The following is a 72,089-nucleotide window of genomic DNA, read 5'->3' on the forward strand; positions in this document are numbered from 1 at the left end:
ATACTGTATATGTATTGGTTATGGTGATGGTTCTCCCCCTTGTGGTGATCATTGCACATTACACCAAACAGAAAAGAACAGCACTTTTATTGTGAAGCTGAAACAGGACGATTTTATTGCACAATGTAAAGTTGGGCTCCAAATCAAATTAATCCATACAAAGAGTTGTTTAACCAACAATGAATTCATTATTGGACAAACCTGATTTGCATACACTCATTAAGCAGTATATTAGCACAAACAAATAACAAATACAACAACAAATTACTATTTTTGAGCACTTGTGTTAGTGTACTGTAGTATATGTTAAAATATGTTTCTTCTGTTTTGCCAAAGAATTATGATAAACTTCTCAATATGATCTTATGCTAAAACTGTAAAAATACATTGGAAAATGACCACTGAGTTAAAACAAAAATATTTCACTGATATTGGAAAAAACTATCATCGGATTGACAAAGCGTTATCACTGGTTGTTGTAATGGATTTCATTACAACTGCACCTAATTACTGCTGCTTACTCGATGCACATTGATAACTTATGGCTGGTGAAATACTGAGAGTGTAAAATTCACATTGGACACTCATCTGAAAAAGATTAAAATATTTGCATTACAGCTCCCCCTTCAATAATTCATCAAATCTCTTTGCATATACTTGCAAGAATAATCTGTACAAGACAGCAACAACTATTTCCTTTTTACATCTATAAAACAAAATAACTTTAAAACCCAAAGAAGGTTAGCAGAATGCATTCTTAGCCATGTAAGAATGGTATTATCCACCAAGTCTTAGACTCGATTTTAACTGTGAAGCATGTACCATTATCTCTATTATCTCACTTCCAGAACTGTTTTCTTACAGATGTCAGGTCTCGTGAAAAATGAGTTTATCGAGGCTGCTGATTTATTCAAAGGAAGCAATGTTTGTCGTCTCAGATAGTGTTGAGGACTTTAATTGGAGAAATTCATGTGTGAACAATTTTACAAAACATGCTGTGTATTCAGTTTCAGAAATAGTTTTACATCCTAGGAATGATATGTTCCAATTCCAGGATTCATTGTGTTTTTGTGAATAATACATTTTATTCCCCATGAAAATGCTGGACTACGGGACACATGTGAGACTCTTTTGAGAGTTCCTTTTAATGAAGTGAATAATGTGAGGTAAGATGAGAAAATCCTTCTTCCTTATATACTAAATTAACTCTCACAGAAGCATCTCTGCAACTCAAACCTGATCCTGCATCGTGTAACTTGTTAGACGCTTTTATCCAAAATGACTTACATACTCAATACTGTGGGCAATCCCCACAGGAGCAATTTGGGGTGAAGTGTCTTGCCCAGGGACACAACGACATGCTGACTGCAGTGCGGTTTGAACCTGTGCTCCCCTGATCCCAACACCAAGGCTCTATCCACTGTGCCACACGCCTCCCTTCATGTTTACACCTCACATCCAATGGATCAGAAACACCTTTATTAAGAATCAACTTGAACCTTTCAAATAGAAAAAGGAAGTCGTTCTCTCTCTCTGCATAACTCTACCACCTTCCCTTATCCTCAAACATGTCAACCAGCTACTCCTTCAAATGCCAATTCTGCTCCCAGTTTCTCCCATATGTCAACCTCTTCTACTCCAAGAGTGGTCAGCTGTGCATGTCAGAGCACTTGTAAAATGTTGTCTGGCCAGACAGAACTCCAGACTGTTTTCAAGCATCTACACATAAACCAGTTTATTAATATTCTGCTGCCACCAAACGCTTGGCTGTTCTTTCCCTGCGCTGACCAGGTCATCACTTCAGACAGATCTGACTACTGCAGACTTCTGGCAACTTTACTGAGAAACAATTCCATGCAGAACAGATCATTCATTCCTTGCCTTCAGTGAGAGAAAACGAATAGTTCTATATCTTATCACAAGTACGCCTTCTGACAGAATGTATTTTCCTTCTTTACTATGACTAACTCTCTAATAAAAAAGTGTTTTTCCTGGCACTCACTCGGTTTGTAAACGTTACATTTAGTGGTTTGTTAAATTCACTCTAATACAACGGGCAAATATTATTCCCAACCAAGTTATATCACCAAGGATACAATCAAATCTGATTATGACGCAAAACAATTCAGCCAACTGCAGCCTCCAAAATGTTCATACAGTTTAATGAACGGCTAACTAAACAGTGGAATAAAGACTGCACATTAAAACCTTAAGGCAGGACGGTTGGACTGCATTAGTGTGACCTCGCTGTATCTAATAAACTGGCAACTGCAAGTTTTGTACAGTTCCTTTACTTAGGTATGTATTTCACACAGCTCACCTTATATTAGTGGCTTCAATTTTTATTTTTTTATTTATATATTTATTTATATATTCGTCATTTATTTGTTTAAGCAAAAAATCTTTCCAAGGTTGCTGTTTTTCTGTATAAGTGTTCTTCCAGGGAGTTTTTCTTTACCAGATGGTTTGAGGATGGTGGGAGTCATATGCTATATATATATTTCAAGCCCCTTGAACAACATTTTGATTTTAGGTATTCTAGTGTTTGATGTATATTTTGACTTTACCATTCCATGTAAACAGAACATATGCATTTTTTATAACTGCTGTTGGAGCTATCTTATAAATTAATTATCTGGTAGAGGGTTAGTAAGTAATATATGTATTCAGCCCAATATCCAATAACCTTGGAATCTCTTCTCAGAAAACTGCATACGCTGATCACATTTCATCAGCAGTGCTGCAAATAAGAGAAAAATAAAGGCTTTTTTTAAATGCTAAAAATGACATCTATGAAATGTATACAAGTTGATGGTTAGGAGCTGACTTTGTGTTACTTCACATGTAATACCATAGTTTGTACACTAGGGAGCATAACAGAACATGTCTGGACCAGAGCCCTCACAAATTGAGTGCACACAATACAAAATCATTTAAATGTATTGACACTGTATTCTCCAATATTCTATTTTGTTATATTGTTTTTATGTATTTTGTATGTATATATTTTATTTTTGTGTTTATTCCAATGCTTCACATTCCCAGTCTAATTCAGTTTTTTAATCAGCAACTTTATAATGGCAGAGACTATTTATTTAATTAGTAAGTTCATGATGAATTAGCAGTTTCCCCGGAACTAAGGCATACATCAGAACATTTGCATTGTGTGTCAATTTTATTGCAGAGTCCTGCACAATGTATAGTCCCTGTGCTGCCTCATCTTTGCCCATTTTTCTTTCCTCTATCTCTCTTTGTCCATACTGTCGAAATATGCAAGTCTTAGCACCCCCACTTTCTCCGCTGTCTTGTCACACACACAGTAACACAATGACACACACCATGACCACCGCAACTCTCCACGGGAGAGTTCTGTCATGCTCTGTAGATTGGGTGTCCCAGGGTGATTAACTATTGATATGGAGCTCAGGTAACGCACCTGATATCTGGGTACAGGGAGAAAGGGAGGGAGGGGGAGAAAGGGAAGGGGGCAGTACAGAGGGGGAGGGGGAGGTGAGAAAGAGGATGAGAATGATGCGGTAGAAAAGAGAGAGTGAAACAGAGAGAAATGTGGTATGTTGGCAAAGTGGGAAAGGGACACATGGTGAGAGAGATACAAAAAAGTGAACAGACAAAACACGAGTTAACTGTTGAATAAACTGCAATCCTACATACAGACCCTTTTGGAGGGGAGGGCGAAGTGGGCAATAGCCAACAGCAGAGTGGCATATTGTGATGAGTCAGGGCATAGCTGAGGAAATGAGATGCCGAGGGCAGTGCATGTATCGCAAGAGATTAACAGCATCAATGTGTGTGTGTGTGTGTGTGTGTGTGTGTGTGTGTGTGTGTGTGTGTGTGTGTGTGTGTGTGTGTGTGTGTGTGTGTGTGTGTGTGTGTGTGTGTGTGTGTGTGTGTGTGTGTGTGTGTGTGTGTGTGTGTGTGTGTGTGTGTGTGTGTGTGTGTGTGTGTTTTTGGAGAGCTGATGCAAAACAAATGGATCACTGTTGGAGAAGAAACATCCACTTGTCTCTAAGTACACACACCATGGCTATGCTTTCTAACCCTCACCCTCCAAAATGATGTACATTCCCTCCATTTGTTTTGTGTGTGTTTAACATGTAAACAGACCTACCTGCTTGTGTGACAGTCAGTGAAGTGTGACAGTGTGAAGTCCATTTGTCAGCATTATTACAAAGACCTCAATACCTAAATCCTTTATCTCTGCCTCTTTTCTGCCTGATAAGCATCTGTCCTCTCCTGACTTATTGGCTGCATGGAGAAAACTTTCCCTCCAGGTAAACTGTGACACAACAGCTTTCCTCCACTTCTACAGTTCAGGAGGGCGTATCATGCGTAATGTGCTGTATCGAATGAAAATGAATGAGTTGGTGGATCAATCAAGACTAAGCTATCTAAAACACAATCTTCAAAATCATAAGCTGGTACCCTATTTAATACTATACTAATGGCATTTTTGTCAACCTATATAAATGACACAATAGGATCATGCCCTGTCGCACATACAATGCAGAGGGGGGGGGTTGGTTCATGATGTTGAAGGTGAACGTGATCATATAGTGTGATCCCTCACCTCTGTTGTACACACACACACACACACACACACACACACACACACACACACACACACACACACACACACACACACACACACACACACACACACACACACAGATCTGTGTATACAGTGAGATAGATCTATTTGTCTATAAAATAATATATACTTATGCTTGACTATATAGATAGTTTACATTGCATTAAAATGCAATCACTTTTCTTTAGCTAGGTTGTGAAAATTCCCTGTGTGGGTGGAGTGGTTAGGGCGTTTACCATTTACTTGAACATAAATCTATTTATTGACACCATGTACAACTGGGGAAGTCATTATCTACTATCTGATATAAAAATAATGGTTTATGGTTTATTAACCAAATAACAATAACTTTTAAATGATTAGAGCTGAAACAAGTATTCAAACTAAAAGTTAGTTTATTTTTTGATACATTTTTTAAGTCATTTATCAAACAAATATTGCATATATTCTCTGGTTCCTGTCTCCTATATTTTTAGATATGTTGTTTTCTCAATTGTATATTATTGTTAACGGATTGTCTTCATACTGCGTTTTTTTTTCTCCGGTTTTACATAAATCTAAATATCTCTATGCTGCTTTAGGAAAAAATGATATCTTTGGATTGTGTTCCTTGGACCAATGAAGCAATTTAACAATCAATGAATGCAAAATACAATACATACTACAATTTACAAACCATTTAAAAATACCTTATTAGAAAAATTGTACATTGATAATACCTAGCCTGCCTAATACAACTACAGCACAGCTCACTAATAAATCAACATTTCACATAACAGTTCAAGTTTTATCTCGCCTTCAAAGGCAATATCTTTCTGTAATCGAATCACAACTGATCAATAATATATTTAATCTAACAAAAATGATGTCAGCCAGAGGAAAGAAAGCTGGCCCTGATGGTCTCCTTTATCAAAACTCACTAACCTACGGCCCATGAACTACATCATCCAAAGTGTTGAGAGTATCAACACAGATACAGTCACCTGTTTCTCAGTCACCTGTGTGGGCCGATACTCCCCACTCCACCCTCTTTGTGCCTCACTCCACCAACCACAGGTTCACTCTCCATCTTGAAACCGCGCTAGCCCCGCCCCTGAGAGAGGGACTGGGAGTCAAATGTTCCCTCTGCCCGTCTTCGATACCCGGGGACCCATTTTACTTAACTGCCATTTTCCCTCACATTTGACCTCTCTGAAACTTTAAATTTATATAACATCTTCCACAGTTTCACTCCTCCACATCTACTGGGCAACTTTCAAACCACAAGGTAAGGCCGACACAGGCGAGCAATTACAAAACAGGTGTATCGTAAATTCCGAGTTTTATTCGACAAAACTCCACTTTTGTCTTTATTTTTTTCCACGCTTATAGTTAAAACAAGTGATCTGATATTGCTTAAGTTGACAGTTGTGAATGCACCGTATTGTTTGACTGCTTTTACTGGAAGATCAGGTGCGACGGTGAAAGCAGCCTGAGAAGCAGGTGCAGCCAGGTTGCTGTGTTGCGTTCAAGTGCTTTGCAAATTCTCCCTTACAATAATGCCGCCGTAGGCGATTACTGAATTGTCATGAAGTATTTGTAAACTCACCAGTAGATTGATCCTGTTATTCTTTTTTTCAGTAGCATCACAATGAAATATGTACTTTTATTTAGCTATTCCAGTTTTACCTTAAAAGCATTTTTTTTTGCTTGCTTTAGGTAATCAGGTCATCAGACATCAGGATTTTATGTTGGACCCTGTTTAACTCCAGAAAAGCAAACACTGTCATAAAACACGGTCAGCCGGATTTTACGAGCTATTATCAGTTTTATTTGAGATATACAAATAGCATACGTCCCTTTATGGTGCAGTTACTGTTCTTAGAAAGTAAGAGCTCGATCTGAAACCTCTTTACTGTATGGCCTGAAAACATTAAAAGCTTATTTGGCCTGAATGCAGTGGATATTTCCTTCCATAACTATGCCAAACTATCACCTCATGATTGAACAATGTTGAATAAGTTGACATCCTCCATGAATACATTGTGGTATTGCTTGGACACTGTCTGGAGGTATGCCTTTACCCAGAGCCTGGTAATAAGTGAAACATTATAAATATATCAAGAGCAAGACAGGCTACTTTAGAAATTGTTAGATAAAGTATTAATAATATTACGGTTTTAATAATTGTAATGTCATAATAGGCTTAAAGTTATCCAAGGAATTACCATTGGTTAAATATATATGTTGTTTGACTACCTTTTAACTGTGCATCCTTGTTTGCAACCATATTTCACATTCATCAGTGCTTCTTTATTTGAAGTACATTATGTTAATGAGATACTGCTGATGGTTACTGGAAACCCTCTGCTTTCAATCTTGGCCTGTCAGACCTGTTCTTGTGTGCCAATGGTTGGGGTTTGGTGGAGGTAGAATAAAAATGTTAAACTAACAATCAGCAGTGGCATGTAAAGAAACATTACAGACATGAGGAAGGACACTGTTGGAAGGAATGACGTTTAATATGACATTACATGTCTGTCTGATCTTCAAAGTTACATTGAAAACAGCCTTGGACTGAGGTAATATGGGCAGTTGGGTTTCTTATGCTGAATGCCTACTAGGCTGGGATAATTACGTAGCTTGTATGAATAAGGAGTACACTTTACAGAGGATATTACATTCAGGCTTGTTTATATCCATGTATATATTTTGTCAGATGCTGATGAAGCATACATGTATAAGGGCAAGCGGAGAGATCTTGTTACTATTATAAACATCTCCTCGTGTTCCCTGGCATGGGAAAAACAAGTGTTATCGTCCCACCTTAATTTTGTTTTCACAAATTTAAGATCTAAAGGCTCTGGACCTTAGCTTAATTTATCGACAAAGAGCAGTAGGCTGCATATTTAATCTTATATTAAAAAGCGATAATGTTATCTTCCAGACATGGCAGTTTTATTGACCTTCTGTAGACCAGACAATTTATGTTGGCATTTTAGATTAGATTATCATAATCTGTTTTGTGGTATGATAAACATTGCATGCAATTATTAAATTAGACGTTGACGTTTTTGGCATCTCAAATTTGACCTGAATCTTGAAGTACACCCTGTGTCTAATCTCATTTTGTCTGTCTAGGCAAGGCAAGGCAAGTTGATTTATATAGCACCTTTCAACACAAGGCAATTCAAGGTGCTTTACAAAAATGAAAGACATTCAGACAAAGGCATTTAAAAACAGTAAAAGATCATAAAATAAACATTAATGGAAAAAATACATGAATAAAAAGTACATGAATAAAAATGTACATGAATAAAAAGTGACAGTGCAGTTTAAGATATGAATAGTTCACACAGAAGTTCTACTTTACTGATGAACAGAACGGCTCAGTTTAAATTAAAAGCAGCGACAAAAAGATAAGTCTTCAGCCTGGATTTAAAAGTAGTCAGAGTTGCAGCGGACCTGCAGGTTTCTGGGAGTTTGTTCCAGATATTTGGAGCATAATAACTAAATGCTGCTTTACCATGTTTAGTCTACTGTTTTTTTCTCTAATTTGTTTCCAAAACAAAAAGCCTTACTATTCTAGTCTTGCCAGTTGGCCTCAGGGCCCACATTTGGATAACATTGCAGCAAACAAACCCAAGATCAGTGTAACATACTCAATTATATATATGAGGCATCATCATTTGCATGACTGCCTTGTGTTTGACTTAATATCAGTTCTTGGAAGTCACATCTCCCCTCTCAACGGGGTGCTTTGAGCTAATGGACCCCCACTGTGGAAACAGCAAGGGTGTTCCTCCCGCTGAGCTAAATCTAAAAAATGTTAGTCCAGATTATGGTATTGGAGAATGATAATCTCTGTAAAATTACTTTCTTGTCTCACTCTCAATAGAGGAAAATAGCTTTCTGTTAAACAATTGTTTTTTTTTAACATCACATAATTGAAAGCTGCAATACAAAGCACTTCATTTGAGATGATAGCAGAAATATGGTGGGATTTTCAAATTATTTATGCCATCAAATGTTTGTTGAGGCCTTAACTGTAGTTTGTTTTGCACAATAAACTCTTCTGTGTGATGTCGTTTTAACAGATTCAGTTTATCTGTATAGTACCTGTTTGCATAATCATATAAAATAATGTATTTGATGTTCAAGGCAATGTCTTGTGTAACATTGTTATATGGTCCACATTTATTGTTTACTGGTAATAATAATCAAGTCTAAATGGGTAATTGTGATCAAATCATCACAATATGACAGTATTGTAACATAACATTAATGTAGCTGTAGAAAATAATTCTTATTTCACTATACTGTAGGCTACGTAGCTCCAGCTCTTATCTGTTTACTATAAAATATTATGCCTTCATAAAAAGCATTCTTTACAAAATGTTGAATGCGTTTCCTTCCTTTTGAACTTTTGTGCCTTATTCATCTCGTCGGTGTCATTTTCTATTCTTTAAATCTCTTAATCAGATAATTTCCTCGGCCCTCCCTGTGCGCAGGGTAACCAGACTCCATTGTTAGTAATTTAAGTCATGACGCATCGCAGTCCTCCGTAGACAGTGGCTGGTTTCTATAGTTACCATCAACAGTCTGGGCTGAGAAGTGTTTGTAACGTTATCTTCAGGACAATGCTAAACAAAATGGTGGCCACCTTAAATGCTTTTCCTACCAGGCCACAGCTGTTTCCGGACATAAACTTCACATTAGTGACAGACAGGTGGCAGATACACTATATAATCCACTTAGGATGCTATCTGGTGGTCCCCAGAAACAATATGGGCTGTGCCATTTGATATAGATTGAGGTGTAACGTAATGACATCAGGAGATATTACTTGTCAGGTTGCCAGTCTGAAACATACAGACGCAGAATGAAATCCACACCTACAGGCACTTTACAAGCTCCTATTCCCCTAATCTTCTGTCTTTGAACTGTGGAATCACACTCCACACAGATAACACGCAGGTTAACAAAGGACCTCTTCAATTGTGTATATTTACTTAACTAGGTGTCGCACATTTTAATGCTGATTTAATACTCAACACATGTGTAACAATTGTTCACAAGGCGTTATTCATTATTTTCTTTTGGCCTCTAATTGAATATTTGGAACAGCATATTCAAATAGATATTTTCTTATCTCCAGTGCGCCAAAAGGTAAGCTTTGAAAGGACATGGTGGGCTACAAATATGTAAATGGGTCAAGAAATAATTAATCAAAAGAGGTTTCCATTATTAATGATTAATCCAAGTGAGAGGGGAGTGTAGGCATAAAGGGCGGATGCTCTGACAGTGTGGCTTGATAATAGTTCTTTGTGTTTGTGTTTGTGAATAGAGAGGCCGAAGGTTTAGAATGACGTTGGTACTGCCCACACCAAGTCAGTGATGGCTGTGCTCAGAGAGGAGGGATGAAAGGGTGGAATGGAAATGCAGATAAAGAAAGGCAAAGGATAATTAGCAAAGGTACACTTGAGGATAAGAAACCAATGCAACCAAACATATACTGAGACGTTGTAATAGGGAATTACTCATAGGGCCCTCCATAACAGCCTCTGGATTTCTACCGGTATCAAATAGCTGGCCCTTTCTCTACGCTTGGGATTCAACAATAGCTGTCTCTAAGATCTAGAACAATCTCTTTTTTAGAAAATGACAGGAAAATGTTTGACCCTGCCGGGGACAGGATTTCCAACATCTTGTAGTATAATGGTGATTATGATCTAAGAATTGGTGAAGTATCAGTGACAGGGGAGAGAACTTCAGAGTTGGTTAAGGCAGAGGCTGTGTCACTACTGTGTCTCAGAAATGTCTATTTCAATGCTCTGGCCGTAACTTCCAATAAATCCGAGATAAATTTAAAGCTCTCTGGTGTACTCTTTGTTTTCCTGTTCTTTGCTCCAAGAATTTCATCCCAGGTTGTATTCTTTAAATACTCGTTTTTATGACAGAACTTAAATAGAAAAAACAATAGTAAAGACCAGATTGCATGAAGTTTGATGCAAACAATGTAAGATGTAAAACATTTGTAGATACAAAGTTAAGATGACAAACTAATTACATAAGTCTTCCCCTTCTTTCTTTACCTTCTCTGAGACTTGTCATTTCATGTCAGGCTTCTCATTGAAGATGAAATACAAACAGTTTTTGGCCCATTTGCCAAACCTATTATTAATATTAAACATACAATGTATTTATGTGTCTAGACCTGCTGGACATCATTGATTATTAAGACATTTGTTCTTATGAATGTCTCTGTGTAACAATTGCTATTTGTTTTTATTGTTTCAGCCATGCTACTTCCCTCGTCACTACTACTCGTCCTTGGCCTCCTCCCTTGGAGTCCCAGTGCATCATGGGCTGCTAAAGTGATCGTGGTTCCACCCATCATGTTTGAATCACACTTGTATATCTTCAAGACGCTGGCTGAGGCTCTACACCAGGAGGGCCATGAGACCCATTTTTTAATTTCAGAGGGTCGTGGTGTACCCCCTTCCCCTAACTTCCACTTACAGCGCTACCCAGGGATCTTTAACAGCACCACAGCTGACAATTTCCTTCAGTCCAAAGTCAGCAACATTTTCTCAGGCAGACTAACATTTCTTGAACTTTTTGACATCCTTGACCACTACTCCCAGAACTGTGATGCTGTGGTTGGCAGTGTTGAGGTAATGACCCGCCTCAAGGAGGCCAAGTTTGACCTGCTACTGGTGGATCCTAATGAGATGTGTGGTTTTGTGATTGCTCATATCCTGGGTGTGAAATATGCGGTGTTCAGCACAGGCCTGTGGTACCCCGCGGAGGCAGGTGCCCCAGCCCCCCTTTCATATGTTCCCGAATTCAACTCATTGTTGACAGACCGCATGTCTCTGCCCCAGAGGATCGCCAACACAGCTGTTTACCTGGTGCAGCGCTTTGGAGTCCGTTATATTGCATTACCCAAGTATGACCGGATTATGAAGAAACATGGAGTGACGCCTCAAGTGGCCATGTCTGACCTGGTGCAGGGCAGCCGGCTGTGGATGCTGTGCACCGACATGGCTCTGGAGTTCCCCAGGCCCACCCTGCCTCACGTGGTGTACATAGGAGGCATCCTCACCAAGCCCCCCAACCCACTGCCACAGGTCAGTACAGAGAGACACACAGGCAGGTAAAACGCACATTCAGAGAATGAAAAATGTTCACGGTTTATGCAGTGTTTCACTCTGAGAGTACTTTTGGATCACATTATGAATATCAAATCAAGTGAGAAACTATTAGGATAAAATAACTGGAAAACAATGTAGTTTTTTCGCTAATCCAGCAAACATACCCAATACATTAAGCTATGGACTCAAACACCATATCAAATACAATGTTCTCATATATTATCATTGATATGAAACATGTCCCACATCACTCTAATAAGGTAAACTAATGTTACTGCATGATTAACCATAGGGCAAAAAAATGTGATGTTTACAAATGTATATGATGAAGTTCACTTACAAAAAACCCAAACACAAAATACACAGACGATTCTCTTTGTATTTTGTTCTTTGTCAGTTTGAGTTTTAGTATTCTTTTGTATATATCCTTTGCTTGTTCCATGTGTCTTCCCTTGTATTGGTAACTTGTATTATCAATCCTGCTACAATGCGATCCTTTATAGACAATGTTGGGTTGAGGATTGATTTTGAGCAGAGAGCGAGGGGAGTCATGGGGAGCAGAGGCGAGTGGTGATGGGGGTGGGGGTTAGTCCAGCGTTCGGATGCCGAGAGCGCAGGCTGTCGGTATCTACTGTGGGTGGTGTTGGAATGCCGCTCCAGCCAATGGGGAGCATTGTGCCGTTTTGTGAAGAGGGAGTTATAATGGAAGTGGAGAGAGAACGAGGCCATTGTTCTGGGCAGAGCTTTGGGGACACTGAGAATCTTTTATGGGGTCGCTGAGGCTGCGTTGTAGGGACAGTAGGGCTGCACTGCTGGGACACAGAGTCCAGTGTGCCCCTGATGTTGCTCCGTGCCAGTGCCTGCCTTAACTGTCGCAGCTGCACCATAGGCCTCCCTCCATCTGCATGTCCTTCACTTCTATTACTCCCAACATGGCGGCTCCCTGATCCCCCACTGTCAGACCATACATCTTCACGCACCAGACCTAGTTTCGGAGTAATGTGGGTTACACCTTTGGATGAAACCAGGATCAGGAAAAACGGAGAAAGAGGATATTGTTGGCCTCATTTTACAAAGGCGTGTCAAGAATATCGTTTTCACTTCCTCATGAAGTCTTGTCAGTTGGTAGAAACAGATTAGTGCTGCAGGACTTATTCCTTTTTCATTTGATATAACTACTGTGCTGACATTTAAAATGTTCCGGAAACTTTTAACTGATAGACCAAAGTTACAGTGCCCTGTAGGATGGATGTCAGATGCAATTTCTTAAATATGGAATTCATTTGATCATGTAACTAGGTCAATGGGGTCTTTGTTTTCTAATGAGTCAGTCAACTTCCTTCAGGGAATTCATCTCAAAAGTAATGAGATAATGGTGTTTACCGCAAAGAGATGTTGACCTCAACGTCCAAGTTGTAATCATGACTTGGAGCTCTGATATATCAGACATTAATCATTCTGGATTTAAGAAGTGTCTAAAAACAAACAAACCTGGTCACATAACTTCCATGGATATTCCCTAATTTAATGCTAACTTGGTGAAAGGTCATGAGTTTATAGCTCCTCTTCAGCCCATCAACTGCACGATTTGGGGCTATTTTCTTCTTCAGGAAATAGTTTTGGATTACCCAAAGTACCTAGTATGTGGTTTCAGGAGAGAAATACTGCTGTTTCATTTGAAGAAGAATGAAGAATGAATTAATTTGACCTCCATTGTATTGATGAATTTGGACTTATTTGATCTGACCCTTTAAGGAAGTTAAGTGCATTGTGAATGTATGAATGTTTTCGAATGGACTTTAAATCGGGATATACATTATGTTTAACAGCACTGCTGATAGTTGAAGACAGGTTTGCTTATAGCATTTTCTTTTATTGACATCCCCATAAGAAACCAGCATTTGTTTGGTTTCTAATTTTATATGAATTTATCAGAAATATAATTTTAATGGGTACAAATGAGTGCTTTGAGGATGATATCATGGCAAATATGCTAATCTCAGATTCATTTATAGGTTTATTTTTGAAGCAAAGTGCAACAGGCAGCAATTCAGAAGAGATCTAAATTCATGTCAAATTTACTGAAGAATAATGTTTGCGCAAAAGAAAGCACACTGTAGATTTTACTCTTGCGATATGTGGGCCGTGCAAGTTTTCCTTTTGCTGCTTGCTACAAAAGGAAAACTTGCACGGCTCTCATGTCAGGGGTACATGAGTGAGTGACATGCAGGCTCTGAGTCTGCATGCACAGCAAACCACCAATCACAATCATTCTTGATCAGATCACAGCAGGCCCCGCCCCACTAGTTTGCAGACCATCAAAACACCGGTAAAAAAGGAGCGAGGCACAGGAGGACAATACCGGAGAGAATGAAGATTTACTTCGAAAAAGAAGAGCAACATCTGCCAGCTGGAACTATTTTGGATACAAAAAGGTTGATGTTGACCAAACAAAGGTAATTTGTAGACAGTGCCATGCAATTGTTTCGGCAACCCGAGGCAACACGTCAAATTTACTCGCCCATTTGAATAGACACCACAAATCTCTGTATGACGAGTGCAGAGTCAGATCTGATTGCCATCCACAGCCAAAGCAAAAAACTATTTCAGATGCTTTTGCCGGTGTTACACCATATGAGAAAGGTTCAAAACGGCATAAAGACATCACAGATGCCATAACATTTCACCTGGCAAAATACATGGGACCAATTTACACCGTTACCAAAGAGGGTTTTAAGAAAATGATCCGGTCACTTGATAAGCGGTACGTAATACCGTCACGCACCTATTTTTCTCAAGCCGCCATCCCTGACCTGTATGAGAAATCCAGGGCAAAAGTTGAAACAGAGCTGTCTAAAATGGAATACTATGCTGTTACAACGGACTTGTGGTCCAGCCGGACAACGGAGCCGTACATAAGCCTGACGGTGCACTTTATTGATGAGGACTTCGAACTGAAAAGTCGCTGTTTGCAAACGGCATTTTTCCCAGAATATCACACAAGTGAGAACATCGCAGTGGGGCTGAAAGAAGCGGTGGCTGCTTGGGGCCTGGATGAGACACGTCAAGTCTGTATAACAACAGACAATGCTGCAAATATTGTGAAGGCTGCCTCCCTGAATGAGTGGACCAGGCTGCAGTGCTTTGGCCACAGACTCCATCTTGCAGTTGGTAAGTTACCCTGTCCACGCTTTATTTACTAAGCTGTGTCTGTGTCGAGTGTGTGTTTTTTTTTAATAACCTTTATTCAGGGAAGTGTAACAGAGTAATGCTATATTTTCCAGGAGTGCTTAACATCCTGTCCTGAAATGCAACAGTTTTCTTAATTTTAATCAGTTTCATAAATGTTACGTTTTATAAGCAATTCATTGTTGAAGGCAGCTAATTTCAAACTGGAGGACACACACTATAATACTATTCTAATGGCATTTTTGTCAACCTATAGAAATGACACACACACACACACACACACACACACACACACACACACACACACACACACACACACACACACACACACACACACACACACACACACACACACACACACACACACACACACACACACACACACACACAGTTAATATAATTGTATATAATATTTAATCTTTACTTTTTATTTATTTATTCCCCCTTAGAAAATGCAGCGCAAAAGGCTGGCCGCATCAACCGTACTGCGGATGTGTGCAAGAAACTGGTGGGTCACTTCTCTCACAGCTGGAAGGCCAGAAGTGCTCTTAAAAAAGCCCAGAAGGAACTCAATCTGCCACCACATTCCCTCATATCAGAATGCCAAACAAGATGGGGTTCCAGGCAGATGATGATCAGCAGGATACTGGAGCAGCAGAAAGCTTTAAGTCAGGTCTTCACCTCTTCAACTTGTCAATGCTGCTAATGCGAGAAGAAGACACAGACCTGAGCAAGAAGTTGAAGAAAAAGATGAGGGACTACCTGAACGAGAAATATGAAGATACTCAGAAGCTGTTAGATATGGCATCTTGTTTGGACCCCCGGTTCAAGATGGACTTCATCACTGCAGACAGCAAGCCCCAAGTCAAGGCCAGAGTGACAACGGAGATGATGACGACAATCATGACATGCCAGGAGACTGCAGCTGCAAGCTGCAGCACTGAAGTGGAGGGTGAAGTGGCTGGCATGTCCCAGGCAAAGAAAGGCAAGAGGTCTTTGGGAAGTTTCTTTAAACAGAGCGAAGCTGCAGAAAAGGCTGATTCGTCTCAGTACCTAAAGGATGCTGTGGAAGCAGAGTTAAACAGCTACCTGCTAACACCTTCAATAGACAAAGAGGAAGATCCACTTGCATGGTGGAAAACGCACAAAGTAATCTTTCCACAACTCGCCAAGCTTGCCCGCAAGTACCTATGCATACCTGCTACAAGTGCCCTCTCAGAGAGGCTTTTCAGTGCAAGAGGCAACATCGTCACTTGCCAACGTTCTTGTCTCAAGCCTGCATTAGTGGATAGACTAGTATTCTTGGCCAAAAACCTCTAAGCCTGATTGAGCAATGCATACAGATGCTTAAAAAGTCAAATTATTATATTTGACTACATTATGCAACAGTTGAAATTGTGAAAAAGAAATGTTCAGATTGATTTAACTGCTAGGTGCTCTGTTCAGAAAGAAAGCAGATCTTTATTTGTTTAGGCTAGCTATGATGACCAAGAACACTTTGTTTTACTTTGCACTGACTGTTGCTAAGACATTTTGATTTAAAAAAAGGTTTGTGAAACGAAATGGTTCACAAGTTGATATTGTTATGTAGTAGTTCAATTTTTATTACAAGTCATTTGTTTTATGACAAATTATATTTATTTTAAGTTGTACTTTTGTAAACCACTCAGAGAGCTGGTGTATAGCTGTTCTACATTTTATTTTTATAATGTTGTTTAAAAGATGTCCACTACTTTGCTGCTATTTGCACAAAAAAGGTTTTAATTGTGGAATAAAAAGTTAAATTACCTATGTTAATTCCCTAATGTGATAATGAAGCTTCCTATAGTTTAATGTAATACATTTAATCTCTTGGATCCATTCTAGACACCAGTCTTCTTCATTCACAGATGAACCCCCTTATTTGAGGGTAACGGGGACATTTCTTCCTATAGGCGGACTATGCAGATGCATAAGGCCCCCGCGGCCACTTGGGGGCCACCAAGTTGAAAGTAAAGATTTTTTTCATCCAAAAAAAAAAAAAAGGTATAATTCATACACACAAATATGAAAAAAATGTGTAGAAGTGGGAGGGCTGAAGCATAGCTTATGGAAAGTAGCCCTCCTGTGCATCATCCTAATACAACATCGGCATTCTTGCGTCAAAAACGTTTAGAGATTAAGGAGTATAAAGAAAACAGGAGAAAAAATTTAATAAAAGTTAGGACAGGAAAACAATAAATGCCTATACAGTATACAATGGGGCAAAAAAATATTTAGTCAGCCATCAGTTGTGCAAGTTCTCCCACTTAAAAAGATGAGAGAGGCCTGTAATTTTCATCCTAGGTATACCTCAACTATGAGAGACAAAATGAGAAAAGAAAATCATATAGTCTGATTTTTAAATAATTTATTTGCAAATTATGGTGGAAAATAAGTATTTGGTCAATAACAAACAAAGAAGATTTCTGGCTCTCACAGACCTGTAACTTCTTCTTTAAGAGCCTCCTCTGTCCTCCACTTGTTAACTGTATTAATGGCACCTGTTTGAACTCGTTATCAGTATAAAAGACACCTGTCCACAACCTCAAACAGTCACACTCCAAACTCCACTATGGCCAAGACCAAAGAGCTGTCAAAGAACACCAGAAACAAAATTGTACACCTGCACCAGGCTGGGAAGACTGAATCTGCAATAGGTAAGCAGCTTGGTGTGAAGAAATCAACTGTGGGAGCAATTATTCGAAAATGGAAGACATACAAGACCACTGATAATCTCCCTCGATCTGGGGCTCCGCGCAAGATCTCACCCCGTGGGGTCAAAATGATCACAAGAACGGTGAGCAAAAATCCCAGAACCACACGGGGGGACCTAGTCAATGACCTGCAGAGAGCTGGGACCAAAGTAACAAAGGCTACCATCAGTAACACACTTATCCGCCAGGGACTCAAATCCTGCAGTGCCAAACGTGTCCCCCTGCTTAAGCCAGTACATGTCCAGGCCCGTCTGAAGTTTTCTAGAGAGCATTTAGATGATCCAGAAGAGGATTGGGAGAATGTCATATGGTCAGATGAAACCAAAATAGAACTTTTTGGTAAAAACTCTACTAGACGTGTTTGGAGGAGAAAGAATGCTGAGTTGCATCCAAAGAACACCATACCTACTGTGAAACATGGGGGTGGAAACATCATGCTTTGGGCTTTTTTTCTGCAGAGGGACCAGGACGACTGATCCATGTAAAGGAAAGAATGAATGGGGCCATGTATCGTGAGATTTTGAGTGACAACCTCCTTCCATCAGCAAGGGCATTGAAGATGAAACGTGGCTGGGTCTTTCAGCATGACAATGATCCCAAACACACCGCCCGGGCAACGAAGGAGTGGCTTCGTAAGAAGCATTTCAAGGTCCTGGAGTGGCCTATCCAGTCTCCAGATCTCAACCCCATAGAAAATCTTTGGAGGGAGTTGAAAGTCTGTGTTGCCCAGCAACAGACCCAAAACATCACTGCTCTAGAGGAGATCTGCATGGAGGAATGGGCCAAAATACCAGCAACAGTGTGTGAAAACCTTGTGAAGACTTACAGAAAACATTTGACCTCTGTCATTGCCAACAAAGGGTATATAAGTATTGAGATGAACTTTTGTGATTGACCAAATACTTATTTTCCACCATAATTTGCAAATAAATTCTTTAAAAATCAGACAATGTGATTTTCTGGATTTTTTTTTTTCTCATTTTGTCTCTCATAGTTGAGGTATACCTAGGATGAAAATTACAGGCCTCTCATCTTTTTAAGTGGGAGAACTTGCACAATTGGTGGCTGACTAATCACTTTTTTTGCCCCACTGTACATAATTGCATATAAACATTGTGAACACTTATTTTCAAGTGACTTTTTTTACATTCATATGTTCACGCTGTGGTTTAGAACTGCTTTTGAATGTTATTAGGCATTTTGTTATGGAAAATGTTGTGCATAATCAGTACTGTTTTAAGCTGTACTGTGTCAACACATTTGAATAGATGGAGTTGTTTTAAATATGGGAGTTGTGTGTTCATATTTACCAACACCACAGACTATTCGTAATACTTTGTTTTGGGATGTTATTATTTTTTGTAGATTTGTTGAGTACGTGTTTCCCCATATTTCAGAGCAGTAGTAAAGGTAAGGGAGAAATAGACTGTTATAAAGGGTTTTATTCTTCAAGAATGTTCTTAGTATGATACAAAATACCTATTGTTTTTGACAGTTTAGTCTGTACATAATTTGTATGCTGCTTCCAATTGAGTTTTTCGTCAACAAGCAGTCCTAAAAATGTACATGCACAAACTTTTTCTATCTCTGTATTGCAAATCCGTATAATGCAGTCATTTCTACTCTCAGACTTTGTATCGAATAACATGTCATTTGTTTTGGCCACATTAAGGGATAACTTATTAACTGTAAACCAGTTATACAGTATTTCTAATTCTGCATTCACAATTTTAACAAGATCGCCAAGATTATGATGGGAGCAGAGAATTCAAAGTTCAGGTTCAGCCTCACTATATTTGGGGAGAATTAAAATGAGCAATTATTTGTAGACAGCCAAGCCCCCCTCCTGTGATCGGTGAAGCATTATATGCTTACACATCCAATGTAGGATATAAACACGAGTAAACTGCAATGATAGCAAAGCTGTGGCTTGTGTTTTTGGGGTAATAAAGTCCAAATCATTGTTGGGCTGTCAGCCAATGAGTGACGTCTGAGGAAGATGAAAAATGTAAATTAAGCATTGTTGAGAAAATGCTGCATCTCTTGCATTTATTGGCATAGAGGAGCCTTATTCTTTACCTTTTTTTAAATCATTTTTTGTAATATTAAATTGCTTGGTTTTCGTGAAATTAGCCTGTTTTCATATTAAAGTGTAACAGATTGATGCATCTCCACAGATCATCTTAAAGGCTTCGGAATCCCCCCATTGTAGTTCAAAAACTGTAAAAACTAGGGCCCCCAACCAGCATCTTGCATAAGGCCCCCAAAAAGCTAGAAACGGCCCTGGAGGGTAAGCAACATGCATTATTATGACATGTTAGATCATTACTTAAGGTATGATGAGTCAACCAGTTAGGATCCAGACGTCCGAGACTAAAATCCTTCATCCGGTTAAATATAGTTAAAAAAACAGCAATATATATATAGCAGGGAAAAAAATATATATCACAATGTCAGTTTTTTTCAATATCGTGCAGACCTAGCCTATAATGATGTAAAATCATTAGAAAATTATACCATTAAGTTTAGTAACCTATCTTAAGCTTTGACAGGAATAGGTGATACTTCTAAATAAAAAACGATTAATTATTTTTTATTTATTCCCTGTTTTTTACATGTTCCTATCATTGCTGTACATCTACACTGCTGTTTTGTTTGGCTGTTGTTTTTTTTTTAAAAAGATAAGGAAGGGGACCTTTATACAACCTGTACTATACACAATTAGGATAACAACAGATTACACTTGTTAAGCGGTTTATAGTTTGGGAGTCTCCTTGTATCTACACGTTGCTTATCAATGATACCGTAATGAAACATTTTATTGTACCCTTTGATGACTGATAGAGTTTTTCTGCAAATTTGTGTAAGGTGTATGACATTTTCTATCAATGATCTGTAAAGCTATAACTCATCCTCAAGTCATGTGTGGAAAACATGCTTCAGTGATAAATGTTTATTTAAAGGTTCTGTTCTATTGATGTCAGCTATTTATCTGCTCAGCCTCAGATTTACCTCAGCTGTTTAATTGTAGTGATCAGCTTATTTTTCCCATCTTGGTAAGATGATATTACTTGCATAATACAAATGTTACGGCCTGGCTCATAGGCTGCAACAAAGATGGGAGACCAGACAAGTTAAGTGTAACAAAAAGCGTATTTATTTACTATAACCAAAACGAAGTGTTAGGTATGGTGACCCGTGTTATATAAACACAGGCGGAGCCCTCTACTGGACTATATGGGTACTTCCCTTGATCCTGTCATGCAAGCATTCCTTCACTGAGACTTTCTAGACGTAGCCGGCCCCTGGGCGGGCCTACCTGAATGCGCGCGCATCTCACCGCATAAGAGGAGAACTCGCCTCCTCAGTGCCATCCTTTACTTCTCTTCAGCAAGCAGCATAGGACAGACAGGGCCCCAGAGGTAGAGGGCTCCGCCTGTGTTTATATAACAAGGGTTACCATTCATAAACCCTCGTTTTATCTCTCCCAGGCTCAAAACACGCGCTGTCGTCCCACAACAACACTGCTCCATCTCACTGGTTCTGACCGGCTTTCTGGTTAGCAGCTGCTTCGCCCCACTCACCTCTCCCTCGGTCGTAACCGTGGAGAGAAAAGAGGCTGCGGCTGACAGAGCACACCCTGATGCGCTTACCCCGCGGAGGTGTGCTATAACGTGGAGGACTCCCCCCTCCTGCCCAAAAGCAGGGGGGAAAAGAGTCCTTCAACCCCTATAGGTCCATGTGTGTGTCACGTCCCCCGGGGCCGGGGGCCCTGGGAAAAACGTAAGCGCATTACGTCCGGGGGGGGGGTCAGATGCCCACTGACCCACAGCCCCCCTCCCTCCTCACCAGTCCTGCGTAGCTCCAGCAAACACAGATGATGAAAAGGAGCCAGTCCAAGAGATAAAACTTTATGAAGGGGCCTGGCGTTGACCAAGATGCCGCCGTGCATATGTCCTCCACACTCACGCCGTTAAATAAGGCTGTTGACACAGCCATAGCTCGTGTAGAGTGTGCACAGACCCCCGTGGGGAAGGCTCTCCCCGCCTGTCACTAGGCATGTGCAATGCACTTGCAGAGCCAGCCTGCCAGGCGTTTCGTGGACAGAGCTTTTCCAGTTACCCCACCCCCGAAGCACACAAACAGCTGTTCCGTGTGTCTTAAGGGCAGCCGTGCGCTCCTCATAATATGCCAGCGCACACTGAGGCAGAGCCAGAGGTAGAGGAGGTGTAATTTAGCCTCCCGAGCCCCACTATGGGGGGGAAGATTAAAACCCCCCAACTGAATAGCCCTCAACCTGAACGCACTCCTTAGGCTCTTGGGCACAAAGGAGGGGTTCGGTCTGAGTGTCGCCCCGCTCTGGTTACCCCGGATCATTAAACAACTCGGGTGCACCGATAAAGCGGTTAACTCAGACACTCTTTTGGCTGACGTTCAGGCAAGTAGCAATGCTGTCTTCCACGACAGTGCTTTCAGAGAGGAAAGCTCCAGAGGCTGGGCGCAGCCTCCTGACCCCCTGCAAAAACCGCGACATTAGTGGCTGAGAAAAAGCTGACCTGCCGCTAAATCCCTCATGGCAGGACGAGATGGCTGCTGCATACACTTTCATTGTGGAATGAGTAAGCTCTTTGTCCACCAATAACTGCAAGCAAGACAAAATAAATCCCAATTCACAAGATAGGGGCTCTATTTTCCGCTCCTCACACCATCGCAGGAATCCCAGCCACCTCGGCCTGTAACAGGCTATGGTGGATCCCGCTCTAGCTGCCTGGATAGACTGAATAACACTATCAGACATTCCACCCTGCCTTAGCCTGTCCCTCTCAGGAGCCAAGCCTGGAGAGGTTGGCCCATAGTGGGTAACGCCCCGATTGCACCTGCCTCCTGAGAGATCTCCCCCCTATAGCTTTCCCAAGGCAGGTCCCTCCCCATCCCGTTCCAGATGCATCCGTGAACACTGTGATGTAGGAGATCACCCGTCCCAGCGGGGACCCCCTCCGGAGGTGATCCGGGGACCCCAAGAACCGGAGGTTGCCCTCCACTGAAGGGGGATGTTCACCAGATGCCGTTTGTGTCTCTTGAGATCTAAACGCAGGCTGGAGAACCACCTCTGCAGGCGGCGCATATGCAGTAACCCAAGCGGGACCACAACGTGAGCCGCCGCCATGAGACACAAGGTCTGCATGACAGTCAAAGCTGTCACTGTTGCCCCCTGTCGCAGTCTGCAAACTGCCCGAAGCAAGGATGCCTGTCTGCTCTCTGACAGGGTGGCGCGTAGCCTGCCTGCATCGAGCACCACTCCCAAATACAACGCCCCTGTTGCTCTTCTTCCAATTGATCGCAAAACCCAACTTGGTTAGGTGTAGGATTAATCGGGCTGTATAAAACATTGCCCGTTCCCTGGACCTGGCCATAACTATGAGGTCGTCCAGATAAAATAAAACTCTCATGCCCCGGCTGCGCAGCGGCTGGATCGCTGTTGTACTCGTAGGCCACCCCCTGGAAGGCAAACATGAAGGTAAGTGTCCTTCAGGTCAATGGTTGTAAACCAATCGCCTGGCTGCACCAGTCCCAGTAACTGTTTTATCGTTAACATCTGGAATTTTCTGCCTGCAATGTGGAGATTCAGAATGGGCCTGAATTTGCCTGTCTTTTTGGGCACCAGGAAGCACAGGGAATAATGCCCCCCCTCTCTGACTTGTGTGCGCACAGCAGACACTGCCTGTTTTTGCACCAAGGCCTGAACCTCTGCTGAAAGAAAACCTATCTCCCCTTGGGATGATAGCTTTGCCTCTCTTATGCCTGGGAACGGAGGAGGGATGCTGCAAAACTGGAGTGAATGACCCAGTCTCAGCGTCCGGTCCGTCCACTCCGTTAACACGCAGCTGCGTTTCCATTCCCCATAACACTGTGTTAGGGGATGTGCAATCAACTGTGGGGCCCCAGCAATAAAGCTGTGGTATTCTCTGGCGACCCGTCCCGCCGCAAAACGACGGCCGGACACGAAGGACAGGGGCAATCCACAGGTGAATCCATTGTTCTTCGTATGCTTTTTGTAAAAGATTTCTTTGTCCGTCTCTCTTCACTCAGTTACTCACTGCCTTGCTGAAGAGAAGTAAAGGATGGCAGTGAGGAGGCGAGGCCTCCTCTTATGCGGTGAGATTTGCGCGCATTCAGGTAGGCCCGCCCAGGGGCCGGCTACGTCTAGAAAGTCTCAGTGAAGGAATGCTTGCATGATAGGATCGAGGGGAGTATCCATAGAGTCCAGTACAGGGCGGAGCTTTTGAGAGATATAACCAAAGGTCTTCAAAAAAACCTAATAAACGTGGAAGTCAGTTATCAGTAATGATTGCGTGTATGGGTGTGTGAAAATGTGCAGAAACAAATACGCGGCCGTGTCCAACACAAGAGTGAGAGGGCAGTATGGGTTAGTGTTGGCCTTTTATGTCGACGGCCCAGTTGTGGTTCATCAGGTTGATCACCTGAAACACAAACAAGAGCCAGCCAGCATAACACAAAGGCAGAGACCCCTAGTGGAGTGGAGGGGGTCGTAACACAAATAAATAAGTCTACTATAAAATAAGTGACTGGTGAGGTTAAAAATGTTAGGGGAACAAAGGGTTTTCACTACAACAACACATTTATAAGCGTTAGCATTTTTATGAACCTCAACACAATGAATAATTTTAGCTCTTTCTCTCATTTCTCCCACAGGATTTTGAGGCGTGGGTGAATGACACAGCGGAGCATGGCTTTGTGGTCGTTTCGTTTGGAGCTGGGGTCAAGTACCTTTCCCATGACATAGCTCACAAACTGGCAGGAGCCCTCGCCAGGCTTCCCCAGCGTGTCGTCTGGAGGTAAAGTACCTGTTCTCTCACTCTGGAAACCACTTACAGTGACAGATGTGAAAATGATTTTCTAATAAGGTTCAAGTTACTGTATCTCCTCCAATCAGCACTCAAGGGGCAAAGGTATTGCTTTATATGAACCCCCATTATCAGCTATACTGTGCACAATACATCGGTTTTTAAATTGTCATCGAGCTGTTGAAAAGGAATCTAACTTCAATACAACCAATGTTAATATCTAGGCCGTCTCCGATACCGAGATCCGGTGCTGATAAGGCTCCAGAAAACGTCCATCCAATCCTTTTAGGACTCAACCCCCCAGAATCTACACGCAAGATCAACGTAATCTGCTTAGGGGGGCGCTTACAGCATGGCCTCTAACACCATGCTGCCCATCGTATCACTTATTTCAGCCACTAAAGCGTTGATCTCCGACGGCCAGGATAGCAAAACGGAGTGTGTAGCGGAATAGGTGTTGGTGTGCTGGTAGAACCCCAGAGCCGTATCTAAACTGTCCCTGGAGGAGAAACCCTGTGTTGTTGGGAGACTCCCTGGTAATTAGGGCAGCTTCAGGACCCACAATCCCTAAACCCCCATTTTGATCCCTAGATATACCAATTAAAACAATGCAAATGTAATATCAAACACAGCCAGAGTTAAATATTAATATCACAGCAGTGATATTACCACATCAGCAGAGCATATGTCATATTTAAACATCAATCAAAACCACATCAACCACAGTAACCAATGTGAAACTATAGTTTAACCTTAGCAGAGTTTCTATTCCCCTTAAACAATTTCAAATTAAAATGATCAACTAATGTCAGCGTTTTCCAAGGAAGGGTGTTCTTACCTCACTCTAAGACCAAGCAGATACCTTCAGAGACCACGAGAGAGACCAGGAATTGGGTCAAAATGTACAAAGTGCAAACCGGTTTTATTAAGGTTTTAACAAAAATAGAGAAGTTTACAAGAATAAAAAAAAATAACAAAGACACAAGGTCTAAGAACAAAAGCAACAGGTTCACAAGTCAAATGTCCTAAAGCAGTCTAAAAGAGCCCAAGCCCAGGGCCCAGAGCCCAGGAGCCAAGACCCAGAATCAAGCCTCAGAAAGTTCCCCTAAGCTCTCAAGCCTCAAAAAGCCTAAAAGGCTCCCCTTTCTCTTCACACATCATCTTTTACAGTCTCTTCCCTCCTCCCTCTCTGCATCAGGTGGTTTCCCCTTTTCTATCTTTGAGGGAGAAGGAGGTCACATATGTACAACTTTTACTTAATGAACAATTCAAAATGTTAAGTTAAAATAAAACAAATAAAGACTTATAGTAATAATGTGCAATCTGAAAAGAGGGAATATGAACATTTTTCATGAAAGCAGAACACATTGTCAATGTCATGTTTAGAATCAAGTTTTTTTCTTTAAACATTTAATTTCAAATATGCAAACTTTATACTTTAATTTATTAACAGATACTTCATTTATTAACAGAGACAATAAGGACAGCTTGTCTCTACGATTCGCTGGTCCAGGAAGTTGATTCGACCCTTTGCGTAGGCCGCCTGCATCCTGTGCTTCATACCCGCTGTAACTGCTCTCAAGGTGTCAAAAACCACAAGCGCCTTCTCAGAATTGTGGCTGGAACTTTTTTCGCTTTTATTGCCCCATCTAGAATGCGTAATGCGCATTAGGGATCGACCGATATGGCTTTTTCAAGGCCGATACGATACCGATTATTAGTAATCAAGGAGATCGATAACCGATATACATTTGCAGTAAAATCAGAAAATCTTGGTGTCAAAATGTAGAACAACACAACTTCTTTGAAATGCTTTGTTATGTTTAATGAACTTTTCAACATCTTAAAACTGGTTTCCTCTCTGTGACCCTGAGTAAAGTAAATGAAGTAAAAATAAAAACTACTAGAACTTTATCTGAACATCTTATATGTGAGTCTCCCTCATTTAGTAGTCCCAATTCAGCAGCACCAGATTGTGGTGCAGAAAGCAGTTTCTGCGAGGCTCCACCAGCAGCCGTCACAGTCCCAGTCGTCCCAGCGCGTCACAGTTTCTCCGCTGCGAGACGCTACCCCCCCCGGTCCCTTTGTAACTGGGAAACTGATAGAATTGGATCATAAGATCATGTTTTTTTTGCAACTTCAGCATAGGGGATTGGGATGTTTATTGAACTTCGACTTTCAACTGATTCACCTTCGGAACACATGTATGGCTCTGCCGCTCAGCGCTGCTGCATGCCTCTGTCTGTGTCTGCGAGTGCGTTCTTCACACCTCCCTTTAATCTGAGAAGGTCCCGCCTCTCTGGCTGGCTGCAGCCCGGAGAATCTTCAGTGCTGATTGACACTTCAGTAATAGCCTATTAGATAGCGCTGTGGGCGGGACATTGCTCGTGAACAGTGGTGACTGCAGCCAGAGAAACAGCCGCATCAGAGCCAAAGTTGTATCGGCAATTTGATTAAAAAAAGGCCGATACCGATAATCTGTAAAATGCGGAATATCGGCCTCGATAATCGGTCGACCCCTAATGTGCATAGGTCAAAAGTTCAGAATGTTCTATCTATTGTTTCACATGCCTGGTTTCATACGTCTGAAAAGACATGATGGAAACATACATCCTTTCTATTTACAGCCAATTTAGCATATTTGTATCAATGGTAAGCTTAATAGATTTAGGTGAGGTAAAGGTCAGGTCTGACACGGCCACTTACAGTAAACAGCAGAACTGTCAATTTGCGTGACTTGCAATATTGGTTTACTCAGCGCAGCAGCAAGGCGTGGGAATATAATTTTAACGTCTGTTTATTTGTTTATTTAACAAGTCATATTGTTACTGGGATATTCATTCACTTTATCGCATCTTTTCCTCATATCCTTCAGCCCTTGTGCAATGGCACATTTTAAAATTGAAGCGACTATGTTGTTCCTCTGTGATAATCTTTGACATGGGACCAAAGTCCATTTTTCTACCCTACTTTGCTCCATGTTATAATCTCATGTCGTCCACTTGTTCAAAGAATATTGAGTAGGGAATCCTTGGTTCTCTTCTCAAAGAAAAACGTTTCATTTGATAAGTCAAACACAAAGTTCAGTGCCTCACTTTTAAACCTGCAGAGTACCACATATTTGCCCGTGGGAGCTGGTTAGTTTTTGACAGTGTCCTATCAACATAACATTGACAGTCATTTGCTACAGCCATGGGAATGGGGAAATATGGTCATTAACGGGGGAATAATTTGTAATGTGTTTGCGTATGTGTGTGTCTCTCATAGTGTTATATACCATCAAAGTAGTGATGTGTCAATCGCAAACGACTTTTAAGTGAACGACGGGAGCCTGCTCGCACTCGCGAAAGAGCCGTTTTTTTTCTTTTTGTTAAGTAATACAAGACAGAATGATATGATGGTCTCCGCGCTACGGGTGCTTCGCGCATGCATGCAGTGACATGTAATATCCAAGGATTAGAGACTGTTGGATGCTGCTGTTTTGAACATTGCAATATATTTATTTGGGCCCGAGCACGATGTGCTAGGACCCAACGGCGTCCTAGCACGAAGTGCGAGGAAACCTATTGTTATTGGTGGAATTATTATTATTAGGGCCCGAGCACGATGTGCTAGGACCCAACGTCGTCCTAGCACGAAGTGCGAGGAAACCTATTGTTATTGGTGGAATTATTATTATTATTATTATTTTATCTTATATTTTTATCTTTCCTGTTTATGAGGCCTTTAGGATGCTGACAAAGTTGTATAATTTTGCACGGACGCCAGGACTGGTAAAAATTGTAACATTCTGGAGTCAATGGGTTAAAATATTCCAACGTGCTCAATAGCGCCACCTATCAAAATTCCCATTTCGGAATACATTTACAAAGTCGCACCGTAACTCCGAATGACCTGACATTTTGCACACATATCCGGGTGGACCTGCTCTACAAATAATCCTCTTGGAACCCTAAGCTCCGCCTACATTTTTTTTCTTCTAAATTAGCATAATGTTCAAAACAGTTAAATATTCACTTAAATTTCAATTTTCAGTTTTTCAACACCAAACTTCATATCCCGCATCGGTGGAGGGTCAGACACATTACCGTAGAAAATGAGCATGTTAGGACGATAAATATTACCGCCGTCAATCAAAACGTACTCGCAAAAAGGCGGGGCTTAGAAAGAAATGCTCATATGTTCAGCCTTTCTTGGGGAATAGGCACACCAAAGTATTTTCATTTTGGACTATAGGGGGCGCCAAAAACACCACCAATTTATAACTCAAGAGTGGATGGACTAATTATTTGAATTTTTTTTGACACATACTCTCAGGGTGACTACGAACTCAGATTTAAAGTGTCGCAAAAAATTCAGAATGTGGGCGTGGCCTATACATTTTTTTTAAATTGCAATAGCATAAAATGAGCTTCGGACGCAAAACTTGGGACACACGTCAGAGCCCACGACCTTTTCGAGAATGTAAAAAAAAAACGTAATTTTTCAAAAAAGCTGCTCACTAGCGCCCCCTATTGTGTGGTAGTCACATATAGTTTCTTAGAACTTCACGATTTTTGGCACAGACATTCCTCATGGAATTGCGGACATATTTCTAAAAAGATTCCATTAGCCCCGCCCCCCAAAAAGTCGGCCATTTTGAAATATGTGCGTTTTTCAGCCATTTTAAGCACATTCTTGCAAACTGCTCCTAGGCGAATGATCGGAAAAATTCCAGTCCAGGACAAGTTCAGCCCCTATCCAATATGATGCCAAATTGAGAAGAACATTTTTGATAGCTCAATCGTGGAGGTCGTAAGCTAACAGCGAATACACCATTTTTGACGATTTACATGTCGCAAATGACTCCAAACTACTCCAAATTACTCCAAATATGGTTGTTCCAATATTCACGAAACGCTATATCTACATTGCTATTATGATTGCAAACATATTTCAAATTGCTTTTCATTAGCCCCGCCCCCCAGAAAGCTGGCCATTTTGAAAAATGGGCGTTTTTCATGCATTTTAAGCACATTTGTGGTAATTCGTCATAGGGAAATGATCTGAATAATTACAATCTAGGGCAACTTAAGCGCATATCCAATGTGATGCTACGTTGCGAAGGAATAGTTGATCGCTTGAACATGGAGCTCGTAAGCTAATGGAGAATTTACAATTTTTTACCATTTATGTCACAGACTACCTTAAGCTACTGAGACTTGCCTGTCTGCCTGCACCATCAACTCTCACACACACACACGCACGCACGCACGTACGCACGCGCGCACACACACACACACACACACACACACACACACACACACACACACACACACACACACACACACACACACACACACACACACACACACACACTGTACAACAAACACAAACAGCTCCTAAAGCATAAATAAATATCAGGATACAGCCCTTGTATATTTTATGATGTGAAGCACTATATGGTTTCATGAAAAATATCTACTGTTTATTTGTAGATATCTCCTAAAGCCTACAAATAAAGTGTGAAATGTAGGCCTGTTACATATATTATTGAGCGATATATATTATACACACTGTTCTGCTTTCTGCACTGACCTCAGCAGCTGTTCTCACTGTAAACATCGCCTCACAATGAAAGCATAACCTAACATCCAGGGGAGATGTGATTAGTGAGTAAACAAACAAACTTATAATCACAACGGGAACAGTTTGCAGAGCTGTGCTTCGTTGACATCCAGCCATGCGTCACGCCTCTTTTAAACATCACTGTTGGCTGAAATCGTCTCCGGAGAATACTTCAGTGTACCCTCGGTTATAGCTCCTCCAGAGACACTCCTCTCTCCTCTAAATCAGTGTATCCTCGGTCACGGCTCCTCCAGACAGCCTCCTCGATAATCGATCCTCAACGAGCCTTCAGAGAAATTAGTTTTCCTTCCAGACGGCGCGCCGACATCCGTTTCTGGGTTGCTGCCGGAGGACCTGGGAGTCTGGGACGCGAAATTAAAGAAATGACAAACGGCTCATTTCCGAGGACTCGCGCGCGTCTGCTTAACGCTGGGACGACTGGCCGCCCTCCCCGACAGGCGCACGGACGCGAGGGCCCGCTCATCACTGCGTGCACAAGTGCGACCGCAGTTTTAATTTTTATTATGTTTTGTTTATGATTATCTTTAGGCTCAGCAAAGATTTGATGTCAGCTGTCGCTTTCTTTTTTTCTATAGTTAATACTGAAATAGAGCCCTGCTGTTTTGTTAGGGCTTTTTCTTTAAATACAATTTTAAAATGTCGATACAGTAGCTGTCCTTTTTTTAAATGTCTATGCTTAAGTTTTTATATTTTATAATGCGTGCCGACAAATTAGTTATTATGTTCCACTTCCCACGCATTAGTAATTTGTGGGAACACAATAATTATTACGCAATAACTAAATCCAGATAGTCTATAGAAACTGATGACTGAGTGACAACACTACAGATGTAGGGTCTCATTTCAGACAGTTTGAAACGTGAGGGCCGTGGCCGGCCCGGGGTCTGCCCTCGCTCAAAGGAAAACCTCCAGCGTGACTTGAGCCCGCCCACTTGAGAAATACATTTAATTATAATGAAGCCAGCTTCAATGGATCATGGACTCTGATCGGTACATTTATGTCTGGTAGGCTACTACTGTATAGCGGATCTTTGTTAAGATCCATATGTCACGGATAGGATCATACTATGTGCTAAATAAGAGACATGTAATCATTTAGGCTACAAAACATCACCATGTTTTTATTTAACAAAATAATGTTGGTTAGTCCACAACTACTGTACAAAAAACATCAGGAAGCCCGCCGGCTCCAAAAACGAACGGGAGGAAATGCTCTCGATTTTTAATTCTAATTTAATCATCATCTTCACCACGATCATTTATGTTTATGTTCGCCAAATTTACATGAAAGCACTGACAAATATGAATACTGTAGTCAACTTCATTAAAACGTTATTAACGTGCCTAAACTCAGTAATTAACTAAAAATATTTATATTTTAATGGAGCCTCGTCAGGCAGATCAGGGTCCCGACGCGTAGCGGAGGGATCTTGAGTTTCCTCATTACAGAGCTCAATAATTATTGTGTGGCAACGCATTACTAATTTGTGGGAAATTAATAACTAATTAGTGGCCACGCATTATTAATACGTGGCCACGTATTAATATCTTTCTCACCAATGTCACCAGGGGGGCTCCGTATGTATTGAATAATTTAAAGGATATATGTGTACACATCATTAGTCAAAACAGGGCTACATTTGACTGAATTATAAAAGGTATATGTGGTAAAATGAAGAGCCGTTTGGGAGCCGAAAGAGCCAGCTCTTCTTGGTGAGCCGAGCCAAATGATCCGGCTGATAACAAAACGACCGCTCTACCTCTTGAGCCATGGCGAACCTTATCTATAATGTTTGTGCTTGTCAAGAAAGGGAAAAATATTTGATTATAATCTAATCTGTGGTTATCATTTACATAGAGTCTCATGGATATGATCTACTGACTATGACGGAATATGAAAACACAACAAATAAGAAGAGGGCAAGTCGGGCTGATTGAGGAATGTTTTCAAATGTTATTCATTAACCTGTTGAACCTTAACTCTCATATTTGTGTGTTTTAGAGTTGGTGGATCATTTACCACAATCACGCATACATGTGGTTTCTGTGTAATTTGTATCCCATAGATGACTAAAGAAAACTAAATTAGAGATCAAAACTGTCTGGCTTGAAGTTGCAAAACCTTTATAAACAATAGAATGTGTTTATTTAGATCAATCTATCCTAGGATGTCCATGTAGGCATTACTTATGTAGACTGCAGGAACAAAGCCTTGATCCTAGTTTATATATACATGCCCCTCCCAAACCTGACCTTTCCCAAGCTATATGACTGCTGGGTTAATGTTTAAACATGTGCCGGTGTGCACAGGTCTTCACTTGTAGAAACTCACAATTTACAATGATGTCACGACTGACGCCAGGGATGATACAATTAGATTAAATGTTCTACAAAAATATTTATTTAGTTCATAGCATTGAACTCCAGTTTTGCTGTAGTTAATGTCTTTAGCTTTTTTTGTTTGATTTTAATTAACATTCTGTTTCTATTTAGCTCACATTTTTAAAATGACCATCAGCACTGCTGTTCAAGGTCCAAACTGTGTTATAATTGACCCACTGGGGATGGATAACTAAACTCTGAATTTTCTTTAAAAAAAGGTTCTCCTTTTACTGGGTAAAAACTTTACTTAAATAATTCTTATTAATGACAATATCACATTGTCAAATTAAACTTCTTTCTGGCATCCTGTCTCACAGTATGATATGCAAATGAGTGCAGTATTTTACTACTACAAAGAGGGATCATCTAAGTTGGAGGAATAAAAGGAGATAAGAATGTGGGTGAAAAATAGGAGATAATTATGACCCTACTGCTCACATTTGTACATATTTATTAAGTAAAGCGTCCTACTGGCTCTTGATCATGCCTTCATTAACACAGTCGATAAGGTGTGGGACTGCTTGTCTACTAAGTGCCTGCAATCATTTCAATTTAATCCCATGGAAAAGAGAATATGAAAAGCAGCATTCTGTGGCATGGAATGAGCAGGGTTTAACAACAGGTTTGTGAAGCCAGTGCCTTTTAGTAGCTGGGGCTGGGCAGAGTCACTGTTGTGATTTAGGAGGATCAGTTTGTGGTTGTCAGTAAGCTTGCCAGGGTTATATCTCTCACAGGCTACGCCCTCTACTGGACTCTATGGGTACTCCCCTCGATCCTTTCTATGCACGCATTCTTTCACTGAGGTTGCGTTCGAATAGTTTAAAAATCAGCTCCTAAGTTCTAACCCTATCTCCTATTCCTTGACCTCTGAGTGAAACGTCACGGGGTTAAGGGATAGTGGATAGGAGAATTCAAAAGGATTTAGGAGAAGAGACTGCGGTACTTTAGAAAATCCGACTGCACTTTCACTATCCGACGCGCCAGCGGACGTCATAAATGTGCGTCAGCTGCTGTGGGGAAACTATGGAAACTACAGTTTTCTATACAGCGGACTACAACATGGATGTATAATAAGAACGACGGACTCATCTAGAGACTGCACCGTGCTCTGATGCTCTTGCTTTATGCTTTATGAACAACAGAGAAACATATTCTTCATGACCAAAGTTGGAATTGAATTATATTTCTCTTTTTGATTATAATACTGATGAACGTTCAAAACCAAGCACTTTGGCTACTTACCACATACGTTTTAAAATGCTTAATAAGCACCGTAACTTTCATGATATAATTTCTCCGTCATAATCGTTTGTTTCCGTGAACGGCCGACTGTTGTGTGACGTCAAATGCTGCGGCTGCAAGGCATTGTGGGGCAGCATTTTCTCCTCTCCTTTCAGTTAGGGAGGTCCAGTGGTTCCTAAGCTAAAGGAGGTTATAAAGGAAGTTTGAAACCTCCTTTCCTATCATCTAGAGAATTCGAACGGCACTTATCATGGCTGCCACTGAGGGACTTCAGGGTCATTTCACTCGGTTAGGAAGGTTCCTAAACTAAATGGAGTATTCGACCGCAACCTGAGACTCATACCGGTAGCCGGCCCCCTGGGCGGGCCTACCTGAATGGGCACGCATCCACTGCATAAGAGACCTCACCCGCTCACTGCTATCCCTTTCTCTTTCAGCTAAGCAGCTATTGAGTAACTGAGCGAGAGATAAACAGGATAGAAAGAACAAGAAACTTTTTTTTTCTCCCTGGCTATGACCGAGGGAGAGGTGAGGGAGGCGCAGCGGCTGCTAAACAGAAAGCCGGTCTGAAACGGGGATGGAGCGGTATTCTCGCGGGACAGCAGAGCGGGGTTGCCTGTGAGAGATATAACGTAGGGTTACATATATATGTTATATAAGCACAGCGGAGCCCTCTACTTATGGAGCACTGCTGCCTATGCTACTCCGCTAAAAGAGAAAGCCAGGGGGCCGGCTACGGGTATGAGTCTCAGTGAAAGAATGCATGCATAGATAGGATCGAGGGGAGTACCCATAGAGTCCAGTAGAGGGCTCTGCTGTGCTTATATAACATGGGTTACCATCGTCTATGGTTACCATACGTAACCCTAGGCTATAGTTAAACGGTGTTGTGTGTTGGAATGTGAGGTGATATATTTAACTTTGCATGCAACATGCGTTAGTACTGTTTGATCATTTCTAATTTGTGTCTGAAAAACTACAAAGGCAACATCAGGCACCGACCTTTTACACTGAGGTAGCAGAAAATGGTACGCCACATCTGACTACATTGGTTTAAAATATGTTGCTAAAGGCAGGAGCCTCTTAAGCCCCAAGATTTAGTATTTGATATTCAATGGTAATTTGGCTTTCGGTCCTTCCAAACTGATGGAAAAGGGAAGAGGGCAAATGAAAGTGACAGGAACCAAGTCAAATGAATCAAGTCATTGATAATTGCATGAATGTAGGCTTTGATTGGCAGGACAGTGAATTGGTGCTTTGTTGAAAAGAGAAAGAGAGATGAAAGACTTTGGGTTAGGGAGGGAAGGAGACAGAGATGGACGGATGGGGTCGTAATGCTCCATGTAAATGTATTGTGTGCTGCATTTCGTGGAAATTGCTTCCGCACATGCAAACACAGACACTTTCAAACATACACAATGTTGTACACATTCTCTACCATCCATTTCATTTTGTTCTGAGGAAAATAGATCAACTCTTGTTTTCCCCTTTGTTCCCTTTCTGCATCATGTAACTGTTAGACTCCTCATTTAGCCTTCTGCAGTATCTCTAGGACCAATTATACATACTGTACATCCTCTGCCCTTGCTATGTCCCTCAAGTATCACCAGTGAAAGATCAACATTAAGTGAAATACACTAACTAGTTAGCCAAACAGTATTTCAATATTGTATTAAAAACACATTACCCTCAGACAGCTAGTAAAATGGCTAGCTAAGGAAATACTAAACTAATCTCAGAAAAAATAGATTTAAGGTCTGGCTCGAAGTGTCTCCTGAAAATAACACCAGTCTTAATGCCAATGGCCCCTTACACTCTTTCTCCCACACCATGCTCTGAACGCACCTATCTTCAAACTCTCCCATGGTTTTGATCTCAACTACACACCAGTAAAGTGTCATTACTGTGTCTTGCACAGTTTTGACACATCTTGAAGCAACAGTTCTGCGTGTAGATTTCTTCAGATAGACATATAAACACCTAGCTCTCCTCCGTAGTGGTTCACGCTTCAGTAGGTGTTTGCAGGAGCACATTTTGCAATGAAGCCAGCCACACAATAATGTGTGAATAGCGTCTAGGGGATTTCAGTTGGTGTTCACACATTGTGATGGTGAACTAAACCATCTTATCATTATTGTCTTTTTTGCTTTCTTAGATTCTCCGGAGTTCCACCCAGTAACCTTGGCAATAACACCAAGCTTGTTGATTGGATGCCTCAGAATGACCTATTAGGTAAGTAAACCTCAAGGACAAACACCACTTACTGTAATGTGTAGTCCACCCACCATGTGTATATTATCAACAGACAATTTGACTTACTGAATGTATGGTATTGCACAAGATAAACTGAAATGAATTGCTTCAAGGTGTTTCTTAACATACATCTGATGCTTGGTATTTTATACAACATGCTTTAACTCATGGTGTTGTGTACTGTTTTTTATGCTTGGGTTCCTCCCTTACCTACTTATGAACCATTGTGGATGGTATAATATGAATGTGTAAGCCACAATTGCTATCTTTGTGCAAGTCAGGGATGCACAACAATCAGATATTGACAGTAAGCATTATATTCTGAATTGGTGCTATAGAACTGTGGAGCACTGTGGTGAATTGGTGCAATAGAACTGTGGTTAGCCAAGCCTTCAAAATACACCAGTCTGTCTATATCTCAATTTAGGTGCTAAATTACCTTAAATCATGCAAGTAAACATAAAGGGCCTAGATTAAGACGGAAAATAAGTTGGGCCGTGTTTATGGTGACGTTTTTATTAAAGAATGAAGGGCATTTACTTTGAAATGTATTTATAAAAAAAACTATGAACAATATTTTATTAAACATACTGTTAGAAAATAAACACTCATACACACACATACAGTCTGTACTCCTCTAACTGTAAACCATCCTACCCCGACCTCCGTGTGCAGAGCAACAGTGAAGTACTGCAGAGTGTGCAGACATTTTTGGGCTTTACTCTTTAAACTGTAAATAACCTAGCAAAATGTGCACCAAAAAACTTAACTTAACACCGAACATGCAAATGAACATCCTTCATCCCTCCTGTCGTCCAGGACATGCCAACACAAAGGCCTTCCTGAGTCACGGTGGTCTGAACAGCATCTACGAGGCCATGTATCACGGGGTGCCGGTGGTAGGTGTGCCCCTGTTTGGAGACCACTATGACACCATGACTCGTGTGGCAGCCAAAGGTATGGGCATCATGCTACACTGGAAGTACATGACAGAGGAAGACCTTTATACAGCCCTGAACAGCGTCATCAAAGACAACAGGTTAGATTCCATAGTCTTGTATGCACTGTCACACACAAATGCTTTGTATATGAGTATTATGGTTCATTAGTGCCATCTGTTGACCAGATATAGAGCCCTTTAGCTTGCTGAATGATTTCAGATAAAGGTTGTTTCCACATTTCTTCCTACCTAGGTACCGCCAGCAAGCACAAACTCTTTCCAACATTCACAAAGACCAGCCAGGCCATCCAGTGACCAGGGCCGTCTACTGGATCAGCTACATCCTGCGTCACAACGGTGCCGACCACCTTCGCTCCGCTGTGTACGACGTATCCCCCTACCAGTACTTCCTGCTGGATGTGATTTTCACTGTCGGAGCGGCCCTGGCTCTGTTTGTCTTTGTACTGCGACGGTTGGTACGAATGCTGAGGGGGAAGACCGATGACAAGAGAAGAGGAGATGGCGTCTCCAACGATGACGGTAACATGGCCAACGGACATTGTCATAGCGAGAGCCTGGCCAATGGGAAGCACAAACGCAACGGCTCCTTGAAAAACGAGAAGAAGATTAACTAATGTTTCAAATGGCCAAGAAGGACGAGGAGGAAGTTGCCCCAAGGACTCAGCTCTAGGTTTTGTTAAGTGATTTTATAAAAGCTTTGAAGGAAAGAGTTTCTTAGTTCTGTGTCGAATGGCAACTGCTACTCAAAGCGTGAAAGAGGCTGTAGGAGGATACACAATGAATCGTGTGTGGCATCGGGTGCTCAAAATCTGTGTTTGTGTGTTTGTATGTGTATGTGTGCACTGAGGCAAATTTAACAAAAACTCTTAACAAAAGCAGCTACAGCAAAACAACACCAAATAGGAAAGTGATTAAGAATGAAACACAGGAAAGACACATTAGCAGGAAATTGTCTCTCCTACATGATCTCTGTTGTCTTCCTGCCTTCCTTACCAGTGAAAGGATGATGAAGAGGAGAAATCCTGAGCGCCAACAACTCATCCTTAGAAAACAAATAGATAACTTTTGAAATAGTTAGATTTAATGTCTTTAACTGCAAACTCTGCTTCTTCAAATGTCTGGTGAACTGTAAATAGAGAAAACATCTATTTATTACTGTAAAAAAGCTTTTTAATGAAGGACCTTTTTAACCTCTTATTCTTGTTTTTAATGTATTACATGTATCAATGGTGTTAGAGCATTATGTTAATTGTACACTCCCTCTTTACAACATTGTGTGCGTCCTAAAAGTGGAACATACAAAACAAAGACTGAGAGCTGCAATCATTATACGTTTGCACAGGTCTTTGCTTTGTACAGTTGCATTATCCACAGAATTCACGGTCGTCTTATTTTCAGATTTATCAGTATTGAAAACATTCAAATAGTTTCCCTTTTCACATGTTAGGGCCATCCCGTGACTTTACTGTTTGTTCTTGTAAATAATCTCTCAACTGTATTTGGCTTAACAATGTGAAAAGGAATATCATGTTACCATTAAAACATATAGTACAATAAAGGCTACTACCAATGATACTGTGGATAGGCAGAGACTGCTCTAGATGTGCTTAAGTCATGGGATCAGGGATGAGTCAGAGCATTATTGATTTATGACTACTCGCTCCGTGAGTCCACTATCTTTATTCTGCATCCCTCATCCATTATAAGTGATTAGTGAGAATTCATCACTTGTTGGCCATTTTCAGTGCTACACTTGATTTTGTACATCATTCCTATATGATTGGATTGAATGTTAATTTCTAACAAAGCTTGTTTCAAATTACACAGTTCAGGTAGAAATCCATTCAAGACTTCTGCAAATTAAATTCTATTAGATTTATTAATTGAGTTTTAAAAAAATAAAAATAAATAACTAGGTAGGCCTTATGTAATTATATTAAAATTGAATGTGCATGATTCACATTCTGTTTGTGGCCTTTTGTAATGCAATATTTCTTTATGCAGCATGATGGAATATATTTGTACCGGTAGTTGTGCTTGTTACTATAAAATTATTGGCATTGGCTTTTCAGCCATTCTGTGAAGTCATCAAATTAGGTGTACATCCATGCACTTGATTCTTTATTTCATTCAATAAGACCAAAGTTGCACCCTGTAGCTTTTTTTTATCTTATGTGTCAATCCACTCCAAGTTTGCTCTGGTTTCTAGGCTGTCTGTTAATTCTTAATGCAGATGGAGGAAGGGTGTAAGGAGGGACTTAGTTCCTTACTACTTCTACAATGAGTAATACCATGTCAAAGTGACACTGATCCTTGCAAAGAAATGATCTTTACTTGAACCCCTGTCGATGAGATCAAAGTACAGGGCGAGCAGAATAGTATTTTTAGAGTTAGTCTGGATTTGGTATTGTGCTAATGGAAATTTCGGGAGGGAATGTCTTCCCAGACTTGCAGATGGATGGTTTATCACACCACCAGGTCTAAATAAATGCATTTATTTTCCTCCATTGTTCAAGCTTCACAGCACAGACATCTATATTTGGATTTGGAAAATTGGCATTCAGATATTGTTTAACAACTTACTCAAGCATGGACAATACAGCAGTGTTTTTACAGGAAACAAAAGAAAATGCTAACACTTAAATGTCAAAAATGGTTGAGGGCTGATAATTCAAACCACATGTGTATTCACATATCCTGTATGATAATAAATAAAAGTTAGTTATGTTCCTTTCTCTGTGAGCGACGACTGCACTTGCACAGCCCAACCCTGCCCTGCTGAAAACAAGCCATTATACTTGAATCATTGTCATTATAATCATCTTCTATAAAAGTCCAACTGATGGGTTAGCAAGGTGGGCCTGCAAGTGCTACACAAGCTATGAACAGGGTCTGGAGAGAGAAAAACACAAATTGTGAATATAAATAATTTTTCATTATTTTCAGTATAAGTGTTAAAGCTCTGGTTAAATGTCCACCCATGCCCATTCTTTACTCGTCTGTTCGCTGCAGTCCGACATGTCTCTGTTGTTGTGGCGTTTTTATTTCATCAGCTTGAATTTCTCTTTGTTCTGTCTTCAATAGTGCACTGCCTGTTCCATTTGTCCACTTCTTTGTCCTACTTTTTCACTTCCTGGTGTCGTTGTATTCTTGTGTCATTCCTCCTCTCACGCCTTAAATATCAAAAGTCTCTGCTTATTTTTTAAAAACCTTTTCACTTTGATTTTCAAATGACAAAGTCCTCAATTTCCCTGTCATGTGTGTCCATGTTGTAAATAGAACAGTGTAAACAAAATACTAATACTGAATAAAAATTACATATTTTGTTTGCAGAGATGATTGATACTTCTTTTCCTCAAAAAAGTGGCCATGGCATTTCAGTTGTCCTTAGTTTTGAGAAAATAAAGTTAAAGAACACTGATGAAATAGTAAATGAAAAGCAAGGAAAAAGTTGTACTGTAGTTTCTGATGTATGGTCGATCAATATTTTGCTTCTCCTATTTGCTGTTGCATGTTATCAGTACGCAATATTGAACAGACAAGGGCATACAGTGCATACTTTTGAGTCCTGACAAGGCAGATGGTGAAGCATTTGATGCTGGCAGTCTCAGTTTGATAGGGGATGTATAGGCTTTCTGTCGGGAATTGTTACCAGGCAGCAAAGAGGTTTTGTAGGTATCAGATGGTAGAATCATCTAAAGTAGCCAACTGCACAGACGCATGCACACAAGACGGGTGGATAGATAGGGTTATCTAATGCTGTATGCTCGTGCTGAGTGAGGCTAGGGTAACAAAACACCCCGCCTGGTACCCTGCCTCGCTCACCGGCCCTGTTAATTATTCACACCGCCTGCAGGGGCCTGCTGTCCTCACACACACACACACACACACATAGTCAAAAGCATCTGCAGGTATGTTTAATTTACGTTCCTGAAGTTGTTTTCTTTTGTTGTTGCTGGTGGCCAAATCAGGCACTGTTCTGTTAACTGAGACAGGAAGGGGGGAAGGAATAGACGACAGGCCTCTGCTGATGAGGAATCTGATATCACAGAAAGCACAGCGGGCATCATTCATGACATCCTCCATTCATTCTCAGCCATCCCTCCCTCCTCAGACCTTGTAAGTGCCTATTATCTACCTTTCCTCTCCACCTCAGCAGACAATCATCTGGAGCAATTAACCACTTTGTGTTGGACTAAGTGGGCTTACTTCATGGACTAAAAGTCCTGCCTCTCTGCACAAGATCTAAGTGATGGATTTGTCAAATGTTTGACAACAGGGTTTGATCTATGGACTAACTGACATCCACACTCTTTAATGTGTGGGTTAGGCTAAAAGGATATAGTGGGGATTGCATGTGTGGACGTAACCACGTTGTTGACCAAGGTTGTGCTTGGTAGTGTGTGTGAGCAATGCCCAAGGGTGTGTACCAGTTTTGTAATGGTTGACTTAGCTTATATAAACATAAATGAGCGATGGCCTTCCATTCATCTCTGTCACAGCAAATATATAAGAGCTCTACCTATGGAGAGAGGGATATCATATTTCTTTGCAACATGTTTGTGAGGATTGAAAGACTTTCCTAAGATAAGACTTTATTCATCCCAAAGGAAATTGTTGTGCCAGAGTTACAAAAATACAATAAACACAGCAGCATAATAGTAAAACTGTACACTAACAGTGCAGTGAAAAGATGAATCAACCACATCGACTCCAAAGCTAAACTGACCTTGACCGTATATGTAGTGGAATGAGAGAGAGATCAATTAGTTCAATGGGAGTCCTGTTAAGCTAGTGAGATCATTGCATTGTGGAAAATAATCAAATGTATCTCGAGTGAGATTGTCCTGATGCGTTGTTTGATTGTCTTGTAGAACGAGGTGAAAAAACAGCCCTGTTCTCTTGGACAAAAATAGCCTAAATTATAATTATGTGGGGATTTGGCTTGTCCTTTAACAGCAGAGCAAGGTGCTTCAGTGAGTGCAGTATGTAGGCTATTTTGCTCTTAAAGCCAACAATATATGCTTTTTCTCCGGAAGCCCTGAACTTGGTGCTGTTGTGTTACCTTACATATTAGGATCTTAGTAACTATTACCATGCCATGTGTTTATGAGAGTAAGCACATATAAGTGAAGACAGAATGATATTGCAGGTTACCCATATGTCCAGTAGAGGGTAGTAGTAATCCATAATGAATGGCTCTGGTCACCCCATGCTTCTCTCGTTTTGTTTATCTCAATCCATGATACCAAGGGGGTCCTCAGATTCATTGCTGGGGGAACTCTAAACAAATGTTTGTTATTATTTTTGTTTTGTAAATGTAATAGGAAAATCACGGTATTAAAGTAAAATGGCGAAACAAATTATAAATAAAATCCATCCCACTTTATCCAAAACAGCATTGATAGCCTTAGCCTTACTGTTACCCATGAATTCTCATGAAATCATGTGAGCTAGCCAACATGTACTGAATCACTTTGTGGCACCTATCCATATTGGCAAAAATAGTGGTTATGTAATATTATTTTAATACTTTAGTGTTGCATGCAACATGAAAAGGAGTGTTTAAACATGCCCATTGTAGTCCATAATATGCTACTTAGTTTTATACATTTCTAGAAGACTTTGGGTTCCAGCTAAGTCTATCTTTCTGTTCCATGGCATGACAAATGTGAAGACCCCTACTCTAGCTTTTCTGCCTACACTAACAGCTGATGGACCTGTTGACTAAAGTTTCAACTTTAAAAAGCTCTGATGCAAAGACCTTGCAATATCAAGTGTGTGTGTGTGTGTGTGTGTGTGTGTGTGTGTGTGTGTGTGTGTGTGTGTGTGTGTGTGTGTGTGTGTGTGTGTGTGTGTGTGTGTGTGTGTGTGTGTGTGTGTGTGTGTGTGTGTGTGTGTGTGTGTGTGTGTGTGTGTGTCTTCCTGAAATGTCCTGTGTGGAGGCGGGCTGCTATTGTCATTCTGGCCCAGTATCCAGCTGTAACTCCTATTAAATCTCCCTCAAAATCTCTGGTCCCAGACTCTGCATGACAGATGTGCCCTGGTGGAAGCCTTGGTAGAATCAGCTCAAACATCACAGGCTTTCAAGTGTGGCATGAGTGTGTGTGAGTAAGATTTCAAAAGAAAGTTAAATGATCCGTGTGGAGAAACAGGGTCCCTTTGGCAGCCTCAAAGATAAGACGAAGGCAAAAAAGAGTTGAACGGAGGAAATAAATAATTGCAACGAGCAAATATAAATGTGCTATATTTTTGCATGCAGGCCTTATATGTGCACATTTGTTTACATGAGTATTGATGTGTGTGTTTGCGTGAACCAATACGTATGTGTGTGTGAGTGTGTGTCATAGTGTTTTGGATAGATGGAGCCCTGTCACTGTGTCAACATGGAGATAAGAGAAGCCTGACAGCAAGGGAGTGAGGATGACAGCTTTTATATCAATCATACTGACTTATAACTGCGTGTGTGAGAGAGTGTGTTAGTTAAGGGGTTAGGAAAGGGTTTTAAGATGGAATCAAAAAATAAATCAATGTCATACGGTTTGTATGTCAACAGCTGTTCAGTTTGGCATCACCTCTCGCAGTAATCTCTAAACTCCAGTGACCAAACACACACACACGACGGTGTGTGTCACCCATCCCTAAGTGCCTGGACCACTGCCAAATTGATAGAGTTGGCCAAATGTTGTTCTGGCACAAAAGTCTACATCTCTCAGCTTCTCTCTGGTCTAAATCTCTGTCTCTAATTTACTTTCCGCTCCTGTCGGAATTCCTATTCCTTCTCTATCCACTTCTTTTCCTATCCCCCTTCCTGAACTTTTCTTCCCACTTCCTTTTCAATCTTCCCCTCCCTCTCAATATCCACTTTCGTTCCCTGACTCCAAACATCTTCCAACCCAGGGCCTCAGTAAGCTGATGTAGCGTATCTGTGAGGAATTGGGAATTCAATTGGAGAAAATCAGGCTTTTGAGTTTTCAGCCAGATATTTAATTATGGGAGTGAATTATCGCTGTGTCGCTGAAGGGACACAGCAGAGAGGTAATGTGACTAAGTAAACAATAAATAAGCACTAAATAAACATAATGCCCATGATATGCTTGATTAGAAACATACCCCCTGCTGCTGCCCTGGCTAAACCTCCCCTGCTTACTTACTTTAGCCAAATCAATCCAAATGCTTTCCACTCTATTTATATTTTTGTGTTACTACCTGGAAACATATCAGTAATATTATCTGAATCCCTTGCCCCATAGCGGATCCCAGACAGTAGCTGAGAGAGAGGCCAATAGTGAGATGGAAAGATAGAGAATGGGGGGGGGGTAGAAATCTAACCTCCACTGTGATTAGGTACTGACCTCATGGGCCTGCTGTCTCCACTGATAAAGAAACAGCAAGACACATACACTCTACTCCATGCCATATCTTGAACCCAGTAAATCATTTGATTCTTATCAGATGTTCATTCATTTCATTTCTCTCTTGTCTCTTTTGCTCCGGGTTTTCCAGCTTTTCATTTTTCTATCTGTTCTTCCAAAAGCTAAGAAAAAAGATAATCTTGTCATGATCTGCTCTCACAATCTATTGTTCATGCAGTCTCATCCATTTTCTCCACTCCACTGGGAATGTTTTTTAAGTTAAAAACTAAGTTCAAACAAGGTAAACTTGCCGTATCTGGATTTTGCTGATGCCATTTTGCTGATTCACCTAAGGCACAGACTGAAATAAATCAATGATGGGGGGCATCGTAAAAACGTGCTGCTTTTGAGGAACAACAAAAGACCCCTATCTGTATTGGCTGATAACTTTCCTTCAATTATATGACAGTGATACTGACACTACATTTCACGAGCCATGCTGCTTTGCTGTTCTTGAAGGCCCTATCTGATCTTGTCAGATATCAGATATACGTCAAACATAGCTCATTTTAAAGTCTGGGTTAAAGCAGGGGATAACATGGTTATCTTCGCTCTTACTGTATATATGTTGCCCCTTCATATTTATGCATGCACGCGCAGACAGACACTCACACACACCTCCATTGAGTCAGTCAGCGAACTCTCCATCATTGCCAGCGGTAGCCCGGTGCTCTTTGGTTGGTTGCAGGTTGATGGATGAGTCTCCCTTGAGCAGCTCTGTTAAAGCGCCTCTCTATCAGGCTGCAGCCGCATGGGCCCTCACATTTGATTAGATCCCAATGGAAGCCAGTTGCTCCCTGTCATCACTCATACAGCATAGGCCTGAGATGCAACAGAGACAGCCAATGGAGCACAGAGCTTGACGCGCTGAGGAAGCCATTTCGGTGCAAAGAGAGGATATTATGTGACTCATGTACAACTCTGTCTCACATGGGTGGCGCTGCACTTGGCTGGAGAGGAGAGATAGCATGAGGGAGAGGGATGCTCATAAAGAGCAGAGTGTTATTTCCATTCTTCATGGGTTTCATTCAGAACTGAAAGCCTCATCCAAGATTCTATCAATCAAATTGCCCACCTATTCATTCAAATGTACCTGAATGAGAATGACGACCATTACAGCACTTCACAATTCAACAGCCTTGTGTCGCTTTGACTCTGTCTGTATGTATGTGTCTCTCTCTATCTTTTGCTCCCCCTCTCTGAGTCTCCCCCCTCTCTCTCTTTCATCTCTCATTTCACTCCGATGGTATTTACATGTCAATGACTTCTGTGTAAGTGCCTTTCTCTTTTTTCGTCTCCTATTTACATGTCAGTGGCTTTCACTGCTTGATGGTGCCGCGTTCAAATGAAAGTAATTTGCTCTGTGACAGTCAGACCATTTTACCAGCTATTACTCTCATCCATTCTGGTCAGTGAATACTGATGACAATGAAACCAGGGAGCTGTGAAGATGTTTTGCAAGCTCTCGTGTTAGTGACGCTGGTATGGCTTTCATGTGTTGGCAGTCCTGCCCCATTCACCTCTAAAATAGTTTTTTTTTAAATGATATGTAGCATCTTTATCCTTTTTTTTTTTGGTGTTTGTTAAATGATGCAGACATTTCAAATCTTTATACAGGTTAATTGCTTGAGTGTAGTGCGTCTGCTGAAATACAAGGAGAACAATTCCTTCTGACTCCTCATCTTAGAAGCAGTTGGGGATATTGGTGTTGTTTATTGCTCCAAAGCTGCGTGGTCACTGCAGCCCTAAGTCAGGCCTGACATTCTTTATGAACTACACAACAATGTGAAAGCCATTACACTTCCAGTAAATTGCTTTGAAAACTTGATAGCTGCACAAAAAAAGCAATTTCAGCATGAAATCATGGCACTTCCCAGTGAGGCCTGGAGATAAGTCTGAACTGATGATGCGGTTTAAAAATAAAGACTAATTTCCTTTTAATCAGCAGCATAGACTGCGCCGCCCAGAGTGTTAAATCACTGTTGCAGAAGTGATTTGAGGATGGCGGATGAGATATAGTGATGAGAGCGTGCTGACATACTCGGGTCAGAAGCTCACGTGCAGATAGACGGACAGAAACACCCGCACACCAACTCTCTGCTGCTGTGTTGTTTCTAAGAGTTCCGTTGGCCATTAATGATTTAGTCTTACAGGCAGAACAGAAATATGACTGCTTATGACTAAAATATTGATGGAGTTGGGTGAATTATTAATAGAGCTGATTTCTGGAATAAAGATGCAGTTGACCTACTGTAGTCAGAGGTGAGGTAATGCGGTCCCACAGTTTTGTTTCAATGGACGATGCAGGTGTTCCTGATTTTACGGGAGGTATTATTTTGTGCATCTGACTTTCTTTGTGTTATTTTTTAAACAACCAGGCCTACATTGCCCACAGATTGTTAGACGTCAGCTGACAAAGTAGCAGGCAGCCTAGCTGCTATGCACGGCACTCGCTTGCCAAAACAACCTGCACACTTTTTAAATCTTTTTGTGTTTGTGCTGCCTCCAGAGTAATTTAATTTGGCACTGCAGAGCGGGTAGTTAGTGTAAATATCAGTTTGCTCTTGGAACAAGCAAACAGAGACACGTAAAACGGTCAAAACACAGCTTGTTGTCATTGATGCAGGATGAAGGATTTATTTATTTTTGTTTACATTGGAAAAATGCACATATAGTTCATTTACAGTTCTCTTCTAATCTCCTTCCTTTGTTCCCTTAAAGATTCATGAGCCCAGAGGTTGTCATTCATCAGTTTGATTAATCACGGTCTCTCCTCAATTTGTCGCATTTAGTAAACCATCACTTTGGGTTTCACTGCTGGCTGAGTTCTCCGGCTCGCGATTGTCCTTTCTTAAGTCCTCACTTTGTCTCTATTCCTCTCTCACAAATTAGTGGGTCATTGGATAGATTTGTCAGTCTTTCGTTTTATGTTAACATGACCCTCTGACGATGTTTTTTTTTTTTTTAAATGGAGCTGTGACAGATAGATAGGGAGTTCTGGAGATGAGTTTCACTTGAAGTTAGAAGCAAAGGAGACAGTAATACGTGCTAATGACTCGAAAAAATTAGGCCCTAGAGGTGCACAAAGACTTTGGGCGACAGGAAAAATTGTCCTGCAGGCATGTTTCAAGGAAGGACAAAGAACAAAAGGAGATTTTTCTAAAGCCTTTAGGCCTTAGCTACATTAAGTTTGCTGGCTTGGGCTGGTTTGTCCTTCAGATGGGTCAAGAGGACAGGGGTGTCGGAGGGAGGGCTGAACAGATAGTATCTCTCTCCTCAAGGGATGGAGGGAGGCTGAGGGGATAGAGAGGTAAGCATGTTGAGGAAATGGAAAGATGGAGGGATGGAGATAGGAGTGAGTGGTGGGGAGATACCATAGAGTGGGGGATGCAGGGAAGGTAGAAATAGATGGATTAACGGGGGGAGAGAATGCCAAAAAGGGTGTTTATTCCTCTGATGGGAGAAGGGAAATATTAGGAATGTAAACACAAGCAAGACTTGTTTTCCATTAGCTCTGACTATATTTGTTTACATTCAAATGTTCACTCAAATAGATCTATCATTTAATACACAAGGTGGATAAAGGAAGACCTCTGCGCTCACAGCAGTCTTTGTGTTTCAGTTGCATTGTGGGCCACAGGGTGAACCCTAGGTTTAGATGGCAGGTATTGATGAAACAAATGTAAGGCTATAAAGATATTAGCTATAATCTATTGCTAAAAGCAGGGGGCTTTCAGAAACATCAAGCTAAAGCACAATGGAAGTCTGCAGAATTTGGATTGTGCCGGGCTGGAGTGTGTTTGAGTAAGTGAGTGAGTGTGAGTGTGTATGTATGTCTTTAAATGATGAGGTTGAGTCCCAAGCCACCAGCTAATGGTTTCCATAGATTTATTGGCAGCACCAGGGGGTACTTTTTTTTAGACTCACGAGACAAGTCGCAATATGTCACCTACTCAACCAGCCTACAGACATCAGACCTAAAACCAGATCTGTATGAATGGCTTTCTGGATGTACATAGGGATGTGTGCTGGACAAGAATGGTAATGACAAAGCCAGGGTATTTAAACAAAAAAGGTTGGCTAATGTGAGTCGCAGGAAGACATTTAAGGTGGAATTAGCAATTGTAATCCAATAAACCTTTTGTCAAATTCATAAAATATCTACACATGGTCAACCAGCTGTCCGTTGTGCGCTGAAAAATAAATCTGGTAATCACACTCAGCCCTGGCTCTGTAAATGGGAAACATGCACAGAGGATCCGACCATGCCACAGAACCCTATTCCAGTCAAACAGGTGGCGTTCATACAGAGGGATATCTGTTTGGGTGATGAGTTCAAATATCAACAGTAATTCTCGTGAACGACTGACTTAACCTTTAAGTACTGGTTTAGTGAAATCACAACTAGGGATTGGTGGTCGATTCCACCCATGGATATTGGATATGACTTGCTATGACCACCTGTGAAATCACAGCGCAGAGCGTTTGGAGCCTTTAGGCAAAGTACTTGTCTGCCCAACAATAGTGTTTTCATAACCAGCCAACTGGGAGGAGATCTAAAGAGAGAGGCAGGAGCACTAATCAATAGGAGAGGGCGGACCGGTGTCAAATGGCAAATAAACAAACAAGCCATTATCCTGACACACATACACACACATAGATGCAGACACATCAGGACAAATGCAAAGACAGATGCACAAAGGCTCGCTTTTCGTAAATGTATAATACAAGCTGAGCATTAATGTTCATGATTGTATGCAATTGGCAGAACAGAAAACAACCCATTCCTATTCACACCGACTCTCTCCACTACTTCTGTATGCGCATATATATATATATAGATGTATGTGTTTGGACCATACACATGCAAAAAGGCTAACTATGCGTGGGTCAACTAAACATCAATTTATGATAAATGTGGGTGTATGATTCTTATTTTTTTATTTCTGGCTCTGAAAAAAGAGGTGAAAAGGAAAGAGAAGCTGGAGCGGAGTGTGGCTGGGGTAAACGCTGATATTACTGTATTGATCAAACCCTCATATCTGGTGGCAGTTAGATGGCCCACAGGCGTGACTGTGGTGAGCGTGTTAAAGTGATCTGTGTATCATCTGCTGCGTATGCACGTGTGCATTTGTATATGTGCATGCATGCTTAATCTCTTTCTGTCAACAATGTGTGTGTGTGAGTGCATGTGTGTGCGTGCGTGCGTGCGTGCGTGCGTGCGTGTGTGTGTGTGTGTGTGTGTGAGTGCATGTTTTTGTGTGCGATTGCATGTGTGTGGTTGAAGTTTGTTCTGGGCAGCATTGGTGACAGAGCGAGGGAGAAGGAGAAGTGCTATTGATTTTCAGCCCAGCCATGCTAGAGAAAGATCTGTTTGGGTGGAACTGTGATTACCACCCTTTCTCACCCATCTCTCTCTCTCTCTCTCTCTCTTTCCCCTTACCCTTTCACTTAGCATACATGCAGTATCTATCTCTCGTCCATCATCTCACCCGTCTCAATCGTTAGGCCTAAACAAAGCGTGTGATGTGCTCTCACTGTCGTTTATTTCTGGATGCCAGCATGTCTCTGAAAAAATATCTTTCAAATGCAGTTTAGAAATGGTGTGTTTTTATTCTAAGTGCAACACACCTGCCACATAGGGATTGTGTTTATTTGCGTGCTGACTTTCTAAAACAATGACAATCGTATCTGAGGTTTAAAAAGATTTAGAAATGAATCAGTTGCCTGGTTACTGGAGTCTGTTTGCTTGCTTGCAGTTTGCATGCATACCATTTTAGACATATAACCCCATCCTTATAAATGTATGAACACTCACATGCTCATACAAACATCTCTCATTTTCAGATGGCATGGACATTGTGTAAAACATACCCAATTTACTTTGCCAAACTTAATCCTGAATGCTAAGTACCCATGGTCGCCCTGGCGCAATCCGACCCCAGACCAGTGTGCAGCTGTCTCTCTGCACATCTGTCCGTCACTCTGCTAACCAGCTTGTCAGTCCTGCTCTCAGCCTGTTGGAATGGAACAGACTGCAACACAAAGGCAATCTGTGTTTCTCTGTGTGCGTAGTGAGATAAACAGATAAATGATTAGTTGCAATAGAGAAGAGGGAGTCTTAGTGTCATCATTAAGAGGGAGAGAGGGATCAGGATTAAAAGACCTTGTTGTTTCATTGTGTCTAACAGATTATTGGGCCTGTATGTGTATGTGTGTGTGTGTGTGTGTGTGTGTGTGTGTGTGTGTGTGTGTGTGTGTGTGTGTGTGTGTGTGTGTGTGTGTGTGTGTGTGTGTGTGTGTGTGTGTGTGTGTGTGTGTGTGTGTGTGTGTGTGTGTGTGTGTGTGTGTGTGTGTGTGTGTGTGTGTGTGTGTGTGTGTGCGTGTGTGACCGCCTGCATGCGTGGTTGGCTGGTTCTCTCATTACAGGATTAAAGAGCATCTGGTTCAATGTTCCTACTCAACCCTGCCATTCAAAGTCACAGGGGAAATAATGCACTGTTGTCTCATGTAGGTGAATTGCACGTGTTTGACCATGTGTGTCCGTCTATGTGTATGTGTGTGTGTGTGTGTGTGTGTGTGTGTGTGTGTGTGTGGGTGGGTGGGGGGGGGGGTTTGTGGGTGCACATGCCACCTACATTATGGTGCATTCATGTGAACTGTGAGAACAGATATGGATTCAATGGAACCAGACACGGGCAGAAATGAAAATTGCTGTGTCTAGAGCCCATGTCAGAGTGGAGAAGCTTGTATTGTGAGCTCTCTGTGTGAAAAACTCTTCAGTCAAATCTATTTCTAGTTATATGATGAAAGGGTGACTGCAAAGGGCTGTTCTGGATCTGTTGCTGTATGTGCAAAGCCAAGAAAGTGATAAGATAGAGAGATGGATAGAGAGAGGGTAATAAAAGACTGCTTGTTTGGATAGACAGAGACACGTCTGCTCAAGTTGACAATGTTTAGATTTAAGGAAAAGACTCGTGCTTGTTAGCACTGCATTTACATGTAGGTCCCCACTTTGTTTGTGATGTACAAACAGACATATGCGTGCATACATTTACTTGTTAACATAAAAATATCTTTTATGGCACCTTCATTGAAAGTACGAGCTTGATTACAGAAAACAGTTGTTTTTTAGAGGAAATGGTCTGGTGTCACTAACACAGCACTTGCACATTCTTCACACACACGGTAAATGAGCTTGTTACTGTAAACATCTGGGCAGTTGGCTGTTTGGGGAAAATAAACAAGGTTACAAAAACACAACAGTGTAATTATTCACAAATCTTAATTAAAAAGAAGTGTTTGGGGTAAATAACATATAATAACATACTGAGTTGCTACTTTAATTGGCTGCCAGAATTGGCAACTAAAATCTCAGATTCCCAAACATACCTTTGTCTTGAATCACCTCCTATTCACTAAAATCCAATTTAAGTTGAAAAATGTTTGCCTTATAGTGCCTTTAAAATATAAAGAAAATACATTACATGCTGATAAAATCCAAAGTTTAATACTTTGCTTTTGATAGATTTGCAAATTACAACTACAGTATGTGACTCTACATCTGTCAGTGATGGCAAGCTGGTGATTTGTTAGTCTGTCATTTGAATTGAATGCTTATTATAAAGTAAATGATTGTGTTCATTACACAAATAGAGAATGTGTGACATGTTACTGTCTATCTGAAACCAAATCAGAAGATTTAGATAATAATTTCTTATAGTTGTTGTGATATTGCACCAATTATCAGCTCCTCACATAAACAAATAAAGTGCACCACAAGTTAATTGAGAGCAGGTTGATGATGTATTTGAAAATGATCATTATTTAATGTAAGGTATGAGCTCTACAATTCCTCCTGTAAAGACTTCATAACTGGATAAATAGTTGGTAACATTATACAACAGTGGTAATAATACCCAGTATATAGACTTATGATATGCTTTAATGAGTGTTTAAAATCTAGTTACATTTTTGTACATGTGTGTAAACAGTTAATAAATCAATTGTGTCAACTCATAGATTTATGTTATACAGTGTCAGGAAGATATGAGAGGAGTTTAGTTGTTGACAAATGCATTACAAAACACTTTAAATGTATGTAACTAAATACATATAAATGTCATATATCTAAATATTTAGCGAAAAATCTTTTTTAAATGAATAAATGTAGTAATGAATCAACATGTGGGATGCCATAAAAACGGTTTTAAAATTCATTTACATTGTTCTTCACTCAACCAAAACATTAGGCAGGCAAAAAAAAGAATAAATGCCTTCAGTAATTGTAGAAATTGTATTCTCATTTGTGACCAACACGATAATAATAAATCATTGTGATTGTGATGTTGGTGCTAAGCTGATAAGAGTTTATGTTAGTATGTTTGTGTGACTGTTTATGGGTGTTTATAGCCTGCGCCCCTATTAATCAGAACCTATCACTTGTGCCTAATGGAGATAGATTATCAAGCAGAGAGACGTGACTGTCCCTAGAGAATGGCTCGTTTCTTTGTGTGTTATAGTAAATACCCCAATAACGGCGTGATTTTCTGCTTGACTACTAGAGCCACCCTCATTTGTGTCACCTGCCCCCGATAAGGAGGGTGAGGGGGCGTGTCGGGATACACAGAGGTTAAGCATACTCATTTATTACACTGTGGGTGTGTGTGAATAATTAGCTGAGACTATGCTTGCTGGCATATTCCACATTTATTTCCCAGAACAAACAACAATTTAACAACACCTGTATACGGGTTTCTTCTTCGCGCCCGGAGGTAGAAAATAGTTTGCTACCAGCTGCAGCACGAATCTTTAATGCCTTCGAGATACCTATATTATCCTCGCTGCTCAGGGTAAAATATCAGCTCCATACTAATATTTCTCCCCTGCTTCCTTGAAAACGTGTCCTTGCATGGCTCCCCAGGATACCTCCTTGCCTCTTTGTTTCATGGAAACGTTTTAGGTGTATTCAGCCGAGCAAAATTACCACATCAAAGGCTACAAACTGCAGTTCAAGTTAATTTGGCAGGAACAATATGACACGAATGGTTTAGTGACAATAATAGACGGAAAGAAATTCCAACTGATCCTTGCCATGTATAATCCCATACTGGCTCACTCTCACAAGGAAACACACACTTGTGTAAATCCATTTTACGTTCATTCAGTATCATGCAAATGGGTGAGAGCTCACATTTCATAGAGCACTGCCACAGCCTAGATATGAATGTGTCTTCAACATTGGGACAGACACACGTGCATAAACCCTCATTATGTCTCGCTCTGACAGTGGTGTTATTGGAGAGAAAGAGAAATGATTGTTGTTGAAGACACATAACTAATTTAAACACATCTATAATATGATTTTCAGAATTCAGAACATCAGTGCGAGTCGGGATTAATCAGAAAAAGGAAAGAAGAGATCATAGAAAAATGCAATATATGACAAATTAAGTGAAAGCCAGAGTCCCAAATGAGCATGTTGTACTTGTTTTCTCTATAATAATAATAATAAGTATAAAAAATACAAAGTGCAATCCAGAAAATAAATTAATAAAATCATCGTCATTTAGCTTTAGGTAGCTTCTCTGACTCCCAATGGAAGGTTATCCTCAATTATGGAACCCTACTACCTTCTGTCTCAAGCTTTGCCATGGAAACCGAGGGCAACAGCTGATCTGCAGGTAGGAGAGTTTGAGGAGGGGTGTAAGGGGTGAGAGAATCCATAATATAAGATGTGGCAAGACTGCTCACTGTTTTAAAAACAGGGAATACACTTTTTAAATCAATTCCAAACACCATGGGTAACCAGTGCAATGAGGCGAGAATAGGGGTAATGTGCTCATATTTTAGGAGAAGCTGTGGTATTTTTTGGAAACGGTTGATTGCATTTTGAAGACAATATAATGAATCATTTTGTACAATGCTGAACAAAAGAGATGATCTCATTTTTACAAAATACTTCTTATTTGAACTAAAAGCTGATTTTGTGATAATGACTATAGTCTCCAGGAGCTTTAACAAGCGGTTGTTGTCCAGTTTGACCAGTTGGTACTGTTTATTAGGGATGTTGGTTGTGTCACGTTAAATTCAACCTTCGATAGTTCCACATAATGAATTCTGCCATTTCCTGGTCCTTTACACCAGGAAAACAGAATCATTTTGTCCTCTTCATCCTGACTTTTCTGGTCTATGGAGTCACAGTTTTGATGTGATGGCATGGTAGGAGTGTGATGTGGAATGGATGGAGTAGATTAACTAACACTCCACGCTTCCTTCGGGGAGGTAATAAATGGAAATCCTGTTTATGTAACATTAGTTGGCAAGCTGGATGGAATCCTGGAATGATGAGAGGGAACAATGAATCTTCCTGCTGTGTTTGCTCTCACAGACAGAGGTTCACAGCTTCTTTTGGGTAGAACTGGTCGAAGCCTTCAGTCTAGCACCTAGTTTGCCCCAGGGTTCTCCAGCCTTGGGAGGAGTTGGTTCTGAGCATGGCACATTGGCACACTAGAGTAGAGTTTCCCTCCAGCCAGGATAGCCATAAGAGGCCAAAGCTAACGTGGGAGTCGGGGAGCTGTTAGGCTTCTTTAATCCGCTGAAGGATGGATATTCTTTCTTCCAGTTATTCCAGCGATTCTCTTGCTAAGATTGAAACAGCTAGCACACTCAGACCGGGAGGTAAGTGGTGGCCTGCCGGGCTGACATGTTATCTTTCAGTCAAATTGCTGGCTGGGTGTGTGGCCTATATTTTCAATCTCATTTTGACAATGCTTTGATGGCTGCACAGAGAAACAATATAATGTAATGTCCTTCAATGTTTTTTAGACCGGATGCCATTTGAAGGTCAGTTGAAACAAAACCAAGTTCACTCGTCTTTAAGGGAACAAAATACTCGGAGTACCCAAATTACAGCCTTGCTTGTGGTTCCATCTTTTTCTTTCTTCTATTGATTGTCAGGCGTCCTCTGGGTACTCAGACTAGCTGATGACCTTTACATTCTGTGTGTGTGGTGTTTATGTGTGTGTAAGTACGTTTATGTGTGTGTCTTTACCTCTGTGTCCAGCCGCTGCAGCATGTGCTCTCTTTGTGATCTGTCATGTTATCATATTTTCTTCTGTTCTCCACATTGATTACCTGTCATCAGGCTGAAAAGTGGACTTTTGTTTCAGCAAGTTAGCAAATTGTGTTTGCTTCTCTCATATTCTGGCTCTATTTTGCTTCTCCGGTATTTCTAAAATACAAGATCCTTTGTCGTGCCAATCTTTACCTGCTTATCTGTGGCTGTTTTCTTTCTCTTTCTCAGGGTGTTAGACAACGTTGTGTAACTTATTAAATGTATTTGAATATCTGTATTTCTTTTCGGTGCCATATGTCCTAGAAAGTCAAATCAAATCAGACCTGTCAGCACGTCTTTCATGCTTGGCTTCATTTGTTTGTGTCTTTGTGTGACTGTTTGTGCATATGCGCACTTTGCATGTGTGTTTGTAATGTTAGCGGTGCGCATGGATGAGCGTGTCAGGTTTTCTTTCTGGGATGCTAAACGGCTGAGGAAGGGAAGGTTAAGGAGGAAGGTCAGCAGAGTAGAAAGGGGGAGATATCCATCACAGAAACCAATAGATTCCCGTGGACACTGTGGCTATTTATTTCCATTTCTACGGAGAAGAAGACACTTTCTGCAGGTAAGCTGGCAGCCTGCCTGGGGCCAACTTGACACATCCTCTGCAGACATTTGGGGAGAACATAGAGCCCCGGAGTAAACAAACTGACTGGGCAAATCCGCCTGAAAAGTTGTTTGCGTGGTTTATTTATTCTTTCAAATAAGAGGTCATTCTGTCTATATATATATATATATATATATATATATATATATATATATATATATATATATATACCCACTACCCACATTGACTTTTTATGAAAAACATTTGTCTTATCAATATCAGTGGATCAATTTCTGTTTTGATTTTTTTATGAACTGCTGAAAACAATTATCCAATAGACAATGGATATCTCCATCGCTAGACAACAACCACCAAGTGTCAGTTATTCAGGAAACATTTGTGAGCATTTGCCAACCTTATCAAGAAAATGTGTTAGCATTAAATCAGTAATTCTAATGAGTTCAAACGTGGTCAGACAAGATCAGTCATGCCATAATCAAGAGCCCTAGAGAAGGTTAGCTGGTCAATCAAAGCAAAACATGTGATTACAATAGGTAACAGATGTGTCTAACTGTTTGCATGTCTGTGGTTCTGGGAGTGGGTTGCGCTGCCCACACACTGCTAAATTAAAGCAGCAGCAACATCAGAATAAAAAAAAGGTATATATCAACCACGTCTTTTTTTAAGCCTATCAAATGTCAGATAATAGTGCAATTAGCTGTCAAATGTTTTCAGTTTTCCAAGGTAACGCCTAATGGGGAGGACAATACAAATACAATTGATTAATACAATTGTGGTTAATTATTTTTCGCTTAATGATCTATTATATTAACCATGCAATGTATATTTTGCTCTGTAGTCTCGGGTTTCAAGAGTGTATTTTTTTGCTTTTCAAATCAAGTCACATGCTAATTTGATTTTTATACATAGGCAATTTAAAATATTTTTATTTTAAAACTGTATTTTAGTCTTAACATGTTTTCTCCTGCAGTCAAGCAACCTTCCCTGACTATCTTTCTCCACCATTCTCCCACTCTGTCACTATACTTCTTTTTTTTATACCTCTCTTCTTTCGCCCTCCTCTCTTCTTCCTTTCCCATCTCCTCTGCCTCTAACACCTCTTGTCATTATGGCTAACTCCTGCTATGACAAGCCACGTCTTGAACTATTTATATATTTTCTCAGACAAGTGTTACATATACACCAACTGTTCGTGTGTGTGTTTGTTCTAAGGACAGAGAGCCAGGGACATCTGTGTGCATGCAAATGTACTGCATGTGTGCTCAACAGCTGTTTCATTTAAAATTGAAGATCAGCATTAAAATTCAAACCGAAGTTTTTGATGTGTTTTTTTTATGTTTCTGAAAAAAAATTAAGTTACCAGCCTAATGGTGCTTGATACGGAGACAACAACAACAACAACAACAACAACAACAACAACGTTGAGTTAGCTACTGGCTAATAATTGCACATTACATTGCTATTGAAACAACTGACAACTTATTTTTGCAGGACGGTTAAAGGTGGGGTAGGTACGTTTGAGAAACCGACTCCAGATACACTTGTTGTTATATTCCATGGAATGCTCTTAACATCCCGATAGCAATGAATATCTGAAGTGCTTTGACAAAAAATACATAACAACATTTCATATGTGGAAACCGTGGCGCTGTAAAAAGCACGACCAATCATTTTAGCCGGCCCCGCTAAAATAACTGGATGCCTGTCAGCCTTCCATCTGTGCACAAACTTATCTCGTGCCCTCATTGCTCATGTGTGCGTTCGTGTGTGTTGGAGGAAGGGCTCTGTAAGGAAGTGGCAGACTTTTTCCGGTTGTGTATTTTCAAATTCTTGCGCACTCGAGCTGGTTTCTCCAAAATTACCTACCCCACCTTTAAGCATTGTGTGCTTTAATGGACTTAATTATTTTTAACTTAGCCTTACTCATTTATAGCTGCAGTAATCAAAAATGGTACGTTTACAATGTATAAAATATGTACACATTGTGAAAGGCAAGCTCATAGTGGTGACCCAAAAGATAATTGTAACTAGGCATTTTCTCCTCAGCACAGGACTGTTTTTGTTTCTTGTAGTACCTGGTTTTGTTTTCTTTAACAACCAACAGCTTTACTGTTTTAGTCCGTTCTCATCACTTTTATTAATGTTGTTCCCAGCAGGCTCAGGTATCTGATAATCCTTGTGCGCTCCCTTTCCAGCGCCTAACAACAGGCAACGATACTTAAGGACTAGCTTGCGAAGATATTGGAATACTTAGCAGTTAACGGGACAGATAATTGCCTCAGGAGGAGTTGGTAGAGACCAAAACTGAAATAAAATAAGATTCACTTGGTTACCAGAAAAAGAATCAGAGAGACTATAACCTAGAGAAATCTTGTTACATGAGTGTTGTGTTTACAGGCCTCAGGTGCCTCACATATTGCAATATCCTTTGGTGTTTATAATCTTATCACCTGAAGACTCATTTTTCATTTGTGAACAGTGATATCCTCAACCTTCTTCATCCCATTAACTTGTTTGTTGGGGATTTTATATATGTTTTGAAAACAGTTCATGATTGTAAACAGAAAATCTATACGGTACTAGTATTGTGAGACAAAAATAACAACCACATAGCATCACAAAGCCAGCATCCCACCACATCCATCTATATGTCCCAAACACAACACACTGCTGATTGATCCTCATAAATCCTGGATAGCTCCTGTTTTTCTCGCAGGTCATTGAGGTCAACAAGTTGAATGTTTGTTTTTCTTTGTGGAGGCGATCACACTCTAATGTCTTTGCTTTTGCTCTCTATGGTGCCATCAAACACTTCACTGTAATCCCCAGAGACCTTGATGTGTTTAGTGTCTGTATGTGTTTGATTGTTAATGCGGGATCACTGTCTGCCATAACCAAAAGATAGGGAGGCTTTTTGACCTCCCTTTTACCCTTCCCTCAGGGGCAAGCGATCCAATCAGAGGATAAGCCTATTTCCAGACCCTTCCCCTGGGAGCGAGAAAGATCCAATCGGATAAGGGTTCAACAGAGATCAGAATCAGCAGGGGATGTGTATAGGCCCTGACACACCAGGCAGTCACCAGAGAACTCGCCGACGCTGACGCCGACTGTTGCGTCGCCGTGTTCTCCTGCGTCTTGGCCATGTGTCGCACTGGAACACACCGCAAAGACTTCAGCCGAGCACGTACGAACTGCGCATGCGTGACTGGCAATAACTCTCCTTACCAGCAGGCGGCGGTAGTGTGTATTCGTCATTCAAAAGAGGCAACAACCGGAAGACAGAGAAGAAGAACAGACTGCGTGATCTAAACAAACAACAAATAGCGTCTGCGTTCCATTTTCACTCTCGTACATCGAAAACAAGTTTCGTCCGGTACTGGAGCTATCAGCCATTGGAGTGTTGCTTGTGGAAGACATTCTCAAGCGACCGTTTCGCTTCTCATGCACTGATTCGCTAGCTGAACAGCCAATCAGACTGATTTCTTTGGCCGTCAGCCATGAAAGGCCAAATAAGGCGTGTCACGGCCGACGGTGCGGGACACACCAAATTGAGTTTGGGCGACAGGGCACGCTTCGTCGTCCGACTAACGAAAACGGCCGCGGCCTTGTGTGTCAGGGCCTTAAGAGACCACACACACACACACAAAAAACCATCAAAGGAGTGACAGAAAAGAAAGAGACAAAACACAAACACTAAAAACGTCTACATGTAAAGTGTAACAAATAAACAGATGTTTCTTGTCATATAATGAGTACATACAACACACCCCCCATGAGAGTGTTTGCATTCAGATAAGGAAAGAGTGGGCTCCTGTCTCTCTGTTTATGGCTCTTGCAGAACCACTGATCATTCTCAACCAGAAGTGCTCCAGCAAGTGGGAGAGAAAACACGCTTAAGTGTTTAGAAAAACATAAAGCCGCTCTGGTTGAGAAAACAAAAATTAAACGCAGCGGTCTAGAGGATGGAAAATAAAAACAGGGAGAAGACTGTAAATATTGTGAGATTGATGCTAATAAAATAGAGACTGTGTGGCATCTCTTGCTGTGTGTGTCCATGGAAAGAAAATAGTTTGCACCTCTTTCTTTAATACTATTTTCTTTCTTGTCTTTGCCTTATTTATAAGCAATTATTCCTTCTAATTTATGTTAACATCCCTCTTTACGTTTGTCATGCAGCAGGGTGCACAAACACTATTTCTGTGGGTTATAGTACGTTGTGTGCTATGTCGCGATATTGTCAAGAATGTCACTATTCGATGGGCGTGTGCTTTGAACATACAAAAAAAACTTTGATTCCCACTTTCTCATAGTGACACTAAAATATGTATACAAACACACACACACCCACATTGACAGCGCTGACAAAACAATAAAGCTTCACTTGCAGCCATCTTTGGGCCCTAAAGGAACTACTGTGATCTACGAAGCGTATCCTTCTGTTTAATTGTTTGGTTGCCCAGAGGATGAAATGATTATGCATGCTGCAACATGCCTAAGTGATTGTCTTTGTGCGCGTCAATATTTGTGTGGGTCAAAATATGTGTACACAATGAGCTTATGTGCGTTTGAGAGAAAGAGACAAAAAGAGAGGTAGAGAGAGAAAGAAAATGCTACTATTTATTTACTTTGTTGTCTTTATTATAGCTTCTTCCTGTGAAAGGATACATCCCCTGGAATTATTTCAAATAGGATGTGGGCAAAGTATTACAATATTTCTGTTTCTATAAATATGATTCTTATATATATAGTCATTATATAAAAAGGTGACTGCCATACATTGAGTAAGTGTGTATTTGCCTGCCTGTGTGTGTTTTTCAGCATCGCTAAGGGCAACACATGTCCTTTATCATTGTCAAAATGCCAAATAAGTTATCAACACCTCCCTGCTGCTGTGACTTCTATGCTCACACATAAACACAACAAAAAACAAGTCAGCAGCCAGACGGTATTACTGAACACCGGAAACCAGCTGAAGTAACACTGTGTACATTTGTATTAAGGTTAAAGTAAAGTGTTTGGCATTTGTATGAAGGCATTTTTTGAAATATACAGTATGTTGTGTGTGCGCTCGTATACTTTGCTGCCTCTGCCTATCTGTGTGCACTGTTTGCATTTATGCTTTTGGCATTTCTTCACCGTCTGTTAAAAACTGCTCTCCGGTATAAATGTAGATTCTCACCTCTGTGACATGAAAACACTCACTCAGCTTTATTGACTGGTGTCTTACTTAGAAAGCCTGAGGCACTTGAGTGGGTTTGACTTCAAAACATTCTCTCTGGCAATTTATAATGGCTACTTTGGACAGTGATACAATGAATTAATCAGCAGTGCAAAAATTAAAGAGAATTATCCTGAGATTAGAGAGATTTCTTTTTTTCTCTTTTTGTCTTATACTGTATGCAACTGAACTGTTCGACGGAGCCTCGCACTGCGGAGCGCATAAAGCAGACCCTTCTGCGATAGCAGAACGAACAGGTACAGGAGGGGTAGTTAATCAATCACAGATGGCGTCGTTGCGGACGGATAAAAAAAGATTAAACCTAAATGGATCGCGAAATATACTTTGGCGGACGTTAATATACCTGGGCCAAGTAAAGTCTATGTGTGGGAAACCCTGAGTCACTGTCTGCATGCAATACAACGATGATTAAAGTTTGTGAGGAAACCTCTGTATGTTTTCACTACAGAACCAGAGCAAGGCAAATACTTTCCATTGGATTGGTTTGTACAACTTAAACCAGATTAATTTACAAAAAACTAATAAAAAATGCAAATGAACTGTTCACTTGTGTTCAGTCAGTCAAGCAAAAGATACCAAAGAACGCTGCAGTGGCTTAATTCTAGTTATGATCTTTGCCTGTGATCTTGTGACCATGAGTGTCATCATCACTATAAAACATCATCCTCTAACCTTACTCTGTGTTTTATTCATCTATGGCCCTTTTCAGGTAGTATTTTTAACAGACAAATGTAGACATGAATTTATGTACACACATACACACACATACCCATGCAGACACACACAACATCAGTAATGGGGGGTCTTCACTGCAGGGGATGGTAAGAATAATTCAAAATTAAACCCTTCCCATCTTTCTCTCTCACTGACATGCTCTCTGCTTTCAAACATTATATGCACATTGCCACTTTTCTTTCTTACAACCTCCAGCTATCAGAAAATATTTTTTTGTGTTCGGCTTCCTTGACTAAGTTTATTATTTTCTGTATCTTATGCATATAGCCAATGACATTAAGCTTCTTAACCTTAAACACACATTAACCATAGTAATTTTCCATGTCCACAAACTTTCGTCATACATAATGTAGTTAATTATCACAGATATTGTAGCACTGGGGCAGGGGTAAACATAGTGGCATTAAAGCATACAATGAATAAACATTAAAATATTGTCCATGATGTCAACCAGTTTCTTAAAAGATAAAGTGGACCACTCTGATCATTGAAATCTTGCAATGACGTAGCCCTTAGCCAATCTAAAAACGGGCAAATAATTGGATAATTGGTAGAGCAGAGCAGCAGAGCAGCAGAGCAGACAGCTAAAGTGGTCATTCCCTTCCTTTTGCACAATTTTAAGACCAAATATAATTTAAACTAGTGAGTTATATAAAAATCCCCCGCCCTAACACAGTTGTCTTGAACAGGTTAATCAGTTTTAAGGACCAACACGGTTATTTGTTAATTGTAAACATGTTGATTTCTGCTGTAAAATCTGACATTATACCCTTGGGGTTTATGGGGATAGAATAGGTTTTCAAGCCAGCTCAAGTGGCAATTCAACCAACTTATTTTCTGTTTTTGGCTAAATATTTTAGAGGTTGCGGCTTGATTAAAAGTTATAAACAGTGTTCAGTGTTTAACAAACTTGTTTTTAAAGGTTCTACGATTGCTAGTTATGTTTGTTTGCCACCATAGCATCATTACTTTGCTTATCCCTTTTACTCAGTGAACCTCAGCGTGACACTCTCATTAGACCACTGTCACAGGTAATCATTGTTCACTGAGTCTCCAACTATTCCTATGCCTAAAAGTCAACCAAAGCAGAGGAGCATTTCACTCACGTTCATTCATGGGAGGGTCTTGGAGCCTGGTAGGACAACATGTGCAGACCCTGTCAGATCGAAGTGTAAATGCAGCTTTAACCCTGGTCAGTCTGCAGTCTGAAAGAGATGTAAAGTTACTCTCCACTTAAGGGATTTTCTGCTGCACAACACAGACAAGTCATTTCCACATCGACAACTTTACATCTACATTGCGCCCCACTGAGACTGAGATGACATTACATTTCAACAGGGCAGATCGCACATTGTTAATGCACAGAGGTTAAAATCCAGCGAGCTATTGCAGTTTCATCTCATTAATGTCAGCCCCATGAAACCATCTATGGCCTTCCTCCCTCCTTCTTTGTCGCTGCTAAAAAGCAAAGCTGAATATTCCTCCACTATTTCTACAAAAATAAGCTCAAAATTAACTTTCAAATGATCAATTAATACATCAACACAGACATATTGTGGTAAACCAAGCCAGCATTGAGAATTATTGCTTCCTTACGCGATTGTATAATTGAAAGGTTTCCATCAAATGTGTATTATCTTCTTACAACATGAATGATATGTTTCACATGAGTCTTAATGAATTGGAATGTTCTTCCCAGTGATGCAAAATGTATGTAATACTAGCCTGAATATTTAGCAGGCAAGTGAGCAATGAAGATTTGCAAATTCCATTACTCAACACACATACACTTATTTCTTTCACACCCACACACAAACACAGATGGTCTCTGTCTTCCAAACACCTTATCGCTGTGTGTGTGTTTTTAGCAAATGCATTTGACTAAATTCTTGAAATGTAAAAGTCTGGCTCGGCTAGGATTGTTTTCTTTTCCACATTCATTAAAACTGCTCTCATTTAGTTGTTAAACAAATGGAAACACATTATTACCATGTAGTGGTGTTAAACAGCAAATGAGGGTTATTCATGCTAATGTCGAAACAGCTGATATTAGAAGAACATTGATGATTTAAATATATAGGTCGGTTCGGGCTCATTAGTGGTTCATACCAAGTGCTTTAACTCTGCGGGGAATACTAATAATAGAGTACATGTTTATGGATGAGATTTACTGCATGTATGTTCCGAGTAGTTGCTGCTTGGCATGAGCTGGTGTCCTACTGTTCACACCAATGTGACATTGGTAAATTAATGACGAAGTGCTACAGCTGGGGTGGTGGTAAATAAATTAGGCCTCACGAGCGAGCTTCCTTAGAGATTTCAGACTTCAGAAGGAAGGGAAGAAGAAAGGGACAGAGGCAGGGAGGAGCAAAAGCAATTGAAGAGGAGTGGAATGCACTGAGATAGATGAGCAGAAACTATTTGGAGATTTTTTCCCCTTTCTTCCTCTCCCTTTTTTTCCTCCTTTTTTTCTGTCCCTTCTAGTTTTTCTCACTCTTTGTCTTTCCTTCTCCCTGTCACCCCCGCCCCTTCCAACTAAATGCTTTTCTGTCTGCCCGAGTCTGCACGCCAAGTCTGTCAGTTCTCCTTTGAGAAACCAGGAGGTCGAAAGGGGGAGGGAGGCAAAAAGGGAAATAGAGACGGAGATGGAACATGATGGCTCTCGGAATGTAGATATTCAATATTAATATGAGAAAACATTTTCAATAATACAATTCGACTTTGGATCTCTGCCTCTCTCTGGAGCCCTGCTATCAGGATGTGCTTTCACTTGGATGGGTTAAACTGGGGTCTAATCCATCTTGCTCTGCTGAGGATACTCACAAACAACATGATGAAGCCTCTTGAATACTTGGAAATTCAGATGAAGATGTGTACAGCTTCGAAAAGTCAAGGCTCTCTCCTGTGAGAGCGAGTCGTAACTGTCTGCAAAAGAAATGGAAATCACAGTTGGATTGTACACACAGTCAAGCTGGCAATTACTTTCTGATACACCTTGATGCACTCATATACCAACCCAGTCTCATGGCGTTTCGTGTTCACCAACACGATTTTTAATCTATTGATTCGTGTTCACCAACACGATTTTCCCCTTTTTTTCGTGATGCACAGCACGATTTTAAAAGCAATGTATTTCTATTGGTAGTCTCACCGCATTACGTATTATAGGAAGACCGGAAGCTGTGTGTTTCATAAAAAAATGTTCTTACTCAATAGCAAGCCACAATTATTGCTTTTATTTTAAATCGTATAATTCCGGACTTTTGCTGCCGTCTGTGAGGAAAATAAATGGGGCTCAGAGCCTCAGAATACTGAAATCTGTATTTTTAAAATCTTTTTTTCCTTCTAATTTGTTATTCTTTTCAAAATAACACACTGTTATTTACTCACCAATAACACCCAATTATCCTTGTTTTTATTTATTTGTTTAGTTCCATAATCTCTGGCTTTTTTGGAGTCCGTCAGGAACTGAATTTCAAAATAAAAATAACCGGAAACAGATTTAGGCATTTCCAGCGATTACCCAAGATCCTCAGCTATGGTTTAAGCTCGCCGGATGTTTTAGCCGCAACACATGTTGGGATTTGGTGTTAATATGATATGAAATCGGAAAAACATTTCAAAAGAATAAAATAATACTTAATTCCGAGTGTTCTTGCTTTTCTCTTTGAAAGTCATCACATAACGGCACTGTAATACACGGTTCGGCTGAATTACATATTACAGATCTGCCGTAGTTCTCTATTTATAGAGCCCTGATGAGAAGACCTTTGGAAAAACTGGAAGAAATGCCGCCGAAACTGAATACTTGACGTGGATCATAAATATATCAACAATTAAACAACATCTTCAATTTCTCTTCACACAATACGTCTCCTCGCAGTATCAATAGTAATTTGGCTGACTTTTACATTTCATCTAATTCATAGATAGGTTATATTTACACCATAACGGTGCACAGCTGATATAAAAGGACTTTGAATATAAGAATGTAAATACTGAGTCTGAAATAGTATAGCAATATGCTGTAAAATTATGTGAAAACATGAATAAGACTGCACATCTTCAGATGTTGTACATACATAAGTGTCCTACACTAATAATACAAAGTTATTATGGCTGTGTGTACCTTGTGTGCACCGCCTAGTGGTTAAAGCACGTTATTGAATTATTGTTTTTATGTGTTATATTTGATTAAAAAAATATTAAGAGTACATACTTTCATAGGGGGAAAGTAGAAGGTCAATGATATTAACATAGAATATAAAATATCAAGAAGATACTCTAAGTGATCTCTACAATAAAACAGTTTAGTGCAGGATGTACAAAGATATTAGGAGGTGCAAAACAGAAAAACGAATTAACCTTTATTTAAACATTAAATAATACTTTAGATTAAGGTCCTCTTTTAATTAATAAAAAAGCTGCTTTTGGGGGTATCTACAGATAAATATTAAGCCTGACTAAGTACTTAACGCCTAATATATTGCTTTCCTGCAATGTTAACTATGTTGAAGCACTTATTTTAACTGATATTATACATATGAATTATACTCTTATGTATGTAGATAGTATAAGAAATGTGCAGAATATTACAGTTTAATGGTGGAGGTATACACAAATATTGATGTCTTGTAATGCGCTGTTGAGGAATCTGTGACCCAAGATTTTCATTCATTGCATACACCGTAGTTGTGTATATGATATGTCAATAACCTTTGAAAATATTGAAAGGGATGTGCAAAATAGCCATTATACAGTCTTTAATTAACTATTTGTAGAGAATAACGAGTAATGAATATACTTTATTACTCGTTTCCATTCATGTCAATTGCAGATAAATGTTTAGTCTTCTCAAGCACCAACTATCAAATATCTCTCCTGATTGTTGGCACTTGACAATCACCTTCCCTGAATTTTACTCAGGTGTAACTGAAGTCTGATTTAAGGGTTGTTTATATTTCACATCATTAATCAGAATCTGCAAAGTAACTCAAATAAGTGTAGTGGAGTAAAATTACCAGGTAAACCTCTGAATTGTAGTGGAGTAGAATTACAAAGTAACAATGAGATGTCATGTGGGTATATTAATGCTTCGCATTATGGACACAAGCGATTTTCACCCATTTATTAATTATATGTTTTACATTTGATAACACCAATGTCATGCCAACTTCTTGTGGGAAAAACGAAAACGTTCAGTAGAGACATCCCATAGAACATTTTGCGAAACACAATAGCCAGCATGTGTAGTTCTGTGGGGGGGCGTTCAATTCCAGTTTTGGATAGTCTGGCGTGGTTTCATTCCATTTCAAACAGCTGTTTGACGCTAGGCTAACCTTGGCGCACTGCCACTCCAACATCCAATCCCAGAGCTTGAAGATTAATCACGGGGACTGTAGTCCTAAACGATAGCTGGGGATTATGGGTAATGTAGTGTCTTCGGCCATCCTAAACTCCTAGAGGCCTACGTCTGTTTCCGTTTTTTTTATTTTGAAATTCAGTTCCTGACGGACGTCAAAAAATCACGAGATTATGGAAATAAACCAATAAATAAAAACAAGGATAATTATGTGTTATTGTTGAGTAAATAACAGTGTGTTATTTTGAAAAGAATAACAAATTAGAAGGAAAAGAATATTTAAAAAATACAGATTTCAGTATCCTGAGGCTCTCAGCCCCATTTATTTTCCTCACAGACGGCAACAAAAGTCAGAAATTATACGATTTAAAATAAAAGCAATAATTGTGGCTTGATATTGAGTAAGAACATGTTTTTATGAACCACACAGCTTCCGGTCTTCCAATAACACGTAATGCCGTGAGAGACTACCAATAGAAATACATTGCTTTTAAAATCGTGCTGTGCAACACGAAAAAAAGGGGAAAATCGTGTTGGTGAACACGAATCAATAGATTAAAAATCGTGTTGGTGAACACGAAATGCCATGAGACTGGGTTGCATATACTCACCTTACATCTCATCTGTTCCAGCATGGTCAGTCACTGGCCGTTTCTCAATCGTGAGGATGCTTGCTTGGTAGCACATGTCTTCCGAGTCACTTCCTTCAGAAAGTAGGCAAGAATCCTTCCTGGCATTCGGAAAACGAAGAGTGGAACAGGCTAACAAGTGTGCAGGTGTGCGTCATATGAGAGGCCTCGCCTTCCATTTTCCGCCACAGATTTGGGCAAAATAGGTCCGTGCGCAAAGCATTGTGGGGATTTGGAGGATGCGAAGTCTACCCATGTGCAGCCTCGAAATTACCCCCAAACCAAGGACGCGGCCTCGGTGGAATTCCAAGTATACTGGAGATTTGAACAGTCCTTCGGCGGCACTCGATGACGTAGTATCCTTGAAATATTGGCTTGAAAACCAGTTTCCTCGCGATTGAGAAATGGCCACTTTGTTTGAAAAGTGTCTTGACTCATGTTGTGAGACTGCTCATCATATACACTTCCTGCTCTCCTAATGCCTGCATGGCAGAAGTCTTCATTCATTTTACTCTGGTACTTCCTCCTGGTTCCTCCACTTTTGACATTCAAATTCATAGGTCTCTAGTTGTAGGGGAAATGTTGCACAAGTGCAAGCTGGAACTGGACTGACTGGGGTTGATATTGAATAATAAGTTGATTTGGAACTCTCACTATACTAACCAGTGGCATTTGAGAGATGGTCATACACTGGCCAAACACACTCTAGTTTCTGAAGGTCTATTATTTATGTCATCCTGCCAAGACAATAAATGCATAGTTCTAGTTGTGTAGCTAAGCTGTCACCATAGCCTTCTGTTTTCCATTGCAGTGTGTAGCCCAGGCCTCTGAGGCTAAGCATGTTTGCCTGAGCACATGTGTAATTTAGCATGCTAACTAGCTACCGGCAACTTCAGCTGGGCCATTCACAGCAGGGCTGCCAACATTTGAGTTCAGCTTGGAGTGAGATTTTTGGTGAACCGAAAAAAGAAACGTTCATGTGTACAGTGTTACAATTGTATTGAACATGTAGAAACTAGGGTTTCCAATTAATGTACCGGGCGCTACAGTGGAATACGCACATACACAGTGTACTCTTACAATGAAGGCTCGATAATCAGCTCACAGTATATAAAATGGCATATAGGTGTAAGCAGAGGTAAAGTGCTATTACAAGTGGGGGGGGGGGGGGTCCTCATTTCCTCTAGGGGGGTCCGGGGGCATGCTCCCCCGGGAAGATTTATTTCTTAAATATTGAAGTTAAATGCATCAACCTGGTGCATTTTGAGAGCAAAATGAATTTATGGATACATCTCTCATCACCCATATGAAACAGAACTGTAAACAGATTTTCTTTTTCTTTATGGATATTTTACAAATCACCCTTTTAAACTTTATTCTTTGTTAGTTTACTTTCATATAGTATTTCATAACTGTTTTTCATTTATTGTCATAAATGGTGACCAAAACGTTTGAGACCCACTGAGATAACTAGACTAAAGTTAACTATCTAAACAGAGAGTCCCTAAAGGCCCAGATACACCGGCCCGAAATCGGCAGTAAAGGCGAGTCGGGCCGAACATGAGCGTGGGCACGCCCTATTCGGAGTGGTATGCGCCGCACCATCGGGTCTTTTCTGCCGACCTGACACCTTTTCTTGCCGATTCAACATGTTGAATCGGCGTCGGGAACACCACCGGAAGTCGGACAAAGGGATAACACTGATTGGCTGTTCAGCTAGCGAATCAGTGCATGAGAAGCGTTAACGGAAGTGAGGGAGGTAAACGAATGATTTAAAATGGAAGATGGAACACACACGGACGGCTATTTCACCTCATCGGTTTATAGAGCTCCTGTTCGTTCATGTTTTCAATGGACGAGAGTGAAAATGGAAAGAAAAACGCAATTTGTTGTTCGTTTATATCACGGAGTCTGTTCTTCTTCTCTGTCTTCCGGTTGTTCCGGTTGTTGCCTCTTTCTAATGATGAATACACACTACCGCCGCCTGCTGCTAAGGAGAGTTATTGCCACTCACGCATACGCGCAGTTCATACGTGCTCGGCTCGGATTTGCTGTGTGTTCCAGTGCGCGAAGTCGGCAAATACGCAGGTGAGTCCGGCGACGCAACAGTCGGTGTCGGCGTCGGCGACTTCTCAGGTGACTGGCCGGTGTATCTGGGCCTTTACCTCACTGAGCTGTAGTTATCTCTCAGTCTGACAGGACAGAGCTCTCCCTTTCCTTGTTTTAGAAACAGCTTTTAATATCCGTTAAGCTAGCCAGGTGCTAACAACAACAACAACAACAACAACAACAACAACAACAACAATGCAAATAGTGAGTTTGGTAGAAATATACTGTATAATAGTAAAGTTATTTAAGATGATGCCATATTTATTGAAGATTTTACATTATAAATATTCCCCAAAATTATTCAAAAGCATATTCTTCCAAACTCCTTGCTGTAGTAGGACACACAGGAGACTATTGATGTGTGTAGTGAGTTTGGTTGTAATAAGCTGTATAATAGTGATTGAATATTATTGTATTCTCTTTTTTCGGAGTTGCACTTTTCAGACGGTCCCTGAGCACTCGTTTCTTCTCCGGCTGCAGATAGAGACCAATGTAATGTGTCCAGCTCGGAGGACGGCGCGTATTGGCTTTTTCTGATCAAAATGTGATTGTAGTTCGTTGTCAACCTTACCACGGTACTTAGGAGACGTCATTTGTGTCTGAATATCGTTTTTTTCATGAGTTATTGATCCGTGAAATCAGAATATCGTTCCAACTTTACTGAACTAAGCCAGAAGACTGTCTCATTTCATAGACCGCTCGGTTTGCTGTCCCTTCACTTTATTTTTATATTTATATACATTTATTTTGGATGAAAACTTAGCGTGAGGAAAGGCAAGTGTGGCGTGAGTGTGTGATATATGGGTTGATTGCGTGACTCTCACGCTCAATGCGTGAGTGTTGGCAGCCCTGTTCACAGGGTTTAATAAAATAACTACACGTACTTGTCGCACCCTATTCATTTAGCTCAAATCAATTTATTGGCTATATTCTACTTCAGTTACCAACATATTTGTAACATGAGCTCTAACCCTTACCTTAGAGCAGGGGCCCTTGAGCCGCATGCGGCCCTTTAAGCCCTCTGCTCTGGCTCCCTTGAGTTTAGACAAAAATAAGAAGGAAATAAAATAAAAGTATTTGTAGGACCATTTATATTTTGTTGCATGGTTGTTGCATGGTTGAAAATGTTTCGTATCTTGTATTTCGAGGTGATACTGTGACACATAAATAAAAAACAAAACGGTTTTAATTAGGTCAACTAAAATATGCGTCACATCCTTCTACGGTCCCGCGCCAGCGCCTTTTCCTGCGGGTGAATAACTTGACCCCCGGCTCGATGAGCGAACTATGGATAAATCAAAGAAAAGTACCGGAGGAACACAGGATTTAATTTTGCGGCGACAGAGTTATATGCTTTCACAGAAAACGATGCTGGTTTACCGGTATGTTTGATATGTACTGTAGAGAGAAGTTGTCAAAGGTGCTGCAGCCTTTACGTATCGAGGAACAACACGGGAGGAAGACAGCTGACGATCTTCAGTCATAATTCAATGGGGTATGTAATTTATTTCAGAAAACACTTTTTGTTATATTACATGGAATGCTATTAACATCCCGATAGCAATGAATTTATTAAAAGCTTTGACAACAAATACATACACAAATTAATCTCTGGAAGCCGTAGCTCTGTAAAAAGCACGACCAATAATCTGAGCCGGCCCGGCTAAAATAACTGGATGGCCTACCTGCCTGTCAGCCTTCCATCTGTGCACAAATTTATCTCGTGCCCTCATTGGTCATGTGCGCGTTCGTGTTTGTTGGAGGAGGGGCTCTGTAAAGAAGCCTGAAGGAAGAGGCAGATTTTTTCCGGTTGTGTATTTTCAAATTCAAGCGCACTCGAGCTGGTTTCTCCATTCTTACCGTTAACTCTTTTTAGGGTGCAGCTATGTTTTATTTATTTCAAAGTGGGCACATT

At 40.6% G+C, this 72,089-nt stretch overlaps 1 protein-coding gene across 1 annotated transcript; it reads left to right on the plus strand.

Annotated features, from left to right (window-relative positions):
* Positions 1 to 5,682: 5,682 nt before the first annotated feature.
* On the plus strand, positions 5,683 to 40,335 carry ugt8 (UDP glycosyltransferase 8). The gene is made up of 6 exons (XM_079668134.1): positions 5,683 to 5,876; positions 10,889 to 11,721; positions 24,384 to 24,526; positions 35,943 to 36,019; positions 36,860 to 37,079; positions 37,234 to 40,335. Exons 2-6 carry the CDS (start codon positions 10,891 to 10,893, stop codon positions 37,613 to 37,615), a joined length of 1,653 nt encoding a protein of 550 aa, XP_079524260.1. The 5' UTR covers positions 5,683 to 5,876; positions 10,889 to 10,890; the 3' UTR covers positions 37,616 to 40,335.
* The last annotated feature ends 31,754 nt before the right edge of the window (positions 40,336 to 72,089 follow it).

Source organism: Notothenia rossii (assembly GCF_949606895.1).
Source record: "Notothenia rossii genome assembly, chromosome: 1".
Classification (NCBI taxonomy): domain Eukaryota; kingdom Metazoa; phylum Chordata; class Actinopteri; order Perciformes; family Nototheniidae; genus Notothenia; species Notothenia rossii.

Coding starts and splice junctions, on each gene's coding strand:
- ugt8 (XM_079668134.1), top strand. CDS start 10,891: ATGCTACTTCCCTCGTCACTACTACTCGTCCTTGGCCTCCTCCCTTGG. Junction 11,722..24,383: donor CCCCCAACCCACTGCCACAG/GTCAGTACAGAG, acceptor TTTCTCCCACAG/GATTTTGAGGCGTGGGTGAA. Junction 36,020..36,859: donor GCCTCAGAATGACCTATTAG/GTAAGTAAACCT, acceptor CCTGTCGTCCAG/GACATGCCAACACAAAGGCC.